The sequence below is a fragment of the Ceratosolen solmsi genome, unplaced genomic scaffold (genome assembly GCF_000503995.2).
Source record: "Ceratosolen solmsi marchali unplaced genomic scaffold, CerSol_1.0 scaffold7, whole genome shotgun sequence".
Classification (NCBI taxonomy): domain Eukaryota; kingdom Metazoa; phylum Arthropoda; class Insecta; order Hymenoptera; family Agaonidae; genus Ceratosolen; species Ceratosolen solmsi.
In genome coordinates, this window is record NW_011948413.1 from 16,830,259 (window position 1) to 16,902,347 (window position 72,089).

Genomic DNA, 72,089 nt, shown 5'->3' on the forward strand with positions numbered 1-72,089 from the left:
TATAATGTCGTAGTTGTATTTTTCAATTAACATTCTTATTTTATTTTCTATTGTAATGTAGATAATGAAATAGATTAGCCAAATTTTTTGGTTGATATATTATGTTTCTTTCAATTATTTCAACGATTATTTCGAACGACATTACAATAATAATGTTGCATCCCCCGCCAAATTGTACAACCTGTAAAATAATATGTAATTAGATGCTTTCGTTCTTTTCATCATAATAATTATTAACACGATGATAATGTGCTAATAATGCTAAAACTTTTGTACGATGCTTGACCTCGTATTCGCTACTCTACTTTAACTTGAAATTGGAGAAAATTCCTCGTTCACATATGTTTGCTCTAAATAAATTTTATAATTTTCAAAGTATTTACAAATTGTGTGCGCGTGTGCGTGTTCGTATTATTTATTATATAGCAGTCAGTGAAATTTAGGTTGATATTGAGCGGTGGATTATTTATCGAATCTGCTCGGCTAAATCGCATGGATACTTATTAAAATAATTGTATCCTTGTTTTTGTAGGTAACAGGCGGCTCTAGTGGAATTGGTAAATGCGTGGCGATCGCAGCAGCTGAGAATGGCGCCAATGTTACGATAATTGCTCGTAATCCTGAAAAACTCGTAATTGGTATGGTTTTATAAATTTATCCAATGTTTTTAATGAATGATATATTTGCCTTTTCGTAAACTTGTCTTCTTCTTCTTTTTTTTTTTTAATAAATCTAATTGAAGATGGAAAGCGAACATTTTCGTTCTACCATAAGTAAATAGTTAAATATAATTCGTGCAGTAGATCGTTAAAATTTCATTATTAAAAATAATGTTTGACAATACCGTTCGACGTTTTCCATAAACATTTGTATAAAATGCATTCTTTATTCACTTACTGCTCACTAATGCTTATTTCATTATTGCATTAATGCACGTGAAAAAAATTAAAAATTATTTTAAAAAAACGCAAAATTTATAATCAGTGTGAATGACGATTTAGTGTAATCGATGCATCGATGCATCCATGTATTTATGTATTCCAATGATTTTTATAATGCCTACGGCTGCCCATATATTTGCAGATGTATTTGTAGTAGCGATTGCCTAGGCGTTCGATTAAGTTATATTATGAGCGTGTTTAATATAATAGAAAATACGTGCAGTGTACATAGTCACTTTTACGCATTTAAATAAATACTTTAAGGAATTATGGACGTATGTATCGTTTTTCCATCACATTGCAATACAACAAATCAAGTTGTCTTTCTCATATTACAATCGTTGTAGTTTTCATATGCGCCCCTCCCTCTCCCATTTGATCCACGAGCAATCATATCCGCGTACGCTCAATGGTTTCCGATAACTGTCCGCAGCTCGGGATGAAATCGACTCCGCCTGCTGCAACAAGATCGGTCAGCGGATCGGGTGCGTCGTGCTCGATCTCTCCCAGGACTACGAAGACATAGAGGAAGCATTCACGGACCTGGAGAAGCAACAGGGTCCCTGCTACATGCTGGTGAACTGCGCTGGAATGTCGATTTGCAGCAAGATCGAGGACACCTCGCCGGACCTCGTCAAGCACCTTATGAACTTGAATTTCCTGGGGAGCTATTACTGCGCCAAGGCCGTAGTGCCAAGCATGAAACTGGCCAAGAGGGGCAAAATCGTCTTCGTCTCCTCGCAAGCCGGATTATTAGGTATTCGACGTGCGATTGATCGCACTAGAATGCGCGTACCGATCACCCGCAATGCTCCCGCGATTCCCCCAGCTTTACGCACGTAATCCCACTGTGCAGGAATATTCGGATACTCGGCGTACTGCGCAACGAAATTCGCTCTTAAAGGATTGGCGGAGAGCTTGGCGATGGAATTAGCGCCGTATAATGTGTCCGTGACTTTGTCCCTGCCTCCGGACACCGACACTCCGGGTTACGTCGTCGAGGAGCAGTCGAAACTCGTGGAAACGAAACTCATCTCGGCATCCGGTGGTTTGGTGTCGCCGGAAATAGTGGCCCGAAGGCTACTGGACGATGCACTCGTAAGTCTCTAAAATAACTCTCGTAGGCATTTCTTCCTTTTCTTGTTCTTGCCCCTTTCGAAGTACGTTTCTACGGACGCAGAGTGGATGTTATGCCGAAAGCTTATAGAATTATCGTTAAACGAGGACGTACGTTTGCTTAATCAATTTAATAGATAATTGAAGAGCAGCGGTAGAAGCAATTGTTGCTTATTGTACGATGAAAAGAAAAAAAAATGACCGCGGATAATATTTTTATAAGTTTTATTCTTAATATTTGCTTCTCTCTCTCTCTCTCTCTCTCTCTCTCTCATTATCTATCTCTTTTAACGTTCCGTAATTTCTTTGATAGCATGTATTATCCATATATTAAATAATGTACTTATTATCATGTAATTGAAATATTGATTTTCATTATGAATTCAATTTTAGGATGAAAATTTTTTCTCCACCGTCGGATGGGAGAGCTACGTATTAACAACCCTTTGCTCTGGAATGTCGCCGCTTAGTTCCTTCTTTGAATTGATTTTTCAGACTTTGCTAATGGGCCCACTGAAGATGTGCAGCGCTTTTTTCCATTATCACTTTAAAAGTATAGTGATTCAATGTATGACGGAAAGAGAAAACCGAAAGAAAATCCATTGAAGAGAAAGAATTACAAAATTTGCCGTTATAGATTTTTTTTTTTTTTTTTTTTTGACTATATTTAATAATAACGTTTATCTACCATACCAAAGCACCGGTATTAATTATACTTTTCTATTTAATATTTTGTAAAATCAATTACATTAGATTACTAAATCATATGTTATACATACATATAAATAGTAATTGCAACAAATTCTACAAATGATGAAAATAAAGAATTTAATTGTATATTACGTGTGTAATATTACTATTATTTATATTACGACATATAACATGTAAAAGTAATAACGCAAAAGTACGAAAAAAATGCATGAAAAAATAGCCTACACACTATCAAATACAATATATTGTTTATTCCTATAATATAGGTAAAATAACCTATGAGGTAATGGGGATGTGGTGGTTACGAATAGAAATTCTTTTTATCTTACGACGCATTATGAATTCCTTAACGACGCATTACTTTTACGTTGTCGGTTACGAAAGTGTGTATTTGAGCTGTGGGAAGGAGTCTCGGCAACGGCTACATATTGATAATCACTAGAAGGACGAAAGTGCACGTGCACCAGTGAAAATCCTCTCACGTTCTCTTGCCGTAAGCTTCAAGTTGATCTTCCAGTCGCACTCGGTTAGAAAGATAATCGAGCTCCAGGCAAATCAAACGGACATTGGAAACTTTTAGCTGCTCGCGTCTAGTTGAGCAACCTAACCCCATCGCGCCTCTTGGTTAATCACGCGCACGCTGACCTGGCATTGTTGATTTTATCTCCCAAGACTTCTATTTAGACCGAAGATGTACATACGTGCGCCGCTGAAGTTATCCGAAACTATTCCATTGGAAAAAAGCATGAGAACTGGCCGCTGTAATATTTACATATTACGGAACATCGAACCTCAATTGAGTTGGGCATCAGTTCTGCTAGGATCTGAGGTATTTGCCGACTCAGCAGACTCACAGACTCATTCTTATTCTTATTATCTGATGTATATTAATTTATTACCTACCTTGCATACATTGTGACTTCATATTGCACGTAGAAAACTGCACAATTGCCAGATTATATTCAATTGATATTTATACATATGTATATACGTATAATTTTTGCTCTTCTCTCTAAATATAATCCAGCTAGATAATTATACACAGATTAATATTTGAAAATTATTTTATTTAATTGGAAATTTATAGCTTAACTCTACGCTAATTCATTTTCTTTTCTCGTGTTAAATAATTATTTATGTCCACCAATAAAGAGACATATAATTTTTTTTTTTTTATTAATTTGAACTGCACTAATTTCAGCAATGATTTTAATTGGAAGATCTTAACGGTACAGTGAGCATTTGTTATAAACAGTGCTTTTATAAGTTTGAGATGAATCGAGTATGGACATAAATAGTTCTTAAATAAATATTACAATAATAGAGCCTGCAGCTTTACATCGTACGATTACAAGTTTGCATCTTCTTAGTTATAAGTTTAATCATTTTTGTCTTTTTCTTTTGACTTATATACATCTCAATACTACGATCTTTCTTTCTTTTTTTCCATCGTATAATTAAAACAGCCATTGCGTTTAAAAGTTGGTAATGTACATTTTTATTTTTGAAGTTGAAAAAAAAAAGAAAAAAAAGAAGTATAAACAAATACTTGAATAACTGTATCGTTTACATTACCTTATTATACATAAAATAGGAATTACTTCGAATAACCAGACGGAGCGAAGCTTAGTCAATAGCTAAGGGAAATATAGGAAACGAGCGGAAGATTAAGGTGATAAAAATAATTGTACGATAAACGGTATGGTTTACTTTTATTTAGTATCCCGTAAGGTCATAGTATAATGTTCTTTGTTAAAGCTGTATGGTTCTTACACACACACACACACACACATAGAACGGAAACGTTCTTTTATCCCTTTGCCATATTTTTTTTCTCATTTTTCTTTTTATCTTATTTTTTCCCCATTTCATTTCCTTCCTCGTTTTATTTTAAAAACCAAAACCGTAACGCTATTAAAGTGCGCAAATTTATTCGCACAAAGGTAAAGGAAATATTTGTTGTACATTTTATACTGGTGACATTAGCTTCCGCTTATCCAACTTGAAAAAATCCTCGAGTGACAGAGTTTTTATACAAAAATTGTACTCCGACGTGCGCGCGAAATAAAAATTACAATTACCTTATATCAGCGTTCCTCCCTTTCTCTCCTTTATTCTCTCGAATTTTTTTTAAAAGTCGTCGAGGTTTTACATGATTCGATTAGTTTTACTCGAGTAAAAAGTGTAAAACGCGCGTCAAAGTATAATTATTAATGACGTACAAATGACAAAAATGAGCTTATTCGTACATATGAACGCTAAGAACGATGTGTATTTTATTGTATCTTTATTACTCCTAATTGTAAATATTTTTACGATCGCTATAACATTTATTTCACTGGCTAGCACGCACGCGCGCACGCTCCCTTACCTAATCAGACTTTCGCACCGTCTAATCATCATTCGCTCCGCATCGTTCACCCTCGTATTTATGCTACGAATTCCCGATTCACCTCGTCACGTCATCTCGCGGAGTTCGAGCTTCCGTTCGTTATCGTCCTGACTACCTCATCTTGCCTCTTTTCTTACATTTTCCCCCTCATTCCCACTGATAAGTCACGTGGACGACGCTTCATTTTTCACGCTCGCACATCGTCCAACTGTTCACATCCTCGCTCGTCGCTCGCCAAATGACTCGAGAAAAAACGAGACTGTCTGAGGAGCATTGAGGAGTAGCGGCTACCGCAGTGGACAAAATCCGACCGAAAATGCCTCGGCACTTTGTCCAGCCAATTACCTCGCCAATTACGATTAGAAAACTCATCCTATATTCGGCCCACTGGCGGCGACGATTATTCGCTCTCATCACGTGACCTCGTCGTACCTCGATGGGCTCCGCGAGTAAATGCATTTGGCAAGTTGCGCGGTAGAGGACGGAAAATCGGCCAACCGGTAGTTTATTAATGCCGACTGCGCGTCCATCGCGCTCTATACCAATAAACCCAACAAATACAATAATTTCAAATGCTATTATTTATTCATCCTGCGGATACTTGGCTGGCAATAATCGGACGCTCCTCTTACGAAGGGAGGCTTCCACCTTCGCAGCTCGCGTGAACTTGGCCCGAATGGCAATCAACGGGCTGGCCAGCGTTCCCTAGGCCAGGAGCTCTCGGATCACCCATTAACCCAGCGATAACCCATTAAGAGCGATCACTGGGCCCTTTCTCGAGGCCGGCAAGATTTTCGCAAGGATCGCGGCCAGTCTACGTCTTCCCGAGACTCTCGCTTTCTCGCTCGTCAGCCATTATTGGCCGCTCCGCGGTTCTTCATCGGCATTCGGGTTCTTTCTTTCTTTCTTCTTCTTTTTTTCCATCTTGCGCCGCGCGATTGCCGCTCGATGGACGCATTCGGCCGCACCTTTTATAGCCGCTCGATAAGCCTGTTTCTATATTGCGGCTCCGCTTCCTTTTTGCTCTTCCGTCTCCCCCACCCCACCCCCGTCCCACCAACCAACCCCCCAGGATAAGAGTGATCGTCGAGTTTCAAGACGATAGATGTTGTTGGGTCAGCAATGGCTTTCACCGCCGCTCTGCTTTACGGGGATACGCGTAGATGGGGAAGATAGCTTATCGATTTAAGTTTTTATATTTTGACGACTTGGATATATTTATGACTCGTGGGCGATGCGAGAGAGGCCAGGAGTCGAGCCAGGTTGATATTTTGAACGATTAGCATTTTCTCTTCTTCTTTAATTTCTATACAGCTTGTCTAAAGTTATTGTTACTACCTCCGATTATTTACGATTATCCAGGAGAATGAGGTCATTGTTATGCACAGTAAATAATTTTCTATGAAAATTAATAGAATATTTATTTGTAAATATAGTATTATTGTATAATTATGGACGATCGGTGGTGTTCCGATTAATTTGTTCGATTTTCTTTTAATTGTGTACGAAATTATGGAAGAAGATAAAGCGTCGAAGAGAATGGGGTATATTTTATTTTGCAGGCAGTAATTGATATCTTAATGGTGAGAACGACAGTGCCAACTATCCGTCACAGGTCTGTTCTCGGGAAAAAATTAATTTTCATAGTGATTTATTGTTTTTCTTTGGTTTATTTTTCTTTATACATATACAAGCGGGCCTATCACTTTACGATGAAAACTAGTGAACAAAAACAAATTGAATTCATATATTTAGCATTCATCCTCCAAGTATCCTGTAAGGACAATAGATTACGCGCAGATGAACAACAACAAACTTAATAAAAACACAATAAAAAAGAAAAAGAAAGAGGAAACTTTTAATGACTACACGTTTGACGAAATTAAAGCATTCCCCTATTTTTCCTTCATTCGATTTGTGGAATGAAGCGCAACACTCGACCACCATTATAGGCATTGATACAAAAATTCAATGCTGTTGCTGTTGTTGTCACCACCGCCATCGCCGCCACTGCCGCCACTGCCGCCGCTACCTACCTCCGCTACCTACCGCCGTCACGTATATACGATATATCCTAAACAATTTCTCTCTGTGCTAAAAGAGTGACGAGAACTCACGGCTAACCAGCCATACTCAAAAGTGATAATTAATTTCACTCCCAAAGAGTGAACGTACAATTAGTATAATTTACAACGAACCTTTATTCGGCCATATATTTTTTGTAGCGAATGTTTACCATTTTTGTAATTGAATAACGTTTAATTCTGTTCTAGGATAAAAGTAGCTTTGTCCTGATTAGAGTTGCATTTTCACGTCACTCTTTTAGTATTTATATTTCTTTATATATATATATATATATATATATATATATATATATATATGCATATCATATCTTTCAGTTTAAAATGTTTCATTGCGCCTACGTTATTAAACGCGTCAGTTCAACGAACGATTACTGGGATTCTCTTTCACTCGTGTATTCTAATAATAAAATTATGTACGGCGGGCAATACATATATTTGTGTTTGTTCTTTTCATTTTTTTGGGTCTACGGTAGTAGGTGGGAAATTATAATACGTGTGTATACGTATTTGCATGGGCACATGTCATGTTGGATGTATGGTGTGCATGTCCGTCCGTGCATGCGTACATGGTCACGTGCACGCGCGCGCGCGCGCGCGCTTGTGTGTGTGGCCGGCTAGTGCTAACCTTCATTTCTCTTCGTTATTATTTTGTTTTCGACTTTTACAGTCCAGTGGCTACTTTTTATTGTTTTATGATTAAACCGAACGCGGAAAGTTACGCTCTTATTTGATTAAGATTCAGGCATCGTATGTCTGTCCGTTAATTAATAAATCTGTTATCTTGATTTAAAAATCTAAGAAATTCCTGAAACTCAATTGCTTTATATAATTACGATGAATTTATTTAAAATTTTTATTAATCATTTATCTAATAAAACTTATGCACACTCCTTAAATCAAATTTCTTTCCCTTACAAATGAGTATTGACTTTAAATATTGATAGACTTGCATGAAAATAGTATTTTTTGTTTATTGTAATAATAAATGTATATAATATAGCTATTATTTTACATTGAGAGTGGAATATTTGGAGGATAATTATGATTGAAGTGAAAAGCTTAGATTTAGTGTGAGTTTGGTTAGCACGGGCGGTCAGACATTCGACTTCTTTTTTTTATTTTTTGTTATTTGTTTTTATATCAATGCATATTATCTATCTTTTCATCTTGTACACTCCGAAAGTTACACAATAATATAAATATTTTTATTATTATTAATTGTAACACGTACGGCATATCATAATTAACGTATGTATACTTACACTATGTATTTACAGACAATCACATGACTCGTAGATTTTCCTTATTACCATTCGTGTAGTTTACTTGTCCCTGTGCTACCGCGAATTAATTTAAATTTATTTACTTATCCTTTGTTTCATATTTATTTATTTATTTTCACTTCATATCATCATTTCAATACTCCTCTCGTATTACCGTTTCGTCTGAGATTTATTTCAGTTTTTTTTCTCTCTTCCCATCTCACCCCCTTGTGTTTCCTCGTTTTCACTTCACTTTCACAATAGTTAAAATTTTTGGCACCCCTCAATTCGAGAGCTGAAACCCGTTCAATTTACGTTTTTCATCATGCACTTTTTATATTACGTGTTGCTGTATAATGTACATTGTAGAGGGCAACTTTAATATACGTATACACATGCGCACCCACTCGCACGATCGTCCACACATATATACACGCACGCATATACATACGTAATACATGTATACATACACATACGCTCACGCACACACAAGCACCCGCACGCGCAAACACATACACACGTAAGCACGCACGTACATATGCATATGTATATATTTAAGTATTTTATATAAAAATGATGTCCATGTCATAAGAATGTCTTAATAAGGGACCACAGAAAATATCGTACTGACGATTTGATAAATTCATATTATAAGTTAATCTCTAATACTCTATTTTCTGCTGTAAAGTATAATGTTAATTTTTCAGTGTTAAATTAGATATGCAATGATTTATTTTCATCGGAGCTATTTAAACGAAATCGCGTAAGTCGCGAACATCCATATACATAAGTAAATAAAACACTTTGGATGATAGATTCAATAAAAACAACTAATAGATATTTAATTCTACTAATAATATTCAGAAAATGTATGGAACAATTAGTTCGCAATTATGTTAATATTTAAAAATGGATAATTGATCTTTACAAATTATCATTCGAAATCACAGCGTTTTTTATTATAAAATTTCTGCTTCTATTCTATTAAAAAATAAAACCACAGATTAATATTCAAAGTGTGAAGACTTTCGGTCTCGACTTTAGAATACTTAGCTGTTTTATTTATTTACTTTAGATAATAGAAAATATTATCGATTGCCGATTTATCTAATTTGCGTAATAATAATATGCTTGTATACATCGAACGAGTTTCAATTCTTATGTGGAGGTACCCGGACGAATTAATAAATGTTTCTTCAACTATTTTTTTTCTTAATCTTATCTCCATCTCCTACAACCAAATTCATATTTTTAAAAAATATTTACGTAAAATATTACGTATGTCCCAATGAATGCTTTCAGCAACAATAAATACATAATCTTATATAAATTTCAATTCGTATCGATCGACTGCGATACGATATATATCGCTATCGATTCAACGATCGGCGAGTCGGAATTCATTGAGGTGAGCTCGAGAAGTTTCAAATATAACGCTCGTCGTTAACTTTTTTTTTTCCGACGGCTTGAATCATTACGGAAATTAATTTTTGAAATTGCAAAGTGTTACGCCATAATTTTATGCGGAAAGTGCTATCGGCATTATGCAAAATTTTGTTGGGAATTCATGGCTCGCGGGTAAGTTACTTCACATTTTTATCAAATTTGTGTTCCACAATCAAAGTCAAATGTTTATTGTTCAAAACTTGGAAGTTGTCTATTATCAGGTTATTAGTCGCGTTAAAATATAAAAACACATAAATTTACGAAGCGATGCTATTGCTACGCTATTAATAATAATTCATCCAATGTGCTTTAAGCGCGTGAAAATACTTTATCTATTTAGATAAAAGAGCGAATGTATTGAATTGCACAAAGAATGAAAAAGCTCCGTAATTACCGTATTTTTCATTTTTATCATTTATCGGGTGCATTTTAAAAGTGCCGAATTATATTTAAACTCTGGGTGTTGATATTTATTAAATCATAAAAATTGAAGAATCATTCGATCCGAACGAACCATTGATTAAAACAAGAAAACAATAATATACCGTTATTATTAAGCAAAATTAGCAAGCATTATCAGCTTTAATATTATTTGAGCATTATTCGACATTTTGAAAAAAAAAACAGTGAAACACGAACCCACCTTACCTTCGTCTCTCTCCCCATAACCGTGAATATTTCGATTTCATTTTCTCTCCCACCGCGTGGAAAGACAATATGCGAAAAGCAAAGTTAATGCGAATAAATAATGCATGCAACCGGAGGGAAAGTGCCCTTCTCCTTTCCCACCCCCTTCCCTGGGCCCGCCCATTCCCTTTCATTATAAATCCACGAACAATGACAACGTATAATCGATCCGGGACGATGAATCTCGAAAAGCATCACAAAGCCGGCGTCGCGACGTCGCGAGAAGATCAGCCGGCGCCTAATTGTAAAATCGATTGGCAGGATTGCGTCTCGGCCTTCTCCTCCGTACCCCGCCGCCCCGTCACCCCACTCACCACTTTCCTCATTCCTCCGGCCTCACTAATCCCGCCCCTATCCCGTTCCTATTACGCTGCCGGCGAGCTTTTCCCAACGAAAGCTCACAAGCGCCAAAAATGTCGCGACACCGGCCGCTCGTTAATCATCTCGCGCTATCTCGATCTCACCTCACGAGGACTCGCCGCGCCGCCGCCTGCGTTATAAATATCGGTAGCGCGACGCCGACCCTCCGCGATATCAGCATTATTATGCGGACCGGCGAAATGAACGCTCTAGTGGTGCAGCCGAAGCTTGGAGTAATGACGACTTTTTATTTCCAGCCCCCCCCCCCCCCCCCCTCTCTCTCCCACCACCAACCCTCCTTAACATCCATCCACTCATCTCCGTCTCCGTCTGTCTGTCCGAAGCGGTGAGGTCGGGGTACGACGGCCGTCAACTTCGATGCGGGCCAATCGCACCTTAATCGAAGCTACGTTTCAGTTCTTTTGTGAGTTCGCCAGGATGTGCTAAGGATATACGCGATGCAATTATCGATCCTGTCTAAGGGCAACAAAACTCTCGGGTAGCTACCTATTTACAGCCTTCACTCAAAGCATTCAATTCTCAATTGTCAATAGAAATCCGGTCACTTTTACTTTTCGTCTTTCATTCCTCGCTTCATAACTATTATCAAAGAGAAACTTTTATTACCGGCGTAGGAATTTCGGAAAAAGAAAAATCATACGAAATGAAAAAGCTCAAGCTTCTTACGTACGTTAATGCGTACGTTCGTCCTTTTTTGACTGGAGTTTACTTTATGAAAATTTCGACATTTTGCTCGTGAACGTAATTACATTTTCCGTCAAAGTATGAATTGAAATGAAAAACAGAATCACACGGATAAAAAGCATTTAATTAGATCAACGATATTTAGTTGGAATTTTTAATCCTTGCTTCTGGAGTATAAACAGAGCAATGGTATTATTGTGAAAAATGAAGTAAAAATTATAAAATTCTAATAACTATTATTAATTCAATTATTAACATTTGCGTTTACTAATAAAAATCATGTAAATTCATTTCTGCACGTATTTTAAATTTTGTCTTTTTACAATAATGCTGCATACTTATTAATGATAAATGTAAATGTTTAAAAAGGATAAAAAATAATAATGGAGGAATTTGCAGTTTAGGCCCCGTAGATTTGTCAAACGTGTAATTAATTCTTTATTATAATTAATCAAAGACATAATTTTTATTTACGCATAATTGGAAATAGTATTTATCAGTTGCAGGAAACGTAATTGTCCTCTCATTGTTCCATCTGAAAAAAAAGTTTCAGCTAATTGAAGGAAATCGATCTTAATTTTTTAAATAGTTTTAAAAATCGATCGCTCAATCAGCGTTTATTTTTAAGAAGGTAGAACAATTTTCAAACCGTGGGATCTTAGTTTAGTCGAGGAATGCTTCGTACCTTAACTACGTTTTCGCTAATAAGTGAAAAAAGTCAGTGCTCGTTCAGGCGTCCGCTCATTTCCTGCAAAAAAACTTGGCGATGACCCGATTTTCACGATATTCAAGCAATAAATAAGCAAATGAAACGAGATTATTAATAAACAAATGAACAAAACGACATAACAAAACAAAAATTAAAACAACAAGAGTAAAATAAAAATAATTAAATAAGATGAACGAGCGAAACTGATAATTTTTATAGGAGTAATTACTTAAATTGCTGGGAAACAATTAGAATCGAAAATTACTTCCTTGTGAATTAGTTTTTCTTTGCTGTATACCAGTAGTTAATTGACAAGTAAATTAGTTTCTTTGCATTCTGTGCGTCACAGAATAAATTTTCAGCTTATCATTTCTCTTATTTCATAAAATTGTTTGACTAATTTCCAATCAATACTAACTCGAAGCACGAAAAAGTAGACAAAAGTAGATGCTCACCTAAATGATAAATAATATTTCCGTTATTATTGACAATGAATCTTTTATGCATTTCGTACATTTTTCACAATTAATGGCTCTTGGAAATTAAATGAGCTGAAAGGTTATTGTCGAGTCGGCTTATAAATTAATTTCTCAAATTGGACTTTATCTTGGCCAAGTTAAGTTTGTAAAAGTAGCGGCAATATTTTCATCATTTTTTTATTATTTCATTTTTTTTTTCGGCTTCCCGAACAGCCCTTCATTAGTGCTTAATTCACAATTCGAAAATCGATAATCAGTGTCAAATGAAGAGGGGCAAAAATCCGTAAAGATGAAAAAAGGGAGAGCACATTGTAAAATGCAGCTGCGCCACTAAGAATTACAACTTCAGCTAACAACTACACACTAACGGCCGGATCAGACTGTCTTGAGATGAAGATTACTCTTCTAAGCGTAGCTCTGCATCTTGCCTTTTCTCAGTTACTCTATCCCCCCCCCCCCCCCCCCCCCCGTCGCTCTATCACACCAACGCTCACTTACTCTCTCTATTTCTCTATCTCTTTATCTCTGCGTGTCCCTTTCCCTGTATTTATCTCTTACCGGCGATATCGAAGTCTTTTTAAACATCGATCGAGAGCAGTCCTGAAGTGTAGAGTAAAGCGAGAATTCATGTTTCTCGTCACGGATGCCGAGACGCGAGCACGAATTTCAATTAGATAAAGGAGAAACTTTGACAAGAGACAGGCAGAGGAAGGCAGAGAAAAAGAGATGAAATATCTGCGAAAGAGTCCGGCGATTTTCTTTCAGTCACAACCCTCATCACTTATTTTAACTCCGATGAGAAAAAAAAACTTCCATTTTTTTACTCTTTTGTCTTCTTTGAAAGAAAGGCTATTAAAAACTCTATCGAGGGCTTCGAGTTGTCGCGTCTGTGCTTTCGTTGCACAATCTAAAGTTAACATACATACGCAAGTTCTTCTTCCGCATTTTCTCTGTTTATTTAACTCTTCGTCTTAATTTTACTTTTTTTCTCTTTTTTTCTTTTTTTTTTATTCGCCCGCAGACGTTATAAGGAAGTTTTGATTTCCTTTTTTTCATAGCTCGCATATTCCTCGTTTCTATTCTCCCCTCCACCCTACTGCTCCCTCTCTGCCTCTCTTACGATTGTCACGGAAGATTTCGATGTTCCCGAGACACGGTGTCGTATTTACGTGTGTGAATTCGTCTTGTCGATGAAATGTGCTTCTTTAAACGATAATACAAAAATATTCATATGAAACGTCATGATCCACGTGGTTTCTAGTAGGGAATGAACGAAACGCCTACGTGGACTCGTATTTGCGTATTTTCTCCCCTCCTTGTCTCGCGTAGACGATCGTCGACACGAATTTTGGACAGAAAGTTCAGCTTATGCGTATGCTCGGGCTGCTTATCGTTTAATAAATCCTGCGCAAATGTGACTGCCGGCACTGCCGGCCAAAATTTAGCCACGGCAAGTGGCTGTCGGCCAAAGTCTAGCGCACCCGACTTATTTCTATCGAGAGTCATATTTCACCAACCGCCCCCCCCCTCACACACACACACACACACACATCACCATCCCTCTCTCCTTTTTTTTTCTCCTCCCAGCGCTTGCACAATCTATTTTTTTCCCCCTCACAATGCTACCACATTCTATTCTTTTTTGTTTCTCCTACCAACTTTTCCACATCCTATTCGCAATGCAGTCGACTGATCAATGTACGGCCGCGAGAGTGATTTCGATCAATTCAGACTTTCCAGTATGAAGAAAATACAACCGAGATGTCGCTCAAAGTCGATGGTACATTCTTCGCATCCGTTTGCGCATAATTTATTTAGTCCTCGCACCTAATTCACGCGAACTCGAGCACTGTCTCCACTCCCTAACGCTCGCGCTGCATTAAGAATTTGAAAAATCATCGTCCGTGAATGTATCCACTGAGCAATAATTATATGTACAATAGAGCCAATCGATAATACGGGGCATGAACGAGGCATTGACCAGCATTATAGTAAGCTTAAAAGGCAGTCGCCATACAACGTTGAAATTAAGTTTGCGACTGCACTAATGGTGGTGTGTTTGTGTGTGTTTGTGTTTTTTTGCGTGCGTGTGTGTGCGTGTGTATGCGTGTGTGTAGGATGAGGAGAGATTATGGGAGTATGGGTCAGCGTAGGGTCAGCGATCATTGGAACTATCGATACACTCTGTACAAATACTCGAACAATGAAATGTGGGTATTGAGATAACGGGCTCCTCGTCAATAAATAAATGCACTTTATTTACCGGCAGCATCATCAAAAATAGCGAATTTACGAAGCGCCCAATATCGCTCCGGGCCAAGTCAGATTACACACTGGCGGGTGAAATCGCCGTAAGGAAAACGTGGAACGGTAAGAAGGTCGGTCCTGGGCAAACGCTACTTCACCTCGAGAGTCTCGCCTAAGCCGGGCTCGGTGGGTAGGGCGGAGGGGTGCGTACGCGGCCGCGCGTACGTGTGGAGACTCGAAATGTCACAGGGGTGTGCTTCGTTTAGGCTCCCATCCTCTCCCCCTACTCATCGGTACAACGATCGCGTCCCGAGCTCGGGGAGACAAGTCGACCGTAATTCTTCGTCTCTTCTCGGTGAGCTCGTCCTCGTCCTTCGTCCGCGGACAGTGCTTAGGCTGGCCACGGTCCCGGGCGGATGGGGCCCGATGGGCCTTCATCGAGGCCAGGCATCCGACAGGTAGCTCTGGGTGACGGCGACCGCGAGGCCCAGGAGGAGGATGCCACAGAGTCGGGCGCGTTCCGACTCGCTGGCGGTGAGGCTGAAGGCGCCCAGGAACCAGCAGAGGATGCGACAGCAACCCGGAACCGAGCTTATGCCCCGCTGGATCGCCGCAGGATGCTCACCTGGGGATCACAGTGAAACAAAGTCAGCCGATCTCGGATTAATGAGTTAAATGTGCTCGGCGATTGGGCCGTAGCGCGCGACTTTTTAAGCAAGTCGTTACGAGCTTAGGAAAATCAATGCGAGTCCTTAGAGGCCGTTGGTAGGGTCATTGTCCTACCGACCGCCCAGTCGGGTTACGCGCCTAATCAACTTCCCGTCCATTTGTGATCAAGTTACAGCCTAATGCGAGGCAAGTTAACCTTCCTTTTCCCTCTCGCTGTATCACTATCTAGTCCTTGAAAGGAATAATGCGATTATCCTCTCTACCTTGTCTCCAGGCTTGTTTACGACATTATCTTAGCTACTCGCGCTTAGTATTTCAAGCAATATAACAAGTGTCCTTGCTATTCGATTTCGCGAATAAAAAGATCGATCGTCTCTGTCGTTGATTATTAGTTGCGCCATTGTTCACGCGTAGCGTCTCAGTAGCTAAGGTGGCACTGGAAGTGGCGAATTTTATAAGTATTTGCAATTTGGTGCTTTTCTCATTTTGAAAGTGACGTAACTTTCGCTACTACTGGCATTATGGCGAAGAAAAATGTTATTTGAAAAGCTTACGCTTGAATATTTTAAAGTGGCTCCGCCCACACTTGCCACTGAATACTTTTAAAAGTTTTTGGAAATATTTTCAAAATGTTGCGTGCAAAATTATTATTATTATTTTTTTTTTATCTCTCTAGCAGTACTTTATTAAAAGATATCCAAGTTTAGTGATATGCTTACCAAATTTCAACAGTTATCGTTTTCATTACCGTTAGTCAACTAGTTTATATATTTTTTATCAATAAATGTTAATTCGTATCATAAACTGTAAGCATACATTTAATATTTCATGAATGGCGATGAACTTTATATGAGTAAGCTTTTTAAAAGAAAAAAGAGACATGTACGTAATGCATCGCGAGTTTTTTATTAAATTCAAAAAGTTTCTAAACTTAAGAAAAGTGATCAAATAAACAATGCCCATCAATGATATAAATTTTAGCATTTTACATAAAGCTTAATACCTCACTTTGTTTTTCTTCCAACACCTCCTAAATTGAAGTAAATCTTTTGGATCTTCATAATTATTGAATTTCCTTAGATATTTTTCTATTTGACGTGACATTATTTTAGTTATAATTTTTTTTTTAATTATTGTCTAATAATAGCAGCATCGGTGTAGTTGTTACGAAGAAAAATATTAAAAACAACATGTTCAATGCCTTTGTTCACCACATTATGTATTATCCAATTATATTAAAGTCGACTACATAAATAAGTAATAAATAATTTTTGCTCAATAAAGTTTTCTTATACCCTCAATATGCTGTTAACTATAGAAAGAAAATTCAATTGAAATTATAATCCATTTCGAACAAATGTTGAATATGTTTTCTTATATTATACCGCATACGGGCGCTTGCCTCTTTGTATTCTAAATAAAAGCATCCATCTTCATTCGTGAGAATTTAAACATCGAAAGCAGCATTTCAAGTTAAATTGTCAGGTATCCGACGATAAGACGTATATGGGAATGATATTGGTCCTTAAGAATTTAAAATATTCCTTGCATTTAACAACTAACTAATGAATTTACAAAATAGACTAGGCGTTATAGGTCGTTTAATATTAATGTTAATGTACTTGAAAGATATACCGGTATATTATTCAATTATCTTCTTTTTCCTTTATCATCGCTAATAATAATGCAAAATTTATAACTTTCATTCGGTATATATTGGTTAAAAAATCTTTTCTATCCTAATCTATCCTTTCTCCGCATGTAATATTACTACTCTATATACAGTATTACTAATGGATTATTCGACGAATCGTTCGTTATGAGAATTTTTCTCATTTATTAACGCTACTAACGAATCGCGAACTTATTATATGATTAAAAGACACATTAGAAAATTTTAAATATACAAATAAGGAATTACCGTTATCTTGTGATAGAGTCAATATTGAAAGTGTGAAGGAAAAATTTTGTAAACATTAAATCTTATTAAGAATGCGCCATTATGGAGTTCAATTTATCAGGTATCTTTCAATAAAGTATGTGTATAACGTAGAATGAGAAATTCCTTTGAAAAACATATAATTTCGTATATATATATATATATATATATATATATATATATATACACGTATAGCAAAAAAACAAAATTATATCGCCAACATAAATTTATCAAGACTACCACTTATCCTGCTAATCATTAATGAACATATGTAACAATCGTAATAAAATATTGCCAATACACTTCCTTTTGCAATGTATTAATTTCACATTATTAGTCGAAAGACAATGATGGAATTAATTGATAAAAATTTTAATAACCAAGATTGTATTGTATCGAACGTCAGTGATAAACGACCGCGAATGTCGGGCATTAAGATAGCATTCCATAAATATCGTGAAATATAAAACTAATTTAAATTTTTGAGTCCGACGCGTAATAAATTTTGCTGGATCCTAAACGATAATCAACGAGTCGATAACTCAATCGAATGCTTCGGCTTCGGTCCCGGTATATTACAAATATCACAACAATCGGGAATATTTGCAACGTCCAGCTTACCATTGAGCACGTGGAGCTGTACGCTGACGCTCTCGAGGTTACTTGGTCGACAGGTGTAATTGCCGGAATCTTCGGGGCCGGCGTTGTGGATCGTCAGGTTACTCGCCGTATCGTTCGTCCCCTCGATTAGCTTCGTCTGTATATTCATCTTCCCCTTGCGGATGTGCAGCTGCCGCACTTCGTGGTACCAGAACACGTCGAACGGCACCTCCAACGAGTTCTTCAGCACGCACTGCATAACGACAGTACTGCCCGTCTTCACGTACCTGTCCTTGTCGCCCAGGATTTCGATTTTTGGCACTGCAAAATTTACGGACAGTCGAGGTTTCTCATTATTCAACGCTTACGGCTGCTTATGGAAATGTCGCCCTAATCTCCAATACCTCCTACGTCAACTGCACGGACCAATAATGAAGCTCAACGCCAATATGCGTCGTATCTAATTTCAGGTGACGTTAACTGTATTTTTTATCAATTTTTGTTAAGACTATCGCGTTGGCGACAATTTTAAAAACCGAACGATCATAACCGACCATCAAAAATTTCAAAATTTTACGAAAAATCTACGTTTTTTCAATTCACGTGTATTCTTCATGTACATTATGCGAAATATTGAAATCGCATTTAATATATAATAAATTTGAAATCGTTAATATATTTCTATTTAAATATAAATAAATTAATTTTCTTATTAGATATAATAATAATATTATTAAACGATAAATTTGTCCGTTGATAATTGAAAAACGTTTGAACTACATGTTCAGTCAATGTGTGAATTTATAATTTGAAAACATTTTTCTACACTACATAATACATCGAATTGTATAAAAAACTTTGTCACAAATTATCAACATAAATAATCATAAAGTTAATATACATATTATTTATGAACATGCGCACACTAGGACTATAATTAAGCTCCTTATTATTATGGGGAATATAATTTTCTTCGACTGGATAGTACATTTGCGGTACAATTCCCGTACGATTTAAGACCACTAATAGTTTATATATAGAATTATATTGTACTAATAAATTTAATGTCAACTGGCGCAAGTATTATTAAGCGAATGAAGTGCGTAAATTTGATTATTCCTATTGCCTATCACTACTACTAATAACCAAGTGTCATTGATGATATGGGCATAATACCAGTCGTGTATCCGTATGGCTGCTTATGATTGGGTACTTCCAATTCAGTCTAAATTGATACTATCAGTTTAGGTTGACGTTGAAATCAAGGAGAGATTCATAGGACAATATAATGAGGTTTCGTATTGAGATCCAACACGTGCGCGCTAATGGGAAGTAGTAAACATACATTAGCGATGCTGCCTGATGTGCTACAGAATTTGGCTTGTCAGTGAAAATTGAGCCGCATACGTAATTTCAAAGATCCAGCAATAATTGTCTAACATGACCGACGATCATTAGATTACGCGAGATAGATTAGATGTAAATTGATGACAAAGATTGCCGTGATTATAAAAGATATGATAGATTCCATGCAATATGGAGATATATTTGATCAAGATTAATGCTACGTCATACAGCATTAAAGTTTTCAAATTTACTTATATTTAAACATTCAACCCATCTCAGAGAAATAACAATATTTAATTACAAGCATTTAATCATTTACGTAATTGCTCCCAGCGGTGTGTAAATGAAAGATACGTAATGGAGACGTAGACATTTTAAATGATAAACATTTAATGAAGAAAAGAAATTTCTCTCGGAGACTAACGGAGAATCTTATCTCCTCTTTTATTTACTGATTATATGCTGAATGCATTCGTTTACGAAATGTTAATGTTAATCCATAAATATATATATATATATACATACATATATATATATATATATATATATATATATATTTAATGCATTTTCTCATCCGCGGTAAGTGCAGCCATGACGTTAATGTTTGATTTATATTTTCGTCTATTTTCATTTTTAACTTCAATTATTATGCCGTTATACTCTAAGCCATTTTATAATTAATAATTTAAAATAATGCTTCAGAAATTAAAAGTTTTTTTTTCATAATGAAACGTTTCATTCTTTGAACAAAAATTCATATATTTTTTAACTTACACTATTTGTATTATTATTTATTATTATTAATCCATTATTTATATTTTTAGATTTTTTTTTATTGTCTTTAAAGAAATTAATCTGCTGTCAAAAAGCCGTAAATAGCACTAATTAAGTGAATGTAGCATTACAATATAATACAAAATTTAATTACAATGCTTCCGAATTATTATTAGTTAATCAAAGCTATTGGTTGAAATTGAAATCCTTTGAATTAAAGGATTTTTACACCAACGATAATAATATTAAATTTTCTAAAATTATACCAATTTCCATGCAATTTTGTTTATGTAAAAATACATGGCTTCCTAAATGATAAAAGAAAAAAGCACATAGACATATAATATATAGAAAGAAATGATATTTAATTTCTTAGGATAAAATTTCTTTTCCATTAAGAGTTATAGAATTACCCTTCAAATGCATATCTAACTACTATCAAATGACTTATTATTATAGTCTATATTACTATTAATTTGCATATAATTAATGAACAATTTTAAATTATAAATTGACTAATGGGAAATTTGTATTTTAAAGCTTAATTCAAATGTTAAACAAGATAACCAATTTGATAAAAAAAAAAAAAAAAAAAAAAAAAAAAATAAAAAAAAATAAATAAAATAAAATCAAATAAAAAGAAGTCGTTAATTTTTTAATACTATGTGAGGGTAAATTAGTATTAGAAAAGTTTTATGGCCAGTTAGTAAATCAGGTATAGATTTTTCTTTGAATTTTAAGCAAAGTAGTTACAAGATACTCAGGTACTTTATATTCAAAGTACTTCCTATAGTTTGTTAATCTTTAGACGTATATAATCAGATAAATCAATCTTCCTGTTTTTTAAGTCAATACTGTACAATAATTACAATAATAAAAATTTATTTAAATTATATATTTTGATTATTATTCGTATATAATAGTTAATTATTTCAGCCATATATTTCTGTATAATTTTTCTGTATAATCGATTTGCATTGATTCCGATAAAAAGATTCAGATTATTAGGCAGGTAATAAATGTAAATTATCATCAATACCATAAAGATTTAGAATTAAAAAATATTAATCTACTTGTAATGTCTATAAAAAGTATAAAAATAATATACTAATAAAAATATAAATATAAAGCCAAAGTTTAAATATTTCATTAAAAGTATATTAATGTTTATTATAATGTTACGATAATTAATTTTTTCCTCATTTTTTAAATAAATAGAAATTAACGCATTAAGTTTTTCATGTTAATAGCTAATTAAGCATTTGTTTCTAAAGTATCCGCATAGTTAGAGTACATAGTTTGAAAGTGTTTGCTTGAATAATCAGGTACTAATTCTTGCTTTAAAAACATTTTCTTCATTGTGTTTCATTTCATGAAAAATATTTATAAAGATATTAAAATGGACCTAAAGTTTTTAAATAATTAAATCTAAATTGGCAATCTTTGCGAAGTTGTTTTTCAAGACTCAATTACTCTTTATCTTTCTTATGAAAAAGTGACGATAATTTTATAAGATAGGATTACTTTACAAGTACCAAAAGTAATCAATGGTGAAGCGAAGCTTCAAAAGAAACTTTATTATCCTCTCAATCTTTCGTCTTAAAAATCAATTTATTAAGTTAGTAAATACATTTTCTTTAAATTTTGTAGTAATATTTTTCCGGGGTAATCGAGATAAACATTATGATTACGTCATTATTAAAGAAAAACTAGTTTTGTTCATATTGTAATAAAACTAGTTGCAATCAAAGTGCTAATCACATTATTCGCATATAATAATTTTTCAATGTTTACATAATATTTTTGATAATTTAATATAATCAGAAAGAAAGAAAATCTCGTTTACATTATATATATATATATATATATATATATATATATATATATATATATTTACTTACAATAACAATAATAATTACATTAATGAAACATTAGATTAATTATTGTCTCAATGGCTTTACGAATTTAAAGATATGTTGATTGGAGTTTATATAAAATGAAGAATTTTTTGCACGAAAGAATTTTTATGAATTTAATAATATTAAAAACAAAAAAAACTAAAGTAGTTAAAAATTAAAAGGAATAAAAATTAAGTATTAAGGCTTCATTATGTATTCTTATATGAAAGTCTAATAAAAATATAAAATATTATGTAGAAACTATATTTAACGCTTGAAATAGGATAATATAAAATTTTTTCACAACATTTAATTTTCAGTAGGAAAAAAACCTATTATTATAACGTAAATATATTATAATTAATATAATATCTATATAATTCAAATAAATAGTGGAGAGATATATAATTTTAATATACATACATATATAACATTTATAAACATGTAAAATACTATAAAATAATAGTTAAAATGCGTATTAGTTAATTAATTTATTCGATTTTAATTAATAAAAGAAATATTAAATTAATGTTACATTTTATTATAATTTATTACAATTATATTTATACTGGACAATAAACTTTATCTAATATAATTCTTTTTTTTTTCATCAGTACTCAATTAAGTAAGGTAGACGATCACATTTTAATTGTTTTATGTATTAATAATTTATTAGAATGGTCTTCGTATTGTAAATTGTAAAATTGTAGAATTCTTTAATGAAAAAATTTAAATAGTTTCGTAATAAGAATATTTGTTACCGATTACCCTATGTAACTGACTAAGTTCTTTACAGTCAACATTCTTTGATGTATTTTTACCGAATTTTGATAATCCAAGATATTATTTTAATTTAGTTCAACCAAGAAGTTTAGATTATTCGATTATTTTTGTTATTAAATGATGTATTAATGTTTTATATTTATGTAATTACTCTAATGCACATATTCGAATGAAATTTTGAAATTTTAATTTTTTCAAAGAATTTCCTGAATTTCACTCGAATTTGTTGAATAATTGATCCTCTTAATTTTGAGTAAATACATCGATTTAATAATGTCAAGACAAATTCGATACGTTTAAATTCTCTTAATCATTTGATGCATTTGACGTATATGCTACACGTATATGGAATTAAGCCAAATTAGTTTATTTAGTAATTTAGTTTAATTGTAAAAGTAACCTTGAAAGGGGAATAAGTAGCTATTTTAGTCGGATGCTTTATTTATTTTTACCATTCTTTGAAATGTCCCTTTTATGTTATTTCAATGACTAAGTTGCAACTATTTAAATGTAAATTTGAGAAAATTTATGAGAAGGTGACTTATACTTTACCGTTTACCTTTTTCGCGTGGCGCATTTTCATTACGAAAGCTTCATTATTCATGCAGTTGACGGAGTTCCGGAATATGCTTTATTCGATGATTAGGCCACGAAAATTCTAAATTGCCGCTTTTTGAACAGAAATTTGCAAAGGACAATGGATATACAATGGCCATACGTACCAACGACGATTAGCTTCACCGTGTGACTCAGCTTCGGTTCCGTCGATATCTGGCACTCGTATTCGCCCTCATCGCGTTCTTGTGCGTACCTCACTTGTAGAATCCATGTGTTTATCGAATCGTAGAAGTGCGATTCAAATCTGTCGTCGGCGATGAATACTGTCCTGTCTACTGACAATATGTGCGCGTCCCTTGTCCTTACCCATGACACCTGAGTGACACATGTAAGTGATTTGTGTTACTTGTATCTATGCATTTGATGCGACGGCGCACCTTGAGCATTGAGCATATAGTGTGAAATAATGGCCTGTTGAAGTAATTTTAATTGCTCCGTTGTATGCGTTTGGCATTTGCATTTTTAAAATTCACGTAAAAAGACAAGTTTGCTTATATATCGGAACTAATTACTTTTGTGGTGGTTCATTTTTGTTTATTTATTTATTTATTTATTTATTTTTTGGATTAAAGTACTCGTATAATTATTAGAATAGAATTCCACTGTAAATGATAGTATATATATTGTGAATTTTCAAATTTATATTTAAGATAGTCAAAGACTATTTTGTGTTATTCGAACGTTTTTTTTTCTTTTTTTTTTTTTTTGTCTAATTCAATGAATATTTATTTGAACCTAATAGAATTTCATTTTAATATATTTTCAAGAGCATCGACGTAAGAAAATTTTATTGGATAACTGCTTAATTAGTTTTAAGATCGCTTCTAAAGTTATAATTAAATAATTATCTTTGAAAAATAATTACATACGGACATTATGTTTATAACGATATTGAAAAATATTAGTAGTCGCAACATTGGCCGCTAAAAATAAGATTCCCTTTAATATTAAAAAAAAAAATTCAAATAAATTAGTGTGAATGTAATATAATATCTTACGTATTTCTATTCACACTTTAGCAAAATTCGAAATATAAAAATATGAATAATTTTATTCCATACGCAGTTAAATTACATAGAAATATATTTTTTTCAATAACCCTGAATTTACCGTTATATTATTAAAATCTTATAAATATTAAACCAAGTCTTGTTTTTAGAAGTAAAAGAAAATTAATAAGAACGTGAAAATCAAGCCATATATTTCACGGAATAAATATTTATGAAAATATTATATATTTTCGATAATTTATGATAAAAAACAGAGAGCATATCAATCTCTTGTTATAGTTATATAAATACAATTTCTGAAATTGTTCTTCAGTATTGAATAACAAACTTCGCCGCATATAAATCATTGTAATTGCCTATTGTTCTTAGAAATTGAAGAATCTTCCGAATTTTGTATAAAGGGAACAGGATAATAGAGAAAATAATTCTAAATCCATTAAAACTATTAATTTATATCAGATTTATATTTTACATATTCATAAGTTTGGATAAATTTTTGGATATTACTATCCATCTAATTGCCAATGGTAGTTTATGGTTTAAAATAAAAGACAAATGTGAAAATTGAAAAGTACCTGATCAATACAGAGAAGACATTGTACATGTAGATAAGCGAGGAGAAAATTATAAGATTTTATTCAATTTTTGCCTAAAAGTAGTAAAAATATCGCGAATAAAGATTTTATATCTTCTATGAGTTCATTTTATGTATTGCCATTATTTGTTTAAGGAAAAATCCCATTTATCCTTTGCAAAATATAAAATGTAAAAGATTATTTTGTATTTTACGTAACTTATAACACGTACTTACGCAAAAAACCTGATAACAGCTGTTTAACTAACAGATAAGCGAATCGTTAATCATTTTTCTCAATGAGATTTACATTCTTTTATTTAACATCGATTTTTATTTATAGTAGTATTATTCGACTGTATAATTACGTTATTACTTGTAATTTTTTAAAATAGTCTTATCATTCTTTGCTCTGAAAACATATTGCATAACTTTCAAGAAATTATATATATATATATATATATTATTGTTACAATATTTTGAGTATTTATTTCAATTACAATAACTTTAATATACAACGCACACCGCAATGTTATATTTGAATATAATCATATTATTCATTATAAATGTTTTAGAATGGAATTTCAACTGCATTAAGTCAATTAGAGATTCTATTTTCATTCACATATTGTCATATATTAAATTTTATCAAAATTATATGAAATATTAAACAGCAATTTAAAATTTAAAATTTAATCTTTTAATTAAGATAGTCAATTGCTAACTCTAACGCGTACACTATTAATTTTAATTGCAGATGTGATTTTAATTAAGAATATTTATTGTTATTTATACTCTTGTTAAACAAAATTGTAAATTAACTAAAGATGATGAAATTCAATCTATATAAGTAAACTATACAACAGTACTATATTTTAAATGGTGGATTTTACGTATCAGTACTTACATAAGTCATGAATTGCTTGTAAACTAGATATTAAGGCACCTTAGTACATTTGATTTAAGGAGGGTTATAAAACCATTAATGTTCCTTTAAGCAAAATGGAATATAGTTTTAGGTAACGCGGGATTTTAGTATACGAACTGAGAAAATTACACTTCGTTAAAATTAACAAGTAAATATCAAGACTTTAGGATTAATTTTGGTTCTAAAAAGAATTGTTATATTGATAGTAGATTCGGCACTAATATGACTTATTAATGAAATATTCGATTCATTTGTGTCACACATAAATTAGTATAATATTTAATAACAAAATTTCAACATTTTATTAAAACGAAATTTACAATTACGATTTAATTTACTTTAAGGAATTAAGGTATTATAAAATAAATATTTTTTATCATTTTAGTGAAGAAAAGAAGCGAAACAAAAGTAAATCGTAGAGAGAGTGGATGATAGAAAACACGTAAATGTAGTTAAGAGGTGTAAGTGAATGAAAAGAGACTTGAATAGAATGAGGGAAAGAATAGGAATTCCGTGCAGCTATTTAGCAGCCACGTGGATTTATCTTACGTTTTATGTATACTGACGTAAGGATCTCACTTTCCATTTAATCTATCGTAACGAAGTTCGTATAAGATATGTTGTGGCTTTGAGAACTTCAAAAGACTTTCATTCAGTAAAAGATAGTAATGATTAAAAAGAGACTACGCTAGTAAATGAGAATAAGATACTTTGATGAAGAAGATAGATGAATATACCGGGAAAAGGCTAAATTTCTAGTTTTGTAAGAGGAAAGCAAAGTTAGAAAATCGGAGAAGTAAAAAGGGACATTATCATCTAAAATAGAAGATTTGTAAAATATGAAAAACATTTTTCTATTCTAAAGTGACTCTATAGTGATCTTACGAATAGTGATAGAGTTTACTTATTATTTTGATATTTACCTTGATTTTATATTAACGTGCCTAGAATAATTATGCGAATAGAAGAAACAAAGTACATTTTTCTTCGCTATAATTAATTATTAGTAATTATAGAATATACAGATGGTATGTTATTATTAGTAATGCTTACTTTTTTTTTTAAATTTCTTCATTACAATTAATATTTCAGAAAATTCATATAAATATTTTGAATGTAAAGGAACTGAGAATCTTCAAGATTTTATCTTAAATATTCTCATCATCTCGCCTTTAATCTTTTTTTAGCATTTCAGAAATTCATTTAATATATGATTTTTTTTTTTTTTTTTTTATCAAGATATTAAATATAAGTGGTACTTATGGAAGAGGACGTGTAGGATTGATGGGTAGAGTATTTTGAAATTCTAATCGTTACTTCTAACGGAAAAGTTTAAATAATGCAACAATGAATTATCGAAAGAGAATTGTTCTTTAAATGCTATTATCAATTAATAAAGTATTTTAATTTCATCATCATAATTGTGTAAAATAATTGAAAAAGAATACGTAAACTTGGTCAGACGAAGGATGTGCATAAAGGATAGATCACGACCCATTTTCAAAAAACATTCAAAAATTCAGAAATGGTACTTCTTTGCAAACTAGTTTTATGATTGTAAATGTAAAAATTTTCGATTTAGCTCGACAATAAAAGGTCTTTGAGATAAAACTTGGAAACTTATAAAATTGCCATAATGTATTTGGATTCTTTCCGCAACCAATAGTAATTTATTTTATTGAATAAAGTTTTTGAGAGCTATTGTAAAATTGCAATCTGTTCTTATATTTCGAAACTTATTTTATTCATAAATATTTATATAATGATCATGTTTATAGAGAATTTAGCAGGAATATAATGTATATACATTAAAAGTTTATAAATATTACAATTTCCTAGTGTAAAAATGAGTTCTGTATCACATTCGTAGAATTTAATATGGAAGTATTGTAATAATTACTAGGTGTTTTATATTTTTATCATTGTTACAAGTATAATGATATCGATCTTCGGAATTCTAAAGATGAATACTAATGCTTGAATGTTTAAATGATGTGTAGATGCAGACGAGATTGAAAGTAGAGAAGAAAAGTCTGTTCCGCGTCTCATTTGCTATGTACAAGATTCTAGGCCGGAAATCCGAGCAATGGGACGTCGAATTTTGCATTTTCGGAGGTCACCAAAAGAAATCCATAAACTACTTGTATTCTCTGCATATATTAACCTATCGTTACTCTTCATATAAATTCTTCATATAAACTCTTCATATAAATATTCTTCAATAAACTTTTTTATTTATAGTTTTACTTTGACGTCGTTTAATTATTGAAACAAAAAACAAAAATAATATAAAACTTTTTTTTTAAGCTTTGAATCATACGAATGATCGATGTACTATAAACGAAAGCAGTCGTAAAAATTTTATTCAAAAGTCCATAGAAAAATGCATATGCATTTAGTATTCAATCGCTAATAGATTTGAAAAAAAAACTTGATTTGTAGCGTAGAAAAATTGAACTCCTTAAACAGCAATTTTAATAGACGGTACATCAATATATCGATATATATTTTGTATTTAATATATTACTTTATGTATTTATGATTATGAACCGAAAGCCTTATTTTCTCTATCAAATGTGTCTTTTAAATGGAAAATATGATTTATGAATGTATTGACGAGCTCTCGAATGAAATAGAAATATAATATTAACTCGTAAATAAGGGATTTTTAAAGATTAATTACTTTCGATCATATATTGCGTACCTCACTAATTATTAAATTATTAATACGACATTTAGACAAAGTCTATTGATTGCAGATATTGTAGAGATTGTAGATAAAAATTTTTGTATAAGTTTGGTCGGAATGTAAGTTGTCAGATTTGCATATTATTGTTTTTAATTGAATGCAACCCGATGTCCAGGTAAACACGAAGTAAGAATAATATTTATAAATATGAAGACGCATTATATTTTCAATAATAGTGTGCGGGGCCACTTGAACTTGGTAAACGCTGCTTTAATCTACTGGAGAGCGATGGGAAAAACGGAGGAATGAAACATTCAGGGTATCCTCGATCCATCTAAATCGCGAGCTTTTGCACACCGCTTACGTATAAATAACGAAAAGAACTTCTCGCTAGTGCGAAAAATTTGGGACATTCTGCACGTCTCTTTGGACAGGCGGCAGTAATAAACACTCGAGGAATTGCCCGGATGGTGAGTCATTTACGCAAATGAGCCGAGGAGAGTTCGCGCGCGATCTCAGGACGCGTATGCATGTACATATATTATAACGTGGCTCGTAAACTCTTATAACGAATTCAAATCCCGTGCCAGAAGCGATCTCGGGCTTTATGACGGACTTCCATAAAAATAATTGGCGAGGAAGAAGGACGGAGTGTCGAGGATGAGAGCGGGAAAAGGATTGGGCCGATGTTAGTGAGAAAGGGGTCCGGGCGAATGAAATTTATACGACGAAAGATTTCATTTACAAATTGGCGAAATCGGCTAAGACTATAATTTTTCTACAGATTTTTTGAACGAATAACTTTCATTTATTATTCTCTATCCGTGTCTGCTGCCATTTTTGGTGAAAACAGATTTATCGGTTGCTCATAATTAAATTACATAGTCGTTTACATTGACGAAGGAAAAAAGTATTTCTACTCTGTTGGAATTTCACGTCGACCGGTTTTCTTTCTTCTTTATCACGAACAAAATTATATTATTGAAATTTATAACGGAGCTTATTACTGTATGTATCCTACATGTATACTGTATTATATAGATAATCATATTGTTGTTTTAGTAAATTGCGGTTATATGATGAGTTAGAATGTGTAATTTTAATAAAACGGAAAAATTTTTTTTTTAATTCTATTTGATCATTATTACTGCTACGAATGGTCGATTTGAAAATCATTTGTCGAAAATTTTTCATATTTTTAATGTAAAGTTCTGCGAAAATTTTTTTTATATTTTATAAAGTATTTATAAAACAGAATGTATACACAAATATCTTTATAAGAAATAACAGTTACGTAGCAATTTAAATTTCAGCTTAAAGTAGAAAAAAAGACAGTGAAAAAAAGGGTTACTGGAAGCCCTAAAAAGTAATATCTACGCGTTGTTTTACGAAAATTGCCCGTGTATTCTCTCACACGAGTATGCCACTATTATTTTTGTTATAATACTGCGTTTTAAAGAGCGCATGCATAAATGAGAGAGATAGGTAATGTTTTGGCTGTGAAGAGATAAGATTTTACACGGACGACATAATAGAATGCTTCATATTTACAAAGTATAATGGTTTATAAAGATTTTTCGCGGAATAATAAAATTTGTTATAGGTTTTAACATTTGTTTAGAAATGCGTGTATAAAAATGTAATACAAAATCGCAAAATTAATCGCAAAATCAACATTATTTTGACATCAAACTCGATGACATATTTTTTTATTATTATAAATTCTCTCTCCCTAGTATTTTTACACTGAAATATTTTTAATTAATGTTCGTGAAGAATATTATTTTCTTGAAAATACTAAGCACTCTACATAACTTTGGATATTGATTAGTCTTGATGGATTGAGATTTTTAATACAATGTGACGAGTAATTTTCCCTTTACTGCAAGTTAAAATAATAGACAATTTAAATTCAGCGTAAATTATAAGCTTTTATGCCGATGATTTTAAAGCGATAAGAGGACAAATTAACCGTCCAACAGTTTTCATACAAATTTATTAGAAAAATTATTTGATCAGTAAAAGTATTGTGCGATTACAAGTAACTTGGGGATTTTAAGTATCGTTAAAATGGTAGCTTAATTCGATCGTAGCACCTCCGTCTCTTTGAGCTTGAAGATGCTAATTAAAAACGTTTTCTCCAAAGGAGAGTGTGCGATTCTATCGCTGCATATCGCAGTCATTAAAAAAATTTCCACAAGTGCTTGCAATTTTCGATAAGACTAGCGAGTTAGAAAAAAGCAAAAATGCCGCCTTTAAGAAGAAATTCGGCAAGCCTCGTTAAAATTATATTCTTACATAAATAATTTGCGCCAATCTCGCCTACATCCCGACAATTTGTATGCTGGGATTGCAGCGATAAGGCGCCTGAATGACGTATAGAGTGTGCAACGCGGTGATTTCTTACCGATTTGTTACCGATTTGGCGAACTTTGCAGGGCAGGAAGGCGTGTGTGCCGAGTTGCACGGTGACGTTCGTCACGTTGTGTGCGTCGATGTAGGGACCAGTGTAAAGTCCGCCGTATCGCTTCACCAGGGAGTGCGATCTCGTGCTAACCCCTGTAAACGATAAAAATCAATTTTCAGTCGTTTTTAATGTCGCTGACACGCGCTGCTCGCGCCCCCTCCTGAACTTTCTTTCGTCCTTCTTCAATTTCAATCGCCTTTTGCACGTACGTTCGGTCGGCAGTTTAGCGCTCCGGTGCGGCGCATCGACACTCAAATTGAGAACTGAAGCGGAAGGCGAGGGAGGATAGTAAGGAAAACGAACGACTAACTTGAATAGCCGTAAAAGCGAGCTTTTTATACCATTAGTGTGAAATTTTTAATTAACTTGCTTGGTCTGCTTGTTAGCCGAGCGGCTTCCAGACGATAACGAAAAACCATTCGGAAATAGATGAACTACGTGACGCGTTTATGACTGGCTTGGGAGTGGGAGTATCGAGATGCGAGATGTCGAGGAAGCGAGCGCTCGATAGAACTACGCTAGACAAATCGTCATCGGCATATAGGGAAGTCTAGAGTTTCGATAGAAAATGACGTTCCATTCGTCACGACAAATATCGTGTTACTTTCAGCAATATTCTACACGTGTGTTTTTAACGCCTCGTTATGGTGATTCGATTGCATTAGACGTCCGTGACACGGTGTATGCATGGGCGGCACTTATGAATTCTTCGTCGTGCGCGCAAAATAGATAAATGGAACGTTTAAGGCTTTGTAAGTGCAAAGGGGGTTTATTTATTTATTTTATTTTTTGAATAGCATTATAAAATATTCGTTCCAAGAATAATAATCAATTGCTTAATAAATATTTGCCAATTTATGAAATTATTATTACATTAATTACATAGTACTCCTTATTCCTTATCCCTATTAAAATTGCAACTTATTTCAGATTTAAAATGACATTAATAATAATAACGGCAAGCCTCCGACAAGCATTCTGCACATGATTTCTTTAATATTGATATTCTGGCGAATATTCGGGAACATTTATAATATTCAGCATAACATTAGTACTTAAGCAACGCGCGCGCGCACGCATATAATTATAAGCACTTCAGGGACAATTGTAATTAACATTTTGCAGAGAGCTCAGTTAAAGTATTGCAAGTAGAAGAGAATGAAGAGCAGGTGATTTGTAAAATTTCATCACTACCACTGTCTCTATAACTAATTTATCGTACGTATAATCACATGTAATCTTCAGTACTTGGAAACGAGACTCTTCCTGTATGTTGAATCGCTTTCTACAAATGTGTTAAGTGGATGCTGCAATGCTCGAGTGCGAAAGAGTAAAACGGGAGCTGCAAAGACGGAATGATGTACGGTTAGTGACGATTGCCGAGTTGGAAGTATTTAATTATTTTAAGGTATTTCTGGAAAATGGACCTTTTCAAATGTATGCAAGATATATTAATTTTTTAATATTTAAATCATACTAAGGATATATGAAATGAGCTTAAATGAAATGTAACATTGACCATTAACGACATTCGTAGGGAATAGAAAGTTTTGTACTTCGTATGTAATTTTCATTTCAGGAGTAAACTTAAGAAAGTTGCGTTTTGAATTAGTACAAAAATGATTAGTAACTTTAATCTTGTTAAGTCGTAGAGTATTTTAAGTTTGAGAATAGCTTTAACAATGTACAAAGTTATTATTATTATTATTATTATTATTATTATTATTATCGTTACCTTTGTTATTATATAATTCAACCTATTATACATTTGTACTACTGATTAGCGCATTTAAAGTTCACGTTTTATGGTATTATTAAGAATTAGTTTTATTAAAAATTGTTTCTTGAAGAAAAATAAAAATCTGTTTTATCCGAAGATTCTTACAGAATTCGATAATCGTACTGTAGCTGCACTTATATGTCTAAAAAATAAATTTTTCACTATTCCGTATTACGGATCGCCGCTAATTTATTAATTGCATTAAGACATTTAATTCACGATAGTCTAGTCTATATTTTTTAAGATCTAAACATGTTTTTCAGTTAGAAGAAGAAGAAAAAGATGATGATGACGATGATGATGATGAAGAAGAAGAAGAAGATGAAGAAGACGAAGGCGGAAATTGTAAAAGTTGAATTTAGATGTCAATTATTGATAACAAGTTTAAAGGTAAATCTTTTAATTGAATGAAAGATGTACGTAAATAGATGTGAATGATATTTCTAAAGTAAAATCTAATGAAATAGTTAAGCCATGTGGAGTGCAAAAGTCTTCCAATTAAAATGAGAAACTTATAATCTTTTTAACTGTTGGGGAAAAGTTAAGAAAAAATACTCTTTAAAATCATTAAGGATAAAAGTGATATAAAACTGAATACCACAGAAACGATCAGCTTGAATTTTTTTATTCTAATTATGTAGAAATGGATATAACTTTTAGCAATTAAATTTATCATTGGTATGGTGAGAAACAGTCATAATGTCTTTGTATTTTACATATAATTAATACTAATACAAAATATAATTTTAATATACTCTCTTCTCAGTATTCTATACATACGTGTACATACGTAATAAGATAAAATATTTACCGATGGCATATATTATTAAATCCATGACAAATTGGAATATTTCTTTAAGCAACGAGCTGATGTTAGCAAGTACGTAATCGATTGTCTCGCTAATATCGTTGTACATCTATTTAAATGCACAGTCCTGGCATCTCGACAAATGCTAATTGTATCATTACCAATTGTTTCTTACACCGGGTCTCAATGAAATTCTCAGCCTCCTCGAAATTTGCATTATCAGCAAGGCTTGTGCCTTTACATCCACGGCCTCAATAAAAAGCTGCGCTTTCCTGTGTTATTTTATTCAGGACCGCAGACAGTGCCCTTTGATCTAGATAAAATATTCAGCAAAAACAAAGTGAATCTTCGTGCTCGGGGTTGGATGGAGGTAGGGGCTCCCTATCGCTTCTGGGTAACGAGCGAAAGCTGCAAGGGAGCTGAGACTTGGCCGACTCTGGTTGGCGCCTAAAGGAGAAAGTAGCGGGAGGCTAATTGACATTGCTTGTCGCAGGCGCGCGAGTCTCCGCGGCATCTCGATTCAGCGCCTATTCAGACCCGCCGGCCTAATTGCGAGGTCTCGGGGCTAATTGAACGTGGTGCCGGCCAGGGCGACGGGGTGGCGGACCGCGCATCGCATAATGGAAACATTTCGCGTTATTAACGTTGGGAACGGCTGAAATATATCATCGCGGAGCGGAGCTTGATTTACGCTGTCGACCAAGGGCGACTCTTTTCCTAATTGAGTGCGCTTAATTATGGCGAGGATCGAGGGTACTACCCGTTCGAATCGATTGTCGAGAGAGGGAGAGAGAGAGAGAGAGAGAGAGAGAGAGAGAGAGAGAGAGAGAGAGAGAGAGAGCTCGACGAAAAAAGCGTATTGTCGAATTTGCCGTTAAGTTGGTATGATGCGACGTAGAGATTTGTTGTTTCGCGCTTGTTTTTCCTTCGACAAGTTATCTTTACCGATTGGTTGCTGTACCGTGTTTATTTATTTATGTTTTTTTTTTGTTTGTTTTCGAACAATGCAGTGTACTTTGAAAATTGATTGTGCCTCTGTATTCTGTATTAGCGCTTCGATTTTTTAGCTTACTTTTTTTCATCTTCCTTTCTCTCTCCCTCTCTTTCTCCTTTCTCTTTCTCTCTATTTCGCTTTTTTTAATGGAGAATCGTACATGGTAACACGATTAATCTTATTGAGCATGGATTTTCGCTTTGAACATTGTTCTGTGAAAGTACGTGTAACAGTGCATCAAAGGAAGGAAAATTAGTTTATTTTATTTGATCGCTGGTTTTGAATTTAGAAATCGAGTTATATAGAATTGAAAGGCAGTGGAAACAATTTTTTCCCGCCGTCGAATAATTTTTATTTATTTATTTTTCTTCTCTTCTTTTTTTTCAGTAGTACCAGCTTCGACGTAAATTCACAATTTTTATATTTATTTAATTATAGTATTGATAATTATGTATTTCCGCTTCAGAAAAATATTTACAAATGATATTTCTCCTAGGTAACGTCTCATGTAAAAATATGTATAAAATCAAGCAAAATTCGACTCATTCATATATCAAACAGTAATAGCATTAATCAACTATTTGCCATCATGGAAGCACGGATTTTTGTTCTATCAGTTCAAGAATAATGTTTTTGCTATTGACACAATGTTCGGTATTATTTATGTAAAGTCGATAATATAAATTAGCACTGTATTCCATATAATCCGGTTGCAATCATCAAATATCATCTATCATAAAACTTATTTAAAAGACAATAAAAAATAGATGCTTTCCAAGGGTCAATGAGATTGTCGATTATTAGAAATGTCAGTCAGGCATTTCTGGTGCTATTGCAGTATCGATTTTCTCTCATTTTCTGAATAATTCTCGTACGACGCTATCTCATGATAGAGAATGACAGACGAAGCGCAGCGCCGGCTCTATATGTTAGTACAGCTACGCATGTAGAAGAAGTAACGATCCCAATGAGAGAAAAAATGAGCTTTTTAGCGATAGAGGCAAGGGAGGGTAATGAGCCATCCGTAAGCGCGAGGAAGACGAAGTAAGTGCAAAGATAGAGAGAGCGAACCGATCCTCGATTATGGATGAATAAGCCGAAATGAGAAAACATACAAGACGCAGAGTGTATGTGAAAGCATAGAGCGATGGAAAATCTGAACTTTTGCCTTTGCGGAAGTACGCGCAGCTGTGTTCGAGCGTTTCACGATTCCGCCCCAGAACTTCCCTTAATCGCAGTAATCGTTGACGGGGATACGTAGAGAAATGGCGCAGAAGAGTCCGACGCGGCACCATGAAGGGTAAAGATAAAAGGACCCAGACCGAAGTAATTCAAAAGTGATTTCAGGATGGCACTTTGCAGATTCAAAAGCTTTGCTCCCGGCTGGTGCACTTAGAAAAATTACTTTTAATATTTTTTTTTTATCATCATCAAAATTATCATCGTTTTTATTAAAAAAAAGGTTAAAAATAGTAATTACTTTTTTAAGCCTCAGTAAGCTATTATTTTAAAGGTATTTTAAAGCGTGAAATAAATTTAAAAATCATTCCTCCATTAACTAATATAATTAGTGTTAAAAGAATCATTACTGCGTTGATAAATTAGAAAAAAATGTCATCTTGTATTAAATCTATCGGTAGAAGCCCTTGATATTGCTATTAATAAAGGAGTCATTCTCTTTTTTCTTCTTCTTTTTTTATTTTTTATAAAAATATTGCTTACAAAGTATTATTTAAGAAAAGCATTGCGAAGCATTTTTTTATTAAAATTGCATTCATTAAATTAAGGGCATATCTGTTTGAATTTTTACTCGTTAATAAAATGAAGTGCTATCTATGTAATATTATGTTTAATGTTTTTATTCATAATAACCGAGAAAACAATCGTTCATTATAAAAAGACTCAAATATTTCAGCTTTGAATTATTTATTTATTATCTCATTGAATATAGTTTGAATTTTCAAACATGGCCGAATGAACATTACATGTGTATCACTATTACATTTATTAACATTTATTTACATAAAGTCTGCCCATGTATTGTAAATTAATTACCTAAAATTCAGCAATAAAGATAAAACTATTTAATTATATTAAATATCGTTGAATTGGAGCAGTAGTAATGTTAAATAATTTAGAAGTGGATGTATGTCGATGTAAAATTTATTCCAGTATTAAGTTAAATGTAAAATTTAATACAGGCGAGTGCTCTATGTTAACTGTCAAAGATTATACGTACTCGTTGAAACGTGACTAGAATTCATTCCGATATATTCAAAAATTACAACGAAATCGTTTATTCGGAATAATAAAAAAGCGAAAAACCACTTAACCTTCTTAACTCGGCTGACCAATAAGTTAATCTATCCCTGAAACTCTACGGAAGTTTCGATCTCACCGCATTCACTTACATTCCTCTGAAACAAACCCCATCCTTCACAGAATAGCGCGTAAAATCAAGTACAAGCTTTATGTATAATACAACTTTACGTACAAATGCAAATGCACTTATGCACACGCGCCCACATTCGTATTTTAGGATTATGTACAATAAGCTTATATATATATATATATATATATATATGCGAGCTCGGATATACAGATAAACAGATGCCGCACACTGATTCTGATATTGGAAGCCATAGTAACGGTGTTAGTGTATTCCATTGGATTTTGGTGCGATTTTACTTTCTCGTGGTATTTTGACCTGATCTTTCCACCAATACTCGCATATAAATCCAAAAGACAATGCCGTTGTCCCTTACTTGTATATGAACTTGATCTCTCCTTTAATATTCCGTGATTTTCTACTGTATTTTATTATTTTTCTTTTCGAGGGAGAAATTCCAAATTTCTTAGTGAATCAGTAGCAATGGGGGTCGATGAATAAAATTTTAAGAAGTATTTTTACTCAAGAAACAGAGATTTCATGGTAAATAGAATAGTGTCGCTTAGGACCATGGTAATGTACATAAATAATAATAGTCGTAGTATATTTTCAACAGCTACTCAGTTTGATTGAGTAAATTTCATTTGCAACGGAATATTGAATCTGAGGGTCCAATGATTTCGATTGGCATAATTTCTGATTATAAATTAAAGCTTATTACGAAAGATTACATAAATTTTAATGATCATTAGTAATGGCTACGAATGTTCTGTATTTAAAAGAAAATAGAACTTTTAACTGTTATGGATTCTTGAAAGTAAGCAAACTTTTTATTAAATTGATTCTGTAACGTGATTATATTGATTATAATAATTTAATAAATACCCATTTTGTACTATAAATTTTTAAAGAATTTTTATATTTAAGAATTTGCAACCAACTTCGACTTAAGCATTTCTTCTAGTAACTCCATCAAAGTTTATTGTATATTTTATGAAATTGTTTTAACTTCGCTAAATGAGGTACAAAAAAAAAAAAAAAAAAAAAAAAAAAAAAAAAAAAATAAAAATAAATAATAAAAACCTTGTTGTTCAAATAAGCGTGATCTTGTTGGAAATTATATATCTATAATAATTAAGACTAAAAGCGAGTAAGTTAAATCCTTAGTGTAAAGTAAAATTAATAATTCAATATAGAATATAATAATAATCCATTAATGATTCATTTTAATCGGTAACATCATTATAGAATAATTTTACGGTGTATTAATTTGACTTATTAATTAATTATCATCATGACCTGATATAGAAAATTTCGTTATTATTTTATCGCTAATAAGTTTCATTACGAATTACTTAAAATAGCTACTATTTATATTACAATTTCGTAATTTATCAATAGAGGATTATGAGAACTGTAAAAGTAACGTATGTAACGATCTAAGTAGAAGGAAGTTTACATATTTGAAAGTTTATACGAGGCTTTCGAACTTTGATTTGATTTATTTAACCCGGATGGAATATTAAAGTAAAAACAACAGACGAGAGGGGGATTATTTGCTTGTACGTTTACAATAATTGAGAGGCTGTAAAAGTTGAAATTTCATCGACTCAATTAGTAACGAAAATAATCGTCGAAGGTACGTTGAATGCACAAGAGGAAACTCTTTATAAAGACACTCAATTTTCACATTATATTCCCGTTCCTACACGTTTAACAAGAAATTTACTCGGCCCGACAATTTTAAGTATTCCCTATCCATTCAAAACATTCCTCCCCCGATAAGATATTAAGTTTAAAGGGGGGTCGCATCGCGTGCGCTATCGCCACTTTTTTTTACCGCGTAAAGAAGGACAGTGATATTGAAAGAGAGAGAGAGAGAGAGAGAGAGAGCGATACCGGATGGTGAGGTCGACGGGAGGTGGAAAGTGTGTGTGTTCGAGGAACAGGACGCGGATTATAAAGTAAAAGTGTCCCGGTTTATGTACAAAGGGGAAAACCTCGCGTGTTCAAAGATTGGATTGAAAGTCTTTGTCGGTGGCTGGTCGCGATCGTTCCTCACTTTGTTTTACGCGATCGTTTGCGGCGTAAGTCGAGTAAGAGACATTTTTAATTATTATCGTAAGCTTTAGGTCGTGTACGCGAGTACTTAACAGCTCATGTACCAACGGGATTTCAAACACTTTCAGTTTTAATGCCACAACGCTGCATTGATTTTGCATAGTTAAAGCGAGTGGTAAGCTCCTTTTAGAGTACGAATTTGCTCGACTGTGTAGCTATTAATTTCCAAAGGAATTCACCTGGAAGTCATTTGGATGTTGTGCTTGTGAATCGTATGCTGGATGGATGTAATATGTAATTTAATTTTGAACAACCCAGTCTCTAAAGATTTTTAAGCTAAACTCGGTAATAAAAGCGGTTTCATTTCGTATATGGTAAAGTAATATCATGCACCTCTTCTTGATAAATTAACATGTTTTTTTCTTCGTGTTAGCGTAAGTATATTTAAAAATCATGTTTATTTCATGATTATTTAAAACTTGTATTATAAAGTATTAAAAATCCTTATGGATAAGCAATGATTTTTATATAATTTCATTATTATTATTTGGATATTAAGAAAATACTTTATCAATGTCAGCGAACATATCCATTTTCTCTTTAAATACATGGATTTATTTTCCGCTGCGGAATGATAGACTGTTTTATGTACGTTCGCTTTGAAACTTTTAAGAATAGTCTGTGGATGTAAATTTTTTAAGATAGATGTTTGTGAGATGGTAAAATGAATCGATATTACTAATAAATGAAAAATTCGTATGTAATTTTCATTTCTACTTCACCGCGGATCAAAGTATATTTTTCAACTACATCATCACACATTTACATTATTATTTATAAAGATATACGAAAATATATCCATTGATCAATTGGCAGATCTATTGATATATAAATATATATATGTAGAAAATTATAAAAATATCTTCGTACTCGTGCTTTTTATATTCGCTTTTAAGCTTCAAATTTTTATAAGTTAAGTATTTTGGTAAGTATAATAATATGTATAATTTTAATTTATCGGCGAGAGAGTCGAGATAATATTTGTGACGTCGTGTAATATTTAATATAATCTTAATCGTTGGCTTTTGTAGTAAAAGTACATAATAATATTCGTTCCCTACTTGTTTCGGCGATGATTTTTCACCATCGACAGCCAAGATAGAGGAAACTCGACCAAAGTGAGAAGCAATAGAATATAATCGAAGAAGGCGTTCAAGCTTTTAAATTCAAATATGAAATTGGTATAATCAGCACCCGCTGATTAGTCATAAAGCCCATTCATCTCAGTATTCTTGAATAAGGGAAGTATAGTTTTGAAACTGGCTTGTTGCTCGCTTTAACTAGTTCTATTTAACCATATATATATATATATATATATATATATATATATAAAATATTGTTTCACATCGATACGGTATTGGAAAACCAATTAAACGTATCCTAAGACGTCAATGAGTCTTACCAGGAGAAGTAATACGAAAATACGCCAAGTTCTCGGGCTTACGGTTGTATTGTCAATGAAGACATCGTGAAGTTAACGTGAAGGAACGATAGTTTGAATAATACATACCAATTTTAATAATTTGATATTGCAGTTAGGAAGTCGCACCTACAAAGTACCAAGTGTACTTTACATTCGGTATTTTTTTTCCAATACTTTTTACGATATTATTCATAATTGGTAACTTCATAATTGGTACATGATATTCTATCGATTTTATTTTTAATTATTTATTTATTATTTTTATATGATTATTATATCTTATACTAACACCGACCAACGTTGTAAAATGCTCCTTAATGTTGTGATAAAGAAAAAAAGGATTATTTGGTACGATTTTACTGACCGTACAAAATCAGTACTTGTAGTGCACTATGTTTTGATACGAAACTTTTTCCCTCGGTAATTATAACTGAAACAAAAACTCTTTCGTGTATGATTTTTATACCCCATTCATTCAATGCATACAAGATAATTACGAAATACTAATCGTATATTTGAGATGAGTTTAATTTATCAATGTTAAAAGTTGTTGATAAATACCCGATTAAAATTAAAGATATATATTAAATTTTTTTTAAAAACTATTAATCTTGTAATATATAATACTCATTCAGAGATATAATTCACAGGATTAAATCGATGTTTAACGAAAGTTAATAAAACTCACGAATTAAAAATTTTAGTCTAACAAAAAGTCCATTGAATTGTGCACGACAAATAAAATATTCGTAGTCATCCGGGACTGGAAATATTAATCCGCTTGTGCGTTTTATTCTTTTATAAAGAAATGCGAGAAAAATATTAAAATCGACAGTATATATTATATTATCCCGCCTATTCATTCGTTTACAACGGCCTCCTACATCACAAAAGTGGAAAACTGTTTTGTTCCTGTGAGAGCTCATATTAAAAAGTATACTCAACCACCGGGGCGATATATATTACAACCTATGATTTAAAAATTCGTTCTCTCTCTCTCTCTCTCTCTCTCTGTGTCTCTCTCTTTCTATCTCTCGATTGACGTAGATTTGAGAGTATATCACAGGTAAGTAGAGCTTGACTTGAAATTCTCCGATCGGGTGTATGTTTCAGCAAAAAACAGTTGAGCTAAATATTATACGACGTCACAAATATTATCTCGACTCTCTCGCCGATCAGTTAAAATTATACATATTATTATACTTACCAAAATACTTAACTTATAAAAATTTGAAGCTTAAAAGCGAATATAAAAAGCACGAGTACGAAGATATTTTTATAATTTTCTACATATATATATTTATATATCAATAGATCTGCCAATTGATCAATGGATATATTTTCGTATATCTTTATAAATAATAATGTAAATGTGTGATGATGTAGTTGAAAAATATACTTTGATCCGCGGTGAAGTAGAAATGAAAATTACATACGAATTTTTCATTTATTAGTAATATCGATTCATTTTACCATCTCACAAACATCCATCTTAAACAATAAAAGAGATAAAAAAAGTGATATAGAAGGAATAATAAAAAAAAAGCAATGACATGTTATAAGAAAGAGTTTTAAGTTGGCCGTCTTTACAAATATACCCAAAAAATATAATGTTCAAGCATTTTTTTGTTTTTGCCTTGCCAAGTAAGATTTTCAATTTTTTGTTCATTAGGGAAAATGCTCTATTTTTCTCATACCAATCCATTTGCTCAACTACGCTTTTATCATTTCGGCTCCATCTATATTTAGCATTTTTCAATTATGTTATTAAAGATTCACCGACACGAAATTATGTATTTTAAATTGTAAATTTTGCATTTTAATGAATTTAGTAGATATCTGAACGAAAATGTTTCAATTGCACATCTATTTATTACAGCAAATGTAATAAGAATAATTACAAAATAATTATTGATGCATGATAATCAGTAGTTTATATCTTAATCTGAATCTGTATTTTACAATTTAAATTAAAATAATTTATGAATGCTTAATTAAAATTCAAATCTTTGAACTTTTCTATTTATTTAATATATTAGAATATTGTTGAAATAAAACAGTTAATAATCACATTATTATTTCTTGTAAATATGAATAATTCATGTTCCATGCAATATGATGTATACAATTTTAGGATTTTACAATTCTTTTTAACTATTTTATGACTGATCTGGAAAAAAATTAATGTAATCTTATTAAGAAATTAATTATAATTTTTTGTAATCTCCAGCGCATGTTTTTTCAGTGATCCCAGCCTTCTTTTTTATCCTTTTTCTTTATTTAAAGCAACTTTTTAAAAGATAATACCTTTATATTTTAATTAATTAAGTATTTTTATATTTATAATTGGCATTCTTTCAATGCCAACGCGTCACAAGCTAAAATGTAAATAAAATAGTTTTTAAAAGTTATATAGCTGCAGTTAAATATTTTAATTATATGCTTATGAAAATTCTTATGAATTTTAATTATTATATATTACTATCTATTATAGGTAATTTGTAATTGTTAATTTTTATGCAAAATGATAAAAAACTTATTCAATAGTTCAATATAATTTAGACTTATATAAGTATTATTCTTGATTAAATTTTAATTAAAATAAAATATAGTCCTTTAATTTGTATTTTTAATATAAAAATAATTATATTTATATATTCTCTTCTACTTTATTAAGCAATAATTAATTTATATTATCGTATTGGTACTTAGCAGAAAATAAATTATTTTATTATTTCAGCATTATTATGATACGAACAATTTTTATTTTCAACTAAGCAAATGGAAATAAAATTGCAGAGATATTTATCGGAATGAAATTTGAATTTAATTTCAGTCAGCCTCACGTATTCAGGATTTTTCTTGCCTTTTAACTTATATATTAATTTATACATATTGTATATTTAATCATTCATTTATATAATGTAAGAATTATATATTTCATGAGTTTCATAAAATTAATGTAAACAACTCTTGTCGATTCTCTTATACGCATACTGGCTCTTCTAAGTACAAAAACCTTTACTTCTTTACTTTCTCGTTTTTTACCTCTTTATTTACTCTCTCTCTCTCTCTCTCTCTCCCTATCTTCTATCTATCTATCTTTTTTCACTTCCCTTCTATCCCTTCGACCATTTCTAATTCTATCTTTATTTTTCATTTATGCTCTGCCTACTGGACGACGTTTAGGTATAGAATAAACTTACTCCTCTAGAAAAAAGATAAGTGCCGAGAGAGTAAAAGAGATGAACGTATGAGTACCGTAAAAGTCTCGATCTTTGTCCTCGAGCACCATGATAGCAGTGTATTATTTCTTTCATGTCTGCTCTCCTCTTCTTTTTTATCACAGGATTTACGGAGGGAAATAAAAACATTGTTTCGAAGTTGGCTTGATGATTTATAGCGTGATTATGCATTTAAGAGGAGGCATTCGATTATTTTTATTTTATAGGGCAGAATGACTATTAAATGTTTGAAGAAAAATATTCTGTTTTTATAAAGTGTCAAGAGAGTTTGAGCTCTGCGACTAACGGCTCAAAAGGATCGATGCAAGCTTTCGGTTCTATACGCTCTGCCAATAGCCTCATTTAAATATAACGAGCGCTTTTATCGAGCTTTAATGAAAACTGCCGCAATCATTATTAAATATTTCAAAAATTTATATTTTACCGTAAGATGTACAAAATTTTTTCCGCCATAAATCTTGTTATATTACTCTCAGGAGAAGAGGAAGAAAATATAATGCAAAGATGTGATCGTATGAGTAAAGAGAAATGTAGATGGTAAGATATATTTATATGGACATTACTGTGGACCATTATCTTACCGCAGACGGAGCTCTGAGAGAAAAACATTCCCAGAACCATAAGATAGCTGAGATTCATTTCACACAGTAGTTTAAAGTTAAATCGCAGCTTTCATTACTTTCTCACAAGTGCAATGCTGCGTCGGTGTAAAAAACATGATTTAAAAATATCATTAATAGGCTGCCACTTTATGCTTTTTCAATTTTATATATCAATTTTTGCAGACTTTTTGAAGTACTATTTTAATCGCCACCTTTTTACAAGAATTTTATCATTTATAATATAAATACTACGGTACAAGGGCAAATGCACATTTTTCCGAAATCTTTTACATCGAATAATTGCTTTATAACGGCTCGAATGGTAAATAATAAGGGGGGAACTTTCGGTGTGTACGAGTAAAAAGATGATAATATTTTAGTTTATGAAAGAACGATGAAATGGTTAATTTTATTTATTGCTAGATGATACAAACATATAATGTAATTTGAAAAAAGTTATAAACTATTCAGCTATTTAGAAAGTTCAGAGATATAATGTATGTTTATAAATGAAAAGATGTAAAATAAATATATATTTTCATCGAATGTTCGAAAGATCTGATTTAAATAGAAACATTAAAAGAAAACATAATGACTGTTTTTTTAATCTATTTGAGAAAAATATCAGTAAAATACTTATGAAGCATTATAAAATATAATGCAAAATAAATTAAAAAATTAAAAATTATCGTAAGTTTTACTTTTTCGGCATCGGCATAATCACTAAAACAACTTTTAGTTAATTTAACGCTGAAATTCTTCATTATTTTCATTATCATAATTATTTAAATTAATGTCAATAAAGGAGAAGATAATTTTTTAAACTTCTATATACTATTGTTTACATACTGTTGTTTGAACATTCAATTATTGATAAAAAAAGTTCAGATTTATAGTTAAATAGTTAATCGTAATTTAATAATTACGACAGTTATAACAATGCCGAATGCTTAGGTATTGTAAACGTGAAATTTTACTCAGTTTTAAAAATTTAAAAATTAATTTAAAAATAGTATTTTCAAAATAGTTTTTTTTTTTTTTTTTTTTTATAGTTTACTTTAAGCGGCGAAGATTATGATAAATTCTTTAAACGTTCGCATTGATCGTCGAAAATTTTACCCGAGTTCATAAATCATATACAATTTTTCGAAATATATATCTTAAAAATATTGAAAAGTGATTTATTATTTTGACGTACTTTATACACTTTATATAAAAGAGTTATGAATTTTTAGAATAATTAATGTATTAAATTACGAACCATCATATTCGGTTTGTAGATTAAAGAGTTGTAAAGAAGTTTGTTGGGTAAATCTCTAAATTAGTGATACTTGAAGACTTATCTTATCGTCTGCACCTAAAATAGCTTTGATAAAAGTAGTAATCTCTTAACTAGAATGATTTATCTCGGATTTTGCGAAGTTATTTTTAGAAATTTTACGTATAATTATTGAAATTAAGTTTTTGTTTTGCATTTGGTAGTTTGCAGTAACACGGAAGCGTAGCTTATAGTTATTAATTGATTAAATTATTCCTGAAACATAAGTAATAATAAGAAATTAAATGGAATTATAATTTCATAAATATATTATGGTAGTAATATTTATGGTACGTGCATTATTTATTTTATCCTTAAATCAAGTCGTCTAATCATTTATTGGACAATGTTTATTGTTTTTTTTTTAAGCTTATTGACGAATTAGCTTTAATATAATAATATTAAAGAATTAAAATTTATAGAGCATAGTTTATCAAGATAATTCAACTAACACTTTGAATTTATACAGTTTATAAGCTTACTATTATAAGAGATCGGGATTAATTCGCGAAAAAAAGAATAGTGACAAATTACTGTTTGAATATTTACTCGACCATATCTGGCATTTAAGCATTGAAGTCAATGAAATGTATTGTTGAAACGTGGACAATAAAATATTTCACTTATTTTATAGGACAGATAGTCATGGAATAGATGGGATTTATTTTTTTACATACGTTTTACAATTAAAATAAATAAAATTATTTCGTTGCATTGTCGTGAAAAGGAGGCAATTGATGTAATTAAATTTTAATAAAAACAATAATGCGTATAATCGCACGCTGTGGTAGATTAAAGATATAATATTTTTTGGAAAATAGTTTTTCGGAATATTTGCTACATTCGTTTTATTATGTAAGTAGAATTGTAAACAAGTGTAATTATTAATACGCATCGTCAAATTCGTGTTCAACCGCAGTTAGCGTAAGAACATTCTTATCGTAAATATCAAATAATAAGGATTTAATATACTTTTAAAGGCTCTGAAGCATAAGGAAGCTAAAATCGATTAGATTTGCTGCAATTAAAAGTAAAATACGAATACAATTAAACTAAATATACTAGCAGAAGTTTTTATTTTAGATAATATCTTCTATGGCTTTTCATTATTTCTAAAATGCATAATACACCAACTTTCAGATTATACGGCGGTTTGTGGAAGACAATGAATTATTCAAAATTGGAACTTTATTTCTCTACATAAATAAAATACCTGGTGAATCCGTAATAATATAGTCCAACAACTAAAAACAAGTAGAGCAAACAAATGAACAATGTACCTAATCTCTCTTTCTATGCCGACTCTCATGTGCGTATCAATCACCAAAGTACATTAATTTTTGTTCAACTGTAGTGAAAACAAGTTTTGACGTACAGATGAAATTGAATGTAAAAGCGAAAAAAAAAAATGGTGCCCGTTTAGATCCGCACAAGGACGGACCTTCATCGAGTCGAGGACATAAATTAATTCCTTAGCCACTTCTACCACTCCCCACCCCCGTCGTTGCCGCCGTGCGAAATAATAAGCCTTGGAGAATCGAAGCTCCGAGCGCTCGAGACACTCTTATTGCTTAAATAGCCGAAGTCTTATCGATCGCTTATGTCCGATAACCGATACATTTCGGTATTAATCATCCGATAACTCGAACCTTCTCGCCTCGAGCACCTTTGACGAAAACGCCCCCCACTTAAGTGCCAAAGTCCTTTTTTGCCGAGGCTGGGGAAACGCTCCTCGGTATAGATAAACGATGTATCTACCAGCGCCGTATCGTTTTACGCAAAGCTTTCGACACCGAATAATTGGCGCTGAAGCGCAGTTTAATGAAGCGTCGATTTATATGGAAAGCTACGCTGGATATTTATTGCGACAGCATTGTTTTTAGCACTTGACGTGGGATGAGCCCCGGACCTTTGTGATGCAGTGTTTATTGTCACACTGCGTCTAGCACTTTTGTCTCGATTTTCGTTTTTTCTTTCTTCCCACGTGGTTTTTGTTTTTGTTTTTGTTTATTATTAATAGCTCTCTCTCTCTCTCTCTCTCTCTCTCTATCTCTCTCTCACTTTCACTTTCTTCTTTTAAAACCTCTCAATGGTACTGGACATTTAATTCGAATATACATAGAAGTTCAATGTAAAAATATAAGGGAGAGAGATAGAGAGAGATAGATAGAGAGAGAAAGACATTATATTAAAAATATATTGATTTTATATTCCCACACTGTAAGCATGTGCAAACTAGAGCGGACATAAACTAAAAAATTTAATATATCTCGAGGATATTCGACTCTATTTAGGTTAAATATTATTAATTCATACGGCTAATAAAAAGTTGTTTATGAGAATATTATCATAATATAAAATATCTAATTGTAGTTTGGATTTAAAGATCAAATCTTTATCTAGAAAAATATATAGAGAAGCACAAAATTTACTCAAGTAGAAAAGAAGGTAAATATTTTTCTTATAATATTTTTTATTCAACTTCTATTTATAGCTAAGTATTTTGATTTCATTTTAGTTTTACCTCCAATGTATTTTTAAAATTTATATTTTATATCAAATAGTCAACTTTATCAACCCAGGCTTCGATCAAATTTCATCGATATAACAATTTTAATGTTCAATTGAATTTATGCGTTAGTTTTATATCGTAATAATATCATTTGTAAAATAAGAAGTTACTATAATAGATTTACCATTGATTATTATAAAGCGACAAAGAGTTTATTTCTATTAAAATAGCAAATCGTGCGTTGTCTAATTTAATTTAGTATTTTTTTTTATTATACTCTTTAAATTTTTTTGCTAAATTATTGTTTTTTTTTTGGTATAATTTCTTATTTATTGTAAATATATCACGTAATGACAGAGTTTAAAAAAAAAACAGAAAGGAAATAGATTTATTTAAAATGATTAAATGATTTTAAAATAAGGAAAAGCTATACTTTTATATTAGAAATAAAATATTTTATTCCATATTGCTTATTCTTTTTAAAGTTTTTTTTTTGTTTTTGTTTTTAAGAAACGTAAAAAATATGAAGTTTAATTTTTTTATAAGCTGATTTGAAATTTTGTAACTGTATGTATATTATTTAATTAACGAGAAAAATATTGAGCTTACGAAATTTCTACAATGACATTAATTTGTTACTATTATAAACAAATTTCACTTCCAATTATTATTTTTTATTTTATTTATTTTATTTTATATTTCTAACGATTTCTTAATTAGTTTCACCTATTTTTCTGCTTCCTAACATCGTTGAGGTCTACGAGTAGTTTATTACCAACTTAAATAAAAATTCCTATCGGTTTTTATGTTTTATTAAATCCCAGTCTATCACTGCTCAAATTTCAATATTGAGGAAAAACCATTTATAATTAATTTGGATAACTTGTCTCAAATAAGTTACAAAGAAAATACGTGAAATTTATGGTCTAGCTGTATGAGATATTTACTGTATTATTGAAAGTAGTGAAAAGTCTATATTTTGCATTTTATATGTGGATATTGATAATTAAACAATAATTAAGAATGAAAATTGATTTATCGTGTATTTATTATCGTAATAAGTTCGTATAAAATGTTTTTTAATGGTGAAAAATTTCGTATATATGGATAAAAATTAATTTTTCTATTTCGTAATTCAAGCGCTGCAATGACAAAACTTTTATTTTTTAAAGTAAAAAATCTTAAAAACATTTTGAAAAATATAGACAACAAATATTGTTATCCATTGATACATAATAATTTAGAAGAATAAACAGATGTGTAAGTAGTGAAAGAGAGTCTGATACGTGAAAAAGGATTTCCGGCATCCGTTTTATTATATCATTCCTAGCGGGTGTGAGTGTATCGCTTTACGAGGTAGAAATGCACTCGGTCACTAAAAGCTTGACTCGTACTACTTGAGTAAGGGTGTAGGAGAGTACTACTTTCTTCTATCTTTATCTATCTAGTTTTCATTTTCCCTCTCATTATCGTGGTGATTTCGTGGTTGCGTGATCTTATTATTTTCATTAGATCTCTTTATCTCCATTTTTCTTAACTTTTTTATCCTTGTATGATTACAGAATATTATTCCAAATAATGTACACATAAAATATTTTTATTTCTACGTTGAAATTGGTATTATAAAGTCGAATAATAATATTATATACATTTCTTTATAAATTAATTAATATAATTTTGTTTTCATATAATTTTAATTATAATTTACAATCAATTTAATTTGAGTTATTTACATTTTATTTTCATCTAATGTTAATTTAATTATAACAATAAACCACAAATTATGTAAGTAAGAAATAAAATAAGAATTTAGAATTTTTAATTAGTATTTAACTTTTTTTTCATCTCAAAGCTATTTTTGTATAATATGTAGTTAAAATATGAATAATTTATTCCACTTTTAGAAGTCGAATATTTTTTCTATGCATAACATATATTTCATATAATTAAAGTATAAACTGAATCAACAAATGAAATTATTATAAATGTATATATATATATATATATATATATATGAGCTTTTCCGTTTTAAAGTATTTATTAGATAATATTAGCATTAGATTTGATTTATTTGTACGATTTTAGAAATATTTAAATCGGTGAATAATAAGATATCGATCGTTTTACTTAAATCTCCAACGCAATTCATTTAGTGAAAGCTTGAGAAGAAACCAATGAATTCTCAATGAGAAAACAAATCTGAAAAAGCCATTTTCTCATCAAAGAGACGGCATTCTCTTCATTTAATATTTATCAACTCCCAGTGTCAATGTTCAATTTAATTAAAATACAGTTAAAATTGTATCTTCAAAGAAATATATAATTATTTTTACGTTATTTATATTTAATTTTCTCTGATATATGTTTAGTTTTGAATTTAAATGTTCAATTTTCAAGCTTTATTTAATCTATATACTAACATTTTAAAATTATTTTTATTCATTTTTCCTTATGTATGTGTGCGTATGGAAGTGTATTTAGAATAAAATAAATTAAAAATTTTATAATATACTTTTGGCTTATTTTATACAAAAATTTACTTAAAACATTAGCATTTATTATTAATTATTGCTTTACATATGTTAAAGTTATATTTACTTAGATGTCCTTAATAAACTTAAAATTGTATTATTTAAGACACATAATATATTTCATAATGAAGTCATTTTACATGCCATTAGAATGTTCACTAATAAGTAATATTCTATTTCAACTTTGAAATCAGCTTTAAAATGATGCAGGAGCTCGTCCAACTAACCTCACCTGATGGTTTAATTAAGTTTTCGATTATTATTTGCTTGTTATTTTATTTTTCATAGGCGAGTAAATCCTCCAGGTTATTAAAATAAAACTGCATCGGAATAAAACTGAATCCATGGATTTTTGTTTAGCATTTCCAAGAAGTATTTATTTAAATATACAGTTTAAATTAAGAAATTTCTATAGTGCATTATCGCGGTTAGGTGTTTTATTAAAATTACGCTGAAAAGTATAAAACTAAAGTATATTTTCCATTGTTTATAGACATTTTGACTTGATAATATAAATCAAATAGAAGGATATCTTATATTATTAGTAGGCCTTGTTTTTGGTAAACAAAAAATAAATTCAGAATTTAAATTATGCAATTTGTTTGTAAAAACTGGAAAAACTATTTTAATTGAATGTCTAATGATACACGCAGAGGTACCAAAAATAAGTACTCATAAAATAATTAAAGCTATATAATTTTCTAAGTGTATGCAATTGAAATTATTTTTATGTTGGTAGAGTAAAACATCTTAGATTTTCGTAAACTATACAAATTTTTAACATATGAATTATTAAAATATTTTTATGCTATAATCCAAATCGAAATAATCCCAAGAAAATATATGATTTATAATTACAACATGTGATTAAATATAGAGTTCACACAGCATTCACAGAGTAAACTGAATATGTTATTAGCAAATATAGCATAAAAAATTATATTTGCATTTGAAATTTATAAAATAAAGTGAGAAGTAATTACTGTAAACAATTTGACATCTCCACAAATTAGGCTGAGTAAAAAATAATTTTCTCCATTTTAAAGAGACGGAAGAAATAATTATGTGTCATAAATATTCATGTGATTGTAAATATGTCGATAGTTCTTTTCGAATGAATAGTTACGCACTTTAAAAAAGCATTTCACTTGATCAAAATATCGATTTTAATCAAATATTGGAGTATAGCAAGTATTAAAATATAAAATATTTTATGTTAACAGTTTCTGAAATTGGATTTGAATATTCCTTTTATATTTTGCTTATAAGTCATATTTCTCAAAGAAAAACTAATATAAAATTATGTTAATAATCTAAGAAGTCTAATACAGATTTTGTGACAAATTTCTCCCGATTAATTGATTTAATATCATATTTAATATTACTCAATGAATAAGATTTATTCTACTAATTAGATATTCTTAATTCATAAAAAAATTATTCATGTTTTCAAAATTCGGTTCGAAGAAAACTTCTGAAGTACATGTTTCTCTACACAGCCTTTGTATATACTTTGCTCTCACTGTATGAAACTACACATTGTTTTTACAATTTGTATTTAATTATTCTGCAACTACATGTAAAGTTGTATGCAACTGCAATGTTTGTTTCTATGCAACTGCATGTAAAGTTCGGTTAACTAACCTAATTTATGATAATTTATACTTATATTGTTATAGGAGTCATTTACTTTTCTTTGGTATATCTCACTTACCTACTATTTTTATATATCCCTGATGTAATTATTTCATTTATTCTATCATATAATAGAATTTAGTCTCATTTTGTCTTCCATTTCGTCATTTTTAACTTGGTTATTGCAATATAAAATAGTATCTATTTTTTAAAATTCTGTTAAATGTTGATTAATTTAAAATAATTCTGTTTCCTAATAGTTGGGTTAACAAGGAAATTTATAAAAAAATTTACGCACATTGAGTTCAACTTTTGACAATGTTTACCGTAGACAAAATTTACTGATTTTGACAATAACATCAGAATCCCTTTTTTTACAGTACCACTTGACTATGATACTGATGAATTTTCCGGCATCTAAAGATAATTTACATCTCCTTTTTTATCATTAATATATACCACAACTGTTATCATTATGAATGATACTCTTCGTTCGTACGTGTAATTTTTTTTTTGTAATGAATAATTAATAGAATGGATGTAATATCGTTGAACCTTAAAGGTAAAAATCTAAATGCCATCGCACTTAATATACTCGTGGAAAATATTTTTCTCCCTGACAGGTTTATTTAATTTCACCAGCTATGCAATATTATTTCTAGTTGACTGACTTGGAAACCTGTTAAGCTTTGTGTGTGTCACAAAACGTTCAATTCCATAATGATATATGTAAAAGAAAGATTTAACGTGTATTGCAAAGGCCATACACATCGTAGTTATTTTTTTATTTAGTAATTGTCTGGAAGATTTAGAAAATGCTGATCCTTGCAGTAAATAGGAGCATTTGTTACATATACAAATATAAAAGCTTTTCTTTTTATAAATCTATATTTAGTATAATCTTGGTTTATTTATTTAACATTTATCGTTCAAGTTTTTAAATTTAAAGGAGTTGAATTTGGTACAAAATGGCATATATTATATAATAATAACTATCGCTTTCATTTTTGTACATATTAAGAGTAATTACGTTGTTATTTATTCTTAATGCATTTAAAAAAGCAGAAAGTAATAAGTCACATTATTTTAGAAATACCGAATTTCATTTATGAAAACTTAATTAAGTATTTTTTTTTTGCTAAAATTTTTCCAACATATTTTTTTACCTCATTTACTTTAATTTTTAATTAATAGAAAACTGTATAATTTAATTAAAATTTTGTCTTTTGATTTTATATTATATTTACGAAATTCAATTTATGATACAAAATTGTATCGAATTCTTTTTTATATTATAATGCACAAATCTGTTGACAATATCTTAAATTGAAGTTTTCAATATTTTACATTGTTAAGAGTAATCTCTATTAAAGTAAAATAATATTTTACTCTTTCTTTCATTCGAGAATTTATAAGGAAAAAATAGTAAGTTTTTTTAACAATGAAGTTTTGATTAAATTTTCTTATGATTTCATTAATAAAACATTGATTTAAAATTCATTTAACTCTACATTCTCCAAATGAGTTATATCAGGATAATTTTACCGAAGATACAATAATATTCGTTATTCGCTCGTTCACTTTCTCATAATTAAAAGAAGTATAAAGATATTTAAAAATCAGATATTAATTGAAAAGTTATTCAGTGTTCATAATTTATTTTACAATCTATAATATCCGATATTATGAATCTATACCATATATATATATATATATATATATATATATATATATATATATATATATGCATACATAAAAGATAATTCCTAATTGAATTTTATAAAATCTTTTTAGATCTGGATATTCTTCGCATCTTAACGTCTAATGAAATCAAATTATGTTTCTTATTTTTCACAAAAAGTAAGAAATATTATTTCAACTCTTCAGGTCTTTATCTTCTCGTGGGGATAACGGGACGTGCAAATGCGTATTCACTTTGATCGGAGTGTCGGCTGTCATCCTGCTAACAATTTAATGAGCGACTTGAAAAAATTGTCCATATATACATGAATGCATAAAGCTGTAGTTATTTTTTTTCGCGACATTTCACCTTCAAATCTACATACGTGTACTTGTGTTTTATACCTGCAGGTAGCTACACGAAATCGTGGCATCCGCCCAAGTAATTCTTTTCCCCTTTTCCAGTCTCGCACTTTTCTCTGGGACAATTGTCTTTTTTTCTTCTGTATTTTCCGCTCGTATATGCTGTGGATTTCTAGGCTAAATCCATTGTTGTTCAGCGATTCTGTGCTTTTTTTTTCTTTTACTTACTCTTGGCAATGCATTAATATGAACAATCTCTCTCTCTCTCTCTTTTTTAAATCGACTTCTCTTTTCTTTATTGCATATATTTGTAGTATATTTTTGTATATATATATATATATATATATATGCAAAATAACCATAATTACGTCATAACAATTTGAAAATACTGCAATTTGTCCATTAATTTTATGGTGATCCAATTAACAAATGATGCGTTCATAAAGTAAAGTATTTTACGATAAAATTCCCAGTAGTTTAAATTTCGACGTCTATTTTTTTTTTTATTCCTTTCTTTACTTGCTAACAGAAGGTTTTGTTTAATTATGTTCAATATATTTTTACAATGTTGTTCGTTTCTCTTATCGAGTCTGAATTTTTTGCTAATGAAAATTGTAAGCGCTTTATAGACAGAAACTTTAGAGAGTAGAAAATATAAATTCACGTTCGATTAATTTATTAAATTAATTATTATCTGGTACACACCAAGATAAATAGCCAATATATGGCGTTAGATGTAAAAGTTTGTAAATAGAGTACTATTAATCATTTAAAGATAGGATAGTGTTTAGATATAACTATATTATTCGATTGTACAATATTCAATTGAATAAACTAAGTTTCAATTAGATACGATAATGCTTGGTACTAAAGTTAAATAGCATTAATACAGTAGCTTAACTTCTTTTAGTTTTTCTTATGCCACGAAAACTTAAAAATAACATTTTAAGCGATTGATTTAAGAAGAAACCTTTAAACTGCCATTCATAGCGCAAATATTCGAGTGTTAAATTTTAATAACAGAGTTTGCAAAAAGTGGAGGTAAATATAATGCTTTTGCTTGTTGGATCGAGGGTATTTGATGAAAACATTTTTCATTTATATCAAATTCATGATAAAGATAATTGATACGAAGTATTTTGAAAAGTTCTAATAACCGATACTTCTCATAACATCGAGAGCAATGTAATTTAAAACATGATTTAATGTTGCGAGCTCAACAGTTTTCAGGAAGCACTTATGAAATACATATTTGCTTTAAACCGATATTGCCGTAGTGCATAAAAACCAAAAAAATAAAAACGATAATCCCAGGAGTTGAGCTCCGTAAGACAATGGGAATTCAATTCGCACTTCAAAGGATATTCATACGTATCGTTTTGCACTCACTTCGCTATGACTACTGCGGAAGCCCTCTCAGAACGCACCGTTGAGATCGATCGCTCCACTTAGGACTTCTGTGCGAATCATCCGAGAGAGGAGAGCGAGAGCGGAATTGGGAGAGACACTACGAGAGACAGTGTGCGTGCGTGCGTGCGTGCGTGCGTGCGTGCGTGCGTGTGTGTGTGTGTGTGTGTGTGTGTGAGAGAGAGAGAGAGAGTGAGTGAGAGAGTGAGAAAAGGAATGGAGACGGGGGAGAAAATGAAGTGAGAACGGAAGAGAGAAAAGACAAAAAGTCAATGTATCCCATTCGACGAGCGAACAAATTCCGGCACCGATATATCCTATCTCGGTCCCTCGACTCAATTGAGATAAAGAGGGAGACTACGCCCCATCGTAGTTGTCTTGCACAATAATTTTCCATATTCCCCAAAGTCGCTCCACTTCTCCCCGAAATGGATCAACTCGCTCTATTCTTGAAACTTCGGCTTCCCCTAAAATTGCCCGTAAATTTCAATCATATCAATTTGCGCCGAGCCAGCCTTTATAGATTCCAAGAATATATCATTATTTCATTAAACCGGTGGTAGCGCTATGTTTATTATTATCGAGAATACTCGGCTGGATAACTTTCTCATCGACGCGCCTCGGTAACTTATTATTTTCGATACCGCCGAGTCAGCGGGATTTTTCAAATCTCTATGCCACCTGCCGAATACCGACTCAACGTTTGCTCGCTAATACCACTTACGCTAATACCAAACTTGCCGCATTTAATCGCGCATTCCCGAACAATTACATTCGTCAACTTCTCCTACATTCAATTCAATGAATCTCCATCTCGGCTTTGCATTATGAGCGGCGCGTCCTTCCCTACTCAACTTAACGCCGATCAATTGCCTCGAATTTCAAATCTCGCGGCATTATTACGAGGCAGCATATTGCCGTATTATGATTTCGCCTCGAAGTCTACGGACGGGGCCTGTTAGATTAATGATTCCGATTAAGCGCGATCTATTCGAGATACTACCCTGGATGAAAATCCACCGGCTACGCGTCGACGCCAAAGCGAGCGAGATCGTCGATCGGTCTCAAGGAGATCGATGCGCCAACCGAGCAATCGTCGATCGTCCCGAAACTTCAGAGCGGCGCTCGAGCCCCGTCAACCCCATGGGTTCCCAAACTCCTCCGGGAGGGGCCGTCGCCGATTCTTACCGGTGATGCCGAGCACGACCCAGCAGACCAGAGAGAGTAAGTAGTAGTCGACGCAGGAGGACGTCCTCATGTTGGGCTGGCGACCACTGGCATGCCTCCGCCGGCCCGAGCAACCCTCTCGCCAGGCTCCCGGCTGGGCCTCACTGGCCACGAGTCCCGGCGAGCTTCGCTGCCCGCCTATCCATCCACTATCCCGTCACTTTAGGCGCGTCCCTCACTCGCTCACACTTGCCGCGGATGCCATAAAGTGGCGACCCCAGCGGGCCAGGATCAGCGCTACCCGTCGAAGGACTCGCGTTGGCGGCTTGTTTTCGGGAGAGGCGCCGCCAGGAGCGCGCCGCTGCCTTGAGATACCAGAGTAAGAGGTCCGCGCACCCTACTGACGCGTTCTCTGTCGCCGCGGCACCCCCGTACTCGCGGTCCGCCCCTCCGTCGCTCGACGCCGCGGAGGGCGAAGAAAGGGGCAGGGGACGGATCATCGGGGGAATTGGTCGCCGGGTGGGGCGTCAGCGATGGTGGCGACGGTGGCGGCGGTGGCGGCGGTGGCGGCGGTGGCGGCGGCGGTGGCGGCGGTAGCGGCGGCGGTGCCGGTGGATGAAGGGGAGTGCGGGAAGATCGAGGCGTCTCGATGCGACCCGGGCGAAGCTCTACGACCCCTGCACATTGCCGGGTTGGCGGCGCCACTGCCCGCGCAGCGTCGGAGCACAGCCCCGGGATCCGCGCAAGCGTGTTCGCCACGGCCGCGAATCGCCCTCTCCCAGTCCACGCTACCCTCCCTTACTCCATCTCCTCCTCCTCTCGCATCCCGCATCCCTCGTCACGCATCCCACCCCCGACTCTACTACCGCCACCGCCGCCGCCCCATCGCTGCTACTACTGCACACGCATCCCCACCTATTCACTTCTTCGCTTTCTTCTATTTCGAATTCTCTCTCGCTAAGCTTTTATCGTTCTCGGCGCACCTACTTTTCACCCTTTCCCTCCTATAGCCGCGCATCTGTGCATCTGCGACTATGTTACGTTACTCTCTCTAGGATTCTCGAGGATTGTTGTCGTCTGTCCGTGCGTTATTCCTCATCGACTGCTTTTCTTTTTTCCGCTTCCTCGGAGCCCATCTCGACGCTTTTCCCGCTGACTCGAGATCTCCCATGAAGGCGGCAGATTTTTCTTCTTCTTCTTCTTCTTCTTCTTCTTATTCTTATTCTTCGGATCTCGGCTTTTCTCTACTTATCCAAGCCCAATTCCATGCGGGTAAACGTAGCCCTTCCCATTCTCCATCCATTCTCTCAATTATCCCTTACTTAATTAGACAATTTCTTGGGACGTTCTTTACTATTTATTGAACTTTCGTTTATGAAAATTCTTTGGGACTAACGAGTGAGTGATTCAATATGCCGATGAAACCTGTGTGCTTGAACAATAGCGATAATGATCTTTGAAGTTATATATAACTTACGTCTTAATTTTTCCCTTTAATACTTACAGTCGTATCAAATGAGTTATGTTTTAAATTACTTGTAAATACATACACACACACACACACACACACACACACACACACACACACACACATACACACACAATAATGCATAAAATTTAGAATAATAAAAATAAAAGACAAACAAATGTTAACGTTAGAATAAAAAAAAAAATTTCAGCTGAATTGTAACAATTAATATTTTTATGTTCAAAATAAGTAACGCTTACTTATTCGATAGAAAATTTAAATCTCACTAAAAATAATTCTACGATTTTTCTTTATATGTTCTTAGAGTATCAAATTATAACATTTCGCACGCTCTTGTTACATACTTTTATTTTATATAAGTATTTGCGTCGAAGAAAAAGAAATATTACAAATAGATCTCCATGCGTACCTGATCCGATTCGAATTTCTTTAAAGTATACATATATATATATATATATATATATATATATATATATATATATATATATATTACTCATTGTTTTAAATTTAGTTGCAAACTTCAATCATGGAGTTCATTATATTATAAGATTTTATTATTTCCAATTCATACTGAGGAAATATTAATTATAAAGTATATACATATATGTCTGTCTCTCTCTCTCTCTCTCTCTCTCTCTCACTGTGTAAATGTGTGTACGCACGTACGTCAAGGCTTTTCAAAGAAATCACCATACTAATTAGTTATTTGATCCTGCAATATATTCACTAAGATTTTTACATATTTATTCAGATAATTGTTAACTTATCCGCACGTCAGATTATTAAAAAGTTTTTGTTTCATTTTTGATTCAGGTCATTGACATTTCGTAAGAGATAGATCTTCTTGACGTCGCATACACTACGTCTGTTCTTTGTATCCTTCCAACGGTACATAGCTTTGCCATCTCAGAATGCGAAAGAAATTTACCCTTTCAAGAGTTCCTTCCTTATCCCCTCAAGCATGCGAGTACTCAAACTTTAAGGTGACTTTCGAACTTCAAAACGAAGACTCGGGAGGAAAATTAGTTGCTTCGCTCACAAAAACGATGAATGAACGCGCATCAAGTTCATTCTGCTTCCATTTGTAATAACAAACAATCTTCTTTCCTCTGATCAACTTCTAACAAACTGAATTTTCTTTGATTTCACATCAAAAGAAGATTCAATAGTTTTATAAATATATCTTTGCGCATACATTCTTTTGTACACAAATCTTTTTATAGGATAATTCCTTTTCACGGATTCAAATTACGTATGCTCACGGCAATAATTCATCATATTAAATATATTTGTCTTCGTAGAAATAAAGTTACATTAAAAGAACACGCTGAATTTGAATCTGTTGCGCAATTAATAGACAATTAATGTATAAAATAAGAAGATTATCAATTACATTAAAAAAAAAATACATTAAAAGTGTGTGTTTTTGAAGCAGTCAATTCATAAAAATTACAAAACGTAATAATTTATATTGTAGCTTGAAGTAACCGATATGAGTATTAGATTTTTTTGTCGCATTATTTGTATACATTAATGAATTATATTCATTCATAAATTTGGAATTTTAAATAAATCATGATATTATTAGTGTCTACAATTTATGAAAAATTATTAATATAATCAAATCGGGTTGATAAATAAATTTGTTAAAATAACTTTCTTAGATAAATGCTGAAATTATTATTATTGTTATTGCTATCATTATTATTATTATTATTATTATTACTATTATTGTTATTGTTATTATTATTATTATTATTTTATTATTATTATTATTGTTATTGCTATTATTATTATTATTATTATTATTATTATTATTATTATTATTATTATTATTATTATTATTATTATTATTATTAGATTTATATATTACTGCAAAAACCTATTTATTCAAACTCTTGCAAAATCAAAATGGAAAGCTTTATTTTAGAATAAACGAAATTCGTGTGAAAAAATTTCTTAGTATTCCTTGCACGTTTTTAAAAAGTGTATCGTCGAAGCAAAATTCGCATACCATACAAGAAAGTCCAACTAGGCTGCGACAAAACATCGTCAATGTGTAAGAAGACACGAGACTTCCCGCATATTCAAAAAAATCTATGTTGTTATAATTTGATAAATATTACAAGTAAAAATAATTCTATTTTGAAAACAAAATTCATGTTTCACACGAATAATTACATTTTTCAAAAATAATTATCTTTCTTGAAATACGGTTAGTTTTGGAGAAATGAAGGCAAATACTTAATTCTGTGCTCCTAAAGAAGACATAAAAAAAAATATATTTTGAAAGCTAAGTGTTAAAATCGAAAATTTTTATGTAAAAAAATTTGCATGTATGTGTGTATTCGATTACTCTTTAAATGAAAAAATTATTAACTAACATTTTACTGAATCATCGTAAGCAATTTTTTAAAAAATAAAAATTATTTTAAATACAGATATTTGATGAGTCATGACTGCTAAAAAACATTTATAACATTAGAAACTAAATTTTTTCTGAATGTAATCATTTGTTTAAAAATAAAAAAATATAATTACATAACTTTGAATAGTATATTGTTAAAAAATTATTATCTTATAAAATTATGATATCTAGAATTTTACACTTTAGTATTATTATTATAATAACAATTATCTTTAGTTTAATTTTCGAATAAAAAAAGAAAATGAAATCTTAGTACTAATAAAACTTTGCTGATCTTATTAAAATAAAGTATTCATGCAGATCTTCTTTGGGATTAATATAGTTAATTTAGTCATTTATATATGAAATATAATACGAAAAAGAAAATAATAATTTTATTTTAAATATAATAAGCTGCTTGATGTTTTGGAAAATAATGAAACTTTATAATAGAAATTAGAAATTCTAATACTATGCATAATATTATTTCAATAATATTTACAGTTTAAATCTATATAAGATAATTTTCACTAACCTTCTATATTTTTCTAATTAATAATATCAATTTTCCAGTGAATTGTCATTAAAAATTGCCATTTAATCTTATTTATTAATTTAATTTGCCATTAAAATCGTAAATAATATACTTTATTCATGAATATAATGCAAAACTTCCATCGAATTTAAACGTGAATTTTTTCTTTATCTAACGAATGCATTTGTAAATGGAACAAAGCTTGCATTTACATCATATCTTAACTGTCTACATTAAATTAGTAGTATTTTTATAATTTAATGAAATAACTCTGAGATCCGCAACTAATAATACTAATATGTATATAAAGCATTAATTTATATTATTTGAACCATCATACACTTGCAGAAAAAAAATTATAATGAATTCAACGTTGCTTAACATTATGCTTTATAAGTAAAATATGGTAAATTTAAACCGATAATAAATTATTTGAATATATAAAGTAAAACGAATCATTTTAAAATTAATTGTTTTAAAATTTTTTAAATTAGAATTATATTTTTATTTTTTTTAAATTAAATTTAATTAATTTTGATCTAACTAAGCTATTGTACATTGATATCGGTGAAAATATTTTATTATATGTAATTATGATAAGTTAGAATCGTTTAATATTATCTTTCAAAATGTAATGTTTTAAATATATTTAAGAAATATTTGTGTTTATATGGAAAAAATATTTATTTGATTCAAGAGATTTTAGAATATGTAAAGAAGCTATTATTGCATTTATTAAAATAAATATAAGAATATTTCTTTGAATATAATAATTTACTTTACCTCTGTTCACAATGCCTTTTGAATATATATATATATATATATATATATGCTAATTATTTTATATTTTTTTTAGAGTTGATTTTCTTATATAAAGGTGATTCAAAATTAATTATAACGAATGATTTAATTAGTGGTTTAAATTGTTATGAATTATAAAAAAGTAGTTAAATTTAAAACAATATTTTTCTATTATTTATATATTTATGTGATCTTATAATTTCTTTTTAACAGTAAGTATGGCAAATATGATCCTACACAATTTATATTGGGAATCGAAAAAAAATCTAATAGATATCCTTATATCTATATACTTGTACTTTAGAAAATCTGATTAAGCGAATAAAAAAATTCCTTTTTTATGTAAAAAAAAAGCCTATAATATATAACCTAAATCATTTTAAAAAAATTATTTATTATCAGAATTTTTATTTTTCATATATTTTTATTCCCTTGAAATGAGTCAATTATAGAAATAATTATATCTAGAAAATGAATTATTAGTGCAACTTCCAATGGCAAAGAAAAAGCCGCCGAAGTTTTTGTTTTCAATAAAGTTATAGATTCACCGGCAAACCGACGAATATTACGAAAAATCGATCGAGGAAGAAGTTTTGTAACAAGGAGTTGAAAGTGTCGGCGTCAGAGTTACACGTTTATATCCATCGAAATGGGATGAGTCCTTCGAAAAGCTGAGGATTAATGGATTTATCCTGGCTGTGATATAGGTTGTTGTCTTGCCTTCAGTGGCCTCTCAAGCTGACTTGGAACAAAGGATCAATGACTACGCCTCGATAGGTGCACATATGTACGTATAAATTCCTCGTTGACTCATTTACTATTTTTTATACCACTTTTATATCATTCGAGGTCCCATAGCGTTTATCGAATTTATCGATAAGCTTCGACCTAACAAATTGTTAAAATCAACTAACAACCTGAAGCTCTCGCATGACGTACAATAGATGCATGTTTGTGAAAAGAACTCGTTAGATATTTACACTTGTGAATTTTTTTTAACTCTCATGAGTTCTCCCGCCGTTGCTGCCCACTCAGAATAAATTGTCTGCTTTGAGCTCGGAGATTTACTCTATGTTTCACCTGTGTACGTTCATGAGGATAGATTTAGTTTTTGTTTTTAAATAAGGATTTCTTGTGACATAACGGGAATATCTTTTTTTTCTCATACTTTCTCACCTGATTCTAAATGAAAAAATTAAATGAATAGATATTGAGTTTTTGGTAAATTAATAATGCAACGACAAGATTTTATTTAATACATTCTTCTAATAAAAAAATCTATGATAAAATTGTGTCTTTGGATGTTTATGTACTGACCAAATGGAGCAGCGCACGATTTTGGTAAGGAAGATTGTATTAATTATTAAGCATAAATTATTCTTACATTAAGAAATAAATAGGACAATAATATTGTTATTTTTCAAAATTACTCGATCTGCGCTTGATATAAAGATTTCAAGACTTCACGAAGTTATAAGCATTCAAGCAGAACAATACGCGTAACGTGTAAGATTACAATTTTCAGCACGTTTTTCTCAAAACATGTTTCTAGTTGACTGCCTTAATAACTAAGTCAATGTTTATTCGATTCACTTGAAACACTGAAAGAATATTTATAGAAAAATTGAAATCAGTTAAGTGCATTGATTTCTCAATTTAAATTTTAGTTTTTTCGAAATACAATATTAAGTATTATTTGAAAGCTTATATGGTTAGTGGTAAATTTTTATAAAATAGTTTAATTTACATTATTTTGAAAAATTTATTTAGCAATTGAATGAGATTTTTCCTTTTTTTTATTCATGTATTTACATTACATTTTTTTTTTCTATATAATTATTCGAGGTATTAATTAGCACTTGGTAATTCAATGGATTTGACAGTCATAAATCGACATATAGATTAACATGTGATAATTATTAATACTTTCTTAATAATATTTCCAATCCTAATCTATTTTTAATAGTAACTTAAAGAAATGATAGTTGATGTAAAATTCCATACATATCAAGCAAATTTTATAAAAATAAATTAAATATGAATATATATGAAATAATGTTTTTCTAATTTTGTCTATTTTATCATAATGGATAATTGAAATAATATTTCACGATAAAGATTTGAAGAATTTTAGATATACACAGACATTTTGAAACGAGGCAGAAAGCTAAGTGGCTCCTATAGCTTCATTTTCACTGAGGTGTTGTAATTTTCTTTGCGTGAAGAAATATTGCTTCTAAAGATTCGTAGATATTAATTTAAAACTTTTGCGATTACTGACAGTGAGTACTACACCCTAAAAATCTATAATAACAAATATGTGTTTATTTAAGGAAGTTGAGATGTAAAATTAACGTATAATATTCCTACCGATTTATAACTAATAATTAAAAAAAAAAAAATAAATAAAAGTAGTAAAGTAATTATCATTTATTATATTATATATTATATATTATATATATTATATTATATTTATAATATATATTATAATAATATATTATATTATTATTATATAATTATCATAAATTAATAATTTTTAAGAAGACACGATGGATTAATCATTGTTTAACTAATAAAGTAAGAGAGAAGAATCAATGATTTATTAAATGTAATAAGGATTGTTGATTAACTATGGACTCCAATGAAAACTATATCATTTTATATATTGTTATGTTAATACATAATGATTTATATATATAAGATACTGATATAGCTGCACTTACAATAATATAATTAAATATTTTCTTCATACGAATAGAATGTTGCAAAACTGTTGTATATTTTCATCAACATACCTTGTTTCTAAATGATCTTCATTAATTTGATTAAAAATATAGGATATGTAAATAATTATTATTATAATTAATATTCAATGTCATTCAAGTAATAAGTAAAATTTGAATGTAAATCAAATTCATTTTCTGATTTCCCGTAATTAATTTGAATATTTATGTATAAATATAGTATTTTATTAAAAAAAAATTTCATTCATTTTTTGTTTTTTTTTTCATTCATTACTTAGTCTTTTTATTGAATTACTTGTATATTTTGCAAAATATTATGTATAAAAAGCTATTATTTCAAAATTATATAAAACTGAAATCAATTATTAAGTTTAATATTCATTATCGAGTGTAAGAAATTAGTTTAATCTAAATTTAAGTATCATGCTCCTTATAAATTCTCATAGAGTTGCATAGAATTTTAGAATAATATTTTAGAGTAATGTTTTAGATCAAATAATTATAATTGTTAATTATTTGAATGAAAATGACAATGAAATATGTATGAAAATATTTTATATTAATGATTTTTCATAATGACCAAGATAAGTTGGTAATGTATCAATAGAATTTAATAGTAAACTATAAAGTATTTAAATATTTTATTATGAACTATTAAAAAAATATATAAAAATTTCATTTATATAAAAATTAACGAAGTTAGAAAATATTTCATCCACTTTAATATACCGAAATATAATTTTTAGTTATAAATAATTTCTCCAGCGATACTGATAACTACATTATTCTTTATGCAATTAATACGAGAGTGTTTTTCGTTTTTTTTTTATTTTGCGTAATTGTAGAAAATTTTAGATATTAACATTATTATGAAATTCTTGAAATTTAAGGTTCTAATTTTATGTTAAAAAGCAACAGACCAATTTATAACTTTTAAAACGACAAACTTTATGAGTTGAAATATTTGGCATCGGACATTAAAATTGAACGTTTCTGTTAATTTGACGCTTTCATAATAATTATTTCATTTTTAATATCGAATAAATGAAAAATGATTTATTTTATGCAGAAAATTTTCACTTCTACTCTCCAGAACAGAGTAAAAACTAATCCAACTATTAATGAAAACTTTATTTCCTCTACTTGATGATTTTCACGTTCGTAATTCAACTGTCTTTGTTTATTTCGCGTATACTTGGCAAAACTATAAATACATAATGCAGAATAGAAAATAAGATTCTTATAAATATAGCAGCGATATCTTTATAATAAGTCAGGCTCATTAGCTTATGGTAATTATTAGATTTCAATATTTTCTCATTACGAAATTTTGTCCTGCGAAATCATTCTACGAAAGCTTTTCTAAATTGATGTTAATTATAAATCCATGGGGACAACATTCAATAAATTATCATTCATCAAACTAATAAACACGTTCCTAACGAATTCTTATTATAATGGAAGAGAGGGTCGTCAGATTCTGCTGGTTTGCAAGTTTCCGTTCTAAAATCCGATTTCCACTCAGCAGAAACAGGTCTGTCTTAGCCATAAAATCGGGTGCATCGCCACAGTGTCGAGGCGATGACGAGGACCCGTATGAGGGCATTTTACGTCGATTCGACGTCCCGCCCGAACGGATCAGTTGAGTTTCACACGCGACTCGACGCCTCTTTTGACTTCTCTCTGGGCAAACACACGTATACTTATACACGTGTAGGCGTATCAGGGCTGTGCATTCCGTTGGCTGATTTCGGGCCTTTGAGCGTCAGCGCATAGTTCAGCGATAACTTTCGCCTTGATACGATTCCGAGAGCCGAGCGCGCGAAATTTCGCCAGTATAAACTTGGCAACAATCTGAGAGGACGAGTACGGAAAGAGAGGGAGAAAGAGCGCGAGCCGAAAAGTCTTGGGAACCTTGTTATTATGCACGTCTCGATGCTCTTCTCTTCTCTTCTCTTTGCTGGTTGCGCTCGCGGTTTATCTTTTGTGCTTGCCCAAAGAATTTATTAGGGACGAAGATAGGAAGCCGGCATAACAACGCAGATGAGAGCTTACGGAGATACGCCGATTGCACGTATGTGTGAAATTTACGACAGTGTCTTGGCTTTCTTACGAGTGCCGTTCTGAGATATTCGTTAATATAAGGAAACTTCCCCCAGGCTTCTCCTATTAACATTTTCTGAGTTGATGGAAAATCTTGAATTGATTCTATACAGTCTCGGAATGTCTGCTTTATTATTTTTATTTATTTGTTTATTTATTTATTTTTTTTTTTTTGTATGGTTTGTATTAAATCTTCGAACGGAGATGTACAATATTACACCGAGAAAGTCAAACTCGGGAAAGAAGCTGATATAGACATTTTTCATTTAACAGAGTTGTTCGCTTTTTAATCAAAAAGCAATTGTTCTTATACAAAGATCACGTTTTATAAATATACGATATAAATTAAAAATATAGATTTTATATAGTTTTATGAAAGTAATTTCACTTGACTTCAATCGTTCAATTACAATTATATCGACGTAATAATAATATTCAAATTTCAATTCAAAGTACAAAGTATTTTCGGTCATTAGCCGTTTGAATTTAAATCTTTCATTTATAAATATTATTTTTCGCGACACTATTTTTGTATCTCCGTTATAATAAATTTTACGATGCATTGCTGAAAACATGAATATGGATTCTACTGAATTCTTTTGCAATAAATATCATTTACAAACTATATACATGAAGTAATAGTATTTAACTAATGTATTATAAACTATATTATGCATTTGCAATTAATTACAGATAAAATATATTTGTTTTAAATAAAAAATATAATACACAAACAAGCTGATTATAATACCAAGAAAAATTTATATATGATTCAATAAGAATTATCGTAAATCAAGTAAAACTCTCGTAGATCAAATATAATATAAATGAAACGTTCGATGCAATAAAGTACACATTTTAGATGATCCCTGGAGCCAAAATAAAGATATACAGCTGAGAGCCTTGAAATTCTATATGAGTAAGTAGCTTTCATATCAAATTTTATTGCTTATATTTTTGCGATTCATCTATTTAAGTTGAAATTCTATATACGTTTATTATTTTACTTTGTAAAATCAAGAAAGCAGTATCTGTAGTTAGACTAGACTCCCTCTAAAGTTTTAGTTTAATATTAAATTGCAAATACTCTATAAGTAAATATTTTGTAATTTATAATATATTCGATGGCAATTTTTTGTATTAAGGGCGTTAGATTACGCTAGTTATTGCTTTAAATTAAAAAAAATTTGAAACTGAAAATAAATAATAAATTCGTTAAATGATAAAGATAATTGCAAAATCATTTGAAAATTTAATAAATTTACATATATATATATATATATATATATATAAATATAGTTTAGAATTATTATAAAGTTCGATATATTAAAAAAAAAGAGTAATTACTCAATTCTTTTAAACAATTTTTATATAATTGAGCAGTAAAATATGGATTAAAGCAAATTCACGTGAAAAATAAATGAACAAGCAATTCAAATGGAAATTAACGTTTTCAGAATTAGTAATTTATAATTTTAACTGATTTTCTCATATAAATGATTAATTAATGTACATTGACACGTAAGAGTACACTGCTAAAGAATAAGCTTCAATAGATTATAAATTATCGTAATATTAAAATTAATTATTAATTTAATATCATTCAAGTTTACAACTATTTTTAGATTAGTTTTTTTATTTAAGAAAAAATAGGATAAAGTGTAATATTCTGTTTATATTGAAATATAATTAGAATTAAACAGATAAAATCAGAATATTTTGTGTTTGCAGCTATATTATTTTTGTTGCATTTTTAAAAATTCAGAAAATATTCTAAGATATAATTTAAACATTTAAAGAAAAGTCATCACATATATTTTATATGATTGATTATTAAAAATTAAGTATTGGAAAAGAGTTTATATATTAATTATTTATTTGCATATATCCACTATAATGTATATTTTGTCTTGATTTATAATTTTTATCTTTATATAATATGCAAATAATTTCAGTAATGAAATAAAAATTCATTCTAGAGCAAAGTTTGCGCTTTAATGCGTCATTCTAGAATGTATTATAAGTTTTATATCGGAGAGGCAATGAAGTTTATTAATATTTATTTTTTGAGAAAAATAATATTTAGTAAAAACAATTATTATGTGTTGAATAAAATCTAGTTATAATGTAGTTTGTTTATACGAAAGGTAAATTATACTTTGTGATAATAAATTTTTGAAAAACAATTTACTCATAAATACCCCAATATTGATAATAAATTCACAATCGGACAAATTATTATGAAGTAAATCAGATATACAACTTATATATAAATAAACGCTTATGGCTCTTATCGGTTTTTTTTTATCCCTTATCCACTTTATCCTGTGTCTCCCCGTGAGAATTCATATTTGCTAGGTTCCTGACCCCTTGAAAAATTGATCCTTGTCAGAGGATTATAATTGTATATTTCCGAGATAAAGAGGATTACATTAAATTTTGACGGGAAACAAAGAGTATACACAAAGAAGACAAATTGTAATCGAGCGAATTCCTCTGTCTCTTCGTAGAAAAATTAATTACACATACATTAATAATTTAATAAGAAGTTTATTTTCTTAGATACAATATTTTTTAATGGAACAATAGAAAGTTTCGTGAGCTTAGTCTTAATATTTTTTTACGCTACGAAAACTTTCTCTTTCTTAATGGAAACATTAATTACACGTTTATATTTATCGATGATGTTCTTCTTAGATTAAATAATAAATAATGTATAAAACATGTATAAAAAATTAGTCAAAGAGTATTATAACATATTGATACATTATTATTTGTCTGTATTTGACAGAACAATATATTAATATTTTTATAATCAAAATAAAGAAAATCAGTTTGTATTTTTTACATTAGGGACAACGTTTTTTCTTAATTAATAGTAAATATATTGAAATATATCATAAGTAAACTGAAATACAATTTATAGAAACAAAAGAAAATATATTTAACTTTATTCATGTTAACTAAGAATATATTGGTATTCCATAATTAGAGAATAAAAAAACGTAAAATTTGAAATAATTTAATCTCTTTTAGGTATAATCATTAAGAAAACAATGCCTACCGATAATAGTGCGTTATATCGATGTAAATAACGATATAAGATATTTGATTAAGAAATTAGGAATTTTTTTTTACGTGTCTTACGTTCTTTTGTTGTTTTTTTTTCCTTTTAAATTAGGTAGCTTTAATCCTTTAAGTTTTCAAATCCATATTATTTCAAGAACAACATCAATTAAATATTATATGTATAATATTATCTGTAAAATGTTTTGGTGCATATTCTTGAAATACATTAAAGTTCAAGTAAATGAGTTAAAATAACTATGCAAAATATTAATTGCGTGGAGATCCACAAAGGAAAATGCTTTTTTATCTTTTGATACTCGCATATAAATGCAATTCCTCTGCAGAGTTCATACACGGTTAATAGAAAATTTATGACATTTAAGAGACGGAAGCGAGAACGAGAATGCAGCTTAGAGTAGCAATATAGATAAAATGGAAAACGTCATACGTGCACCAGCATGCATGAACATATTAAAATCTTTTAATTGAAACGTACAAATGCACGGACATGCGCAAATTCGCATGAAATTGTTCGTATATCTGACAATTTAATAATACTATTTTACAAGTTGACACATACATAACTTCACTCATTATAAACCAAATACACATTCTTAATCATTAACCTGAATAGAGACAAATTTTACATCCTAATGTACCGAAAAATTTGTGAATAACATATATTATATTGTCACTTTTTTATCAACATAATGTAAAGTGTCATGAAATAATATAAAACATAATATTTTTTTTGAAACTCTTTATATATTATTAATTAATGAATAAGAGAATATTTTCAAAATGTTATATAAACATTATTTCGCGTTGTTAATTTAATGATTCGCTATTGTTTTCGATGTTATGCTACATTGTTAGTTTGAATGTTTGATAAGCACAGTTTCATAACATTTAGAATATTAAATAAAATTACAAAAAAAAAAAAAAAAAAAAAAAAAAAAAAAGACACAGATATATTTAAGTCAATCTATAACGATTCTTTTTATCGTCTACTTCAGAATGCTAAAATTTTCAGATTAAAATTGTAATTAATTATACACATAAACTATAATTAGTTCTAAAATAATGTCTAGCATATTTTCAAGTTCATAAAATTAATTGTATCGTTAACAAAATGTGTAAGCATATTTTTTACATTATTTTACCAATATTGTTATTATATGAGGTTCCAATTGAAAAGTACATTCTTGTTCTTCATTTTATTAACTTTTAGTGTTTTAATATCATTAATATTCATAAGTTATACATATACACAAAGTCAAAATAATATCGATACATAACTTAAATTAAAAATAATATTAATATATGATTTAAAATTTAAAATATTTCGTGCCATATTACGTATTGAGGCCACACTTATTGATAATTTGCTTCCTCTTAAAAAAAAAAAAAATGCATTTTTAAGCAAATGTTCATACTTGTTCATACTGTTGTGTGATCAGGGCCGTTATGCACTATTACCTCGTTTCTAGACTTTTGTCTTATCGATTCTTGCGACTAGTCTGAGAAGCTG

General features: G+C 30.8%; 2 protein-coding genes across 2 annotated transcripts in view; one reads left to right on the forward strand and one right to left on the reverse strand.

Annotated features, from left to right (window-relative positions):
* The window catches only part of Kdsr (3-ketodihydrosphingosine reductase), a 3,710-nt gene extending 1,005 nt beyond the window's left edge, over window positions 1–2,705 (forward strand). The window contains exons 2-5 of the mRNA XM_011506324.1: window positions 533–638; window positions 1,375–1,698; window positions 1,798–2,039; window positions 2,451–2,705. Of these exons, the coding sequence (XP_011504626.1) occupies window positions 533–638; window positions 1,375–1,698; window positions 1,798–2,039; window positions 2,451–2,663 (885 nt within the window). The 3' untranslated portion in view covers window positions 2,664–2,705. The remainder of the gene's footprint in view (window positions 1–532; window positions 639–1,374; window positions 1,699–1,797; window positions 2,040–2,450) is intronic.
* A 12,838-nt stretch (window positions 2,706–15,543) lies between these two features.
* Window positions 15,544–57,719, reverse strand: LOC105367566 (hemicentin-2). Its single transcript, XM_011506326.1, has 5 exons — window positions 57,432–57,719; window positions 31,376–31,527; window positions 23,872–24,082; window positions 18,369–18,668; window positions 15,544–15,764 (listed from the first exon to the last, which is right to left on the reverse strand). The coding sequence occupies exons 1-5, from the start codon at window positions 57,499–57,501 to the stop codon at window positions 15,574–15,576; spliced, it is 924 nt and encodes a 307-aa protein (XP_011504628.1). The 5' UTR covers window positions 57,502–57,719; the 3' UTR covers window positions 15,544–15,573.
* Between the last annotated feature and the right edge of the window lie 14,370 nt (window positions 57,720–72,089).

Coding starts and splice junctions, on each gene's coding strand:
- LOC105367566 (XM_011506326.1), bottom strand. CDS start 57,501: ATGAGGACGTCCTCCTGCGTCGACTACTACTTACTCTCTCTGGTCTGC. Junction 24,083..31,375: donor GCCAAATCGGTAACAAATCG/GTAAGAAATCAC, acceptor TGTGTCACTCAG/GTGTCATGGGTAAGGACAAG. Junction 15,765..18,368: donor ACAGCTCCACGTGCTCAATG/GTAAGCTGGACG, acceptor TGTGATCCCCAG/GTGAGCATCCTGCGGCGATC.